Source organism: Phragmites australis, chromosome 12 (assembly GCF_958298935.1).
Source record: "Phragmites australis chromosome 12, lpPhrAust1.1, whole genome shotgun sequence".
NCBI lineage: Eukaryota > Viridiplantae > Streptophyta > Magnoliopsida > Poales > Poaceae > Phragmites > Phragmites australis.
The window spans coordinates 5,087,054-5,159,142 of NC_084932.1; the positions used below are offsets into that span (position 1 = coordinate 5,087,054).

Consider the following 72,089-nt stretch of genomic DNA (forward strand, 5'->3'; position numbering starts at 1 on the left):
GGGATTGATCATGAAACGAGATGCACGAGGTATATAGATTTGGGCCTCCAATTGGAATAATACCCTATGTCCTGTGGTGGTGTTGCTGTTGTATGTTGATGATCTCGAGTACAAGCAATATGGCTAAAACTATTACAAGGTGTAGATCGGATCTAATCTAACCTAGGTCTAAAGTTGCCAAGTATCTCCTCTGCTAGGGTGTTAATGCTTGCATCGAGATTTTTCCTCTCCCCCCCCCCCCACACCCACATTTTCGCCTTATATAGGGGTGGTGTACCGACTCTTATCCAGCTGTAGTTGATAGGGAGTAGTCTTCCTTGACGTCCAAGTAGATAAACCTGTTTTGGATACTAGTCGTTCCGAGTTGGGTAACCAATCTAGATCTTATTAGTGTGTACTTCTTTGATTTCGGGTGTATCAAGTACTACTGATTCGGTTCCGTGATATCTAGAGTTGCCTAATATGTGTTGTACGTACTATGTCTATATATGGTATACTCCTTATACGCATATACCATATAGTTAGATATTCAGCAGTAGCCCCCTAACTCTACCCAGGAGGAGGGTTTCCATAAGCGCTCACTCGAGTGCCGCCAAGTTTAAGCTTGGTCGAGTAAAGTGGATCAGGCTTATAGTCAAAAGAATTGAGTATGGATGGATCCTTCCTTGAGTATCAAGTGGAAACTCAATCGGGTCGAGTGCCCTACTACTAACTGTACTCGAAACTTGAAGAAAAAGATTAAAGATCTCAACTGATCGATACCCGACTCCGAGTAGAGTTAAAAAAAACCTTTTAAAATTTGAAACGACGGGTATAGATGCATTTAATGCGAGTAGAAGGGCGTGCAGAGATTCACACATGGTCATCATACCTCTTTTCGCGCCGCTCAAAGCATTGTAAAGATGGGAGTGGTTGAAGAGACGGTAAATTTTTGATTATTTACCCATATGAACCGGACTTGTAACGGCCATTCCTTGCCATTGTCACTAGTCTTCTTGTACAAACCCCTTGTCTTTCTCCGCCCCAGCACGCACCACTGCCAAAAGAAATTCAAATCCATGGATCTTAGTCCTTCTCTGAAGACCTCGACTCCCTCTTCACTGGAGAAGAGGTCAGACTTAGAAGCCGCTGGTGCCTCGCTCGATCAGTACGATGAAGCGCGGTTCATGATTGAGGCCTGGACACCCTCTGCGATGCAAGAGTCATGGCTAGCGAAGCAGAAGGAGTGGTGCCGCCATGCAGTCTGGTTGAATGGAGGACATCATCTGGTGAGAGATTTCCTTCCTGCAAAATCGAGCATGAGTTTGTAGTTTTCGAATCGTTCTTCCGTTGCGGATTCAACATCCCTCCTTCCAAATTTCTTCTTAATGTGCTTGATCGGTATCAAATTGAGCTCCACCACCTGAACCCCAACTCTGTCACCATGCTTAGTATTTTTGTCCATCTGTGTGAGGCTTTCCTTGGCATCGAGCCAAGTTTAAATCTTTTCCAATACTTTTATAAACTGAAGAGGAGAATAAATGTGTCGGGGTGTGGTTTCCAATTGAGGAATGGAATGAAGAATTCCTATATCTTGGTTCCCCTAACCTCCTCCTGGTCGAAGGATTGAAAAAAACTTTGGTTTTATATCTCCAATCCCGGCCCAATTGGATCTCCTTTAGTATACAGAGGCATTTTCCCCATCCAAAGTCTATCTTGGACACAGGAACACCGCGAGTCTGACCACACCACCTATTACGCCAACAGAATTGGCATGCTGAGGCAGTTTAGCTTAACCGGGTGACATGTGGCCAAAGATTTCAATAGCAAGAGATTAAGCCCCTTGAAGGCGCGAACGTGCTTGTCTTGGGAATGCGGTGGAGATGAGGATGCCTCCATGGACGTGGTCGGATGTAAGGCTTAGTTAGCACTTTGCTTTTTTTTTTGCCATGACCTTCGAGCTTTGTCGAATAACCTTTCTTCTCTTTTTCAGCCCTGCTTGGACAAGATGTCACTGCCCAGTTAAACAAGCTCTTCTCTACCAAAGCACCGGAATGTGGTATTCTACCTTACTCCCTTACGAATCTTCAACCAGATGTAAGGATTTTCTTAATGGAAAAGCAGGACCGATCATTGTCTATTTGATCTAACCTCTCTGTATGACTGTAGGCTCTAGTCTTCCGCCAAGAGCACATCCTTTCGAGCGAGGTCTTTGATCTCGATGGCACTTCTTCTGCTGACATTGTCGACAAGGGGAAAAGATCAGCCAATGAGGAGGCCGAGGGGTCTCTTCAACCGAAAAGATTGTCCTCATCTTCTCACCAGCTGCGTGACCCAAACCCTCTCAAGCGCAAGCGAAGGAGCCCACGGGTACTGAAATCAAAATTCCCATTACCTTCTTATTAATTTTACTTTCAAATTATCAAGTGGATACTTGAATGCAATCGGTTTGGATGGGTGACCTTTTGTTAGGGGACAGCAAGCATGCCCCCTCAATCACCTCCTCGAGCAACCGCCACACCCGACGACTCTGCCGAAAAGATAACTCTTCTCGAGTTATCAATTTTCTCTCGGTCATTCTATTAACAACGAACCTGCGTGGGTGGCTCTTTTAGGGGACGTCTGGCGTGTCCTCACAATCACCAACTTGAGAGACCATTGTGCCTGATGACTCAACCAAAGAGATAATTTCAATCGAATCATCGCTCTTTAATTGGTCATACTTTCACTCGATAAACTTAAGATAAATTTTTATCTTCTGGATCTTTGCATGCTACAAATGCCTTGGCTTTGTCTGGCCCACGTGTACCTCCTCCACCGGCTCCGCCTGCTGGTCCAAGAACGAAGAAGGTGACCACCAAAAGGCCACAGTCAAGCATCATTTCGCACTTCCCGATTTCGAAGAGGTTTGACCTGGATCCTAATCTCGACTAGCAATTTTTTCTTTTTCTCCTCCCTTATTCTGTTGATTGCAGACTATCGACAGATGCGAAAATCCAGACTGCAAGCATCTCGACCAGCCATCTGGGACTGACTTCCCTGGTTGACTCAACCTTGGCTCCAACTCCTCATATTAAAGATCATGCCTCGAGCATGCCCGGAGAAGACCTGCAGCTCAAGGGAAATGAAACCTCAATATCGATCCCATCCAATGACCCATGGGCAACGATAAATGTTCTTCTCCAAGTCACAGGTGCTCAGGCAGCTGTCGCCGAGGCCAACCACCAAAATAAGCTCGAAGCCAAGAGGGAGAAAATTGAACATAAGTCTATCCCTGATCACAAGTGCGTGATTCAATTATTGGGCGACTAAAGTTATTTTTCGGTTTTCCTTCTTCAGGCCTTGAGTCCTCCTGTAACAGCAAGGAAAACTTCTTTCTGACGTGGAGAAGAAAATCAACGATGACGCCAAATATCAGGAGAAACTCAGGAACCGAGTGAAGACCGCGTGAGCCGAAAGGAAGGCCATGAAGACTGAACGCGATGATGCTATCGTCAATAGGATGCTACAGTTCTTGCTCTTCAAGAGCTGAAGGAGCAGACACTCGACCGCATGACCCAATCAGCCTCTGCAAGCACCACTACATTGCTCGGTATCCTCAAGAGTTACAATCCCGCGCTCGATACCTTGTTGGTGATAGTTGCGTTCAACTGTACTAGCAAGGAGTCCGCAAAGCTTGTTCAAAGCGTTCAACCGGTGGTCCCAGCCTTTATTGAGTCGTTAAGGCTTAGCCTGCCTAATGATGATAGTGAGGGGAGTCCCTCGCATTGATGATCCATTTGACTCTGATACTTTTAAAACATATTTTATGATCTGAGAATGTCTGTAACAATACTACATTTTGCCAGTTTATTATGCTTTTGTCTGCTATTCCCTTGTCAATGAAATAGGATTAGCATAAGTAGATGCAATAACTGATATGTACTTGTTGTCATCATTCTCAAGATCGTACGATTACGTATCTGTCAACACCTGCAATCTTAACTAGATAAGCCATTAGATGTGCGGCCCTTGAATACTCAAGAAGACCGTAATAATGAGGAAAAGACTAGTACAGAACTAGAAAAGGAAAGAGCATATCGAATTTTCTTCGAACTTTTATCAACTTGCGCATTCAATCAGCATACAAACATGAACCCGATAGAGAGCACACACGAGGCAGACTAGGACTTCAGAACCCTTTTGGCCGTTAGGCATGAGATGTCTGACAATCTCTGTGCCATTATGCCTCCTGAGGTATAGTTGTTCGTCACCAACCCAACACATGCCTCCGTTGGTTTTATTCAATGTAACCGACGCAGAGCCAGATAAAATTTTGCAAAAACCATATAAAAAATATAGTATTGCGATGTAGCCCCTGACTCTATGGTCGAGGAAGAAATTACTTGATTGGAGAGTAGAAAAGGACATACATGTACCATTGATGATGTGTAGTGTTATAGCTCGACTATGTACTCGATGACGAAGTCGAACGAAGAGTAAGTATGCGATGTAACCCCCGACTCTCTGTTTGATGTGATAATCAAGACAGAGAGTAGAGCATATGAATCAATATATACTTGGTGTGGCCCCTGTCTTTTCGCTCAATGGCTGAATTCGAGTGTAAAGTGGAACATAAACACTAACATCGTACGACGTAGCTCCCGGTTCTTCAACTGATATTATAACCACACGAAGAGCGAACCAAAAGCATCAAAAAACATGATGTAGCCCCCAACTCTATGCTCGATGTAATAACCGAGTGGAGAGTAGAGCGTAAGCATCAGAAAAATGCATGATGTAGCTCCTGACTCAATGCTCGATGTGATAATCGGAACAAGTAGTAGAGCATGAGCATCAATGCACCATTCTCGACTGAATACTCGAGAGTGCAAGCCCCCAAGCATTATGGTTTTAACTGCAATGTGGTTACCGAGTGAACTCGAACCGTCGGGTAGGTGGGCATTAAAAACCCACTCCCATTTGTGCTCGTTTTCACTGCAACCTTGATTTGACGCATCGTAATGACCGTCCATCCCTCTTTACAGAGATGAGACAAGACATAACGCCAAAATAATGTCTCGACCTCCGCCGAACGTGCTACGCGCCCGAGGTGATGCCATCGTTTGGGATCTTGACGACTACATTTACACAGTACGACTCAATCCCCCACTATAAATAGAAGGGACTCGAAGTTGTTTGTCCTTCATTTTGCCTCCTTTGTTTCCTTTGCCCATTACCTCCTAGGACTTGTAGAGCTTGAAGTCATGGCCTCCACTCCATTTTCGCCTCGTGAGCCAATCCCAGAAGTCCTCTCCCCTAGGCCTCTCGCCATGGTCCCTACTGAGGTCATCATCATTTCCTCTGATGACAAGGACTCGAGTGGCAAGCCTAAGAAGGAGAGGGAAGAAGCGCGCACCATAGATTGTCGTCGTCCCCTCATTCAGCACGTCCACCGTTACATCAAGACCTATGCTTCAGGCCATACGGCGCAGCGCTCTAAACCGAGGAGGAATGAGGATGGTGGTGATCTCAACCGGATCATCGACCAAGCCGCCATCGAGGCCTTCGGCAGTGGAGCCCCTGAGTCATCACTGGCTAAGGAGGCACGATCATCTGCTCCATCGACAACCGCCAGATCGCCTTCATGCCACACAGAAGACCACTCGGAATCACCGGTGCTGGCCAGTAGCTCTAGCATGGTCTTCGCCTTGAGCACTTTTCCTGGTCCTTATGCTGGTTGGCAGTCGATTCCTGGAATGATCAGCTGCCACCCGAGGTAGGAGTATAAAAGGTTCCTTGACTCGTTCAAGAGCAAATAAGGGTCCATATGCTTCCAAACTCTTGGAGGTTGGATCTTCATTATTTGAAAGAGCTAAACGAATCCTTTCTATCAATTTTGCACTAGCCACACGGATTAGAGGGAAAAAGAAAATATTATGTAATCGAGTAGCTAACCGAATCGAATGTAATCGACTTACCTGTAACCTACCTTTTCTATGAATGAAACTTTCAAAGTTGATCTATGTTCCACGAGTGCTCGAGTATCTTGCGGTTTGGAGTAGATAGTTGTCCTGATCCAGGTCGATTGACCTCGACTACTATATAAGGTCCTTCCCACTTAGGCAATAACTTGTTGCACTAGGTCTGCTTCTGCACCTTTCGTAGGACGAGGTCCCCATCAGCGAGTTTCCTGGGCTGGATTCTCTGGCTTTGATATCTACGCAACACCGGCTCATACTTAGCTACTCGAATAGATGCTCGATCTCGGTACTCCTCAAGTAAATTTACGTCGTCCACTCATAATTGCTCGTGCCCTCCTTTCGAGTTACTTTCCACTTGAGGTGATCCGAACTGCAACTCAGTCGGGAGCATCGCTCCGCTCCATAAACCAAGAAGAATGGCTTTCACCGATGGCCCTATTGGTCGAAGTACGAACGGCCTATAGTACCGAGGGAAGTTCTTTTACCCAGCGTTTTGAGTATGCTTTTAGCCTGTAAGACTATACCATTAGCACGCTCAACTTGACCGTTACTCTACGGGTGAACTACTAAGGCCAAACAGGTTTTGATACCGAATTCTTCACAAAACGCAATAAAGGTCCTACTTCTGAACTGGCTACCGTTATCCGTACTTATCCGATGTGGAATACCGAATCAAGTAATTATGCTCCTTATGAACTTCTTGGTTGCTCCTGCGGTTGTTTTCCTTATGGGCTCGACCTCTATCCACGTGGTGAACGTGTTGATAGCCACGAATAGGAACTTGTAACTACCTTAGGCCCTTGGGAATAGTCAAAGGATATCCAAGCCCCAGACGGAGAAAGGCTAAGAAAGAGGAATTGTTTGCAGAGCTTGGGCTGGTCGAGTGGTCTACCTTCTGAAAAATTGGCAACTCTTGCACTTTTTGACCAGCTCGGAAGCATCCTGGAGGGAAGTCGGCCAATAGAATCCATGGCGAGAAGACACATGATTACCACACATGCCTCCAGGGATATCGAGCAATATTTTCTTGCCCTCTTCCTGAGTGATGCACTTCATCAAGATTCTGTTACTCCCCTTTTGGTAGAGCTTGTCGTTTACCAAAACGTAGAGCTTGGATTTACGAGCAATTTTATCTATAGACGCATCATCATAAGGGATGTCTCAACCCTCGAGATAGGCTTGGTATGGAGTCATCCAAGTCGGGTTGCGTTCGAGTAGTGCAGCATCCGTGTCTGCGGGTTCTGCCTCGCTGACCTCGCCAGACTATTGGTCAGGTTGGGCAGCATCTATTCATCGAACTGTCGAGACAGATGGTTTAAAGAGTTTCTCAACGAAGACCCCTATGGGTACCGGTGCTCGAGAAGAAGTGAGTCTAGCAAGTTCATCCACACAAGAATTATCACTCCATCTAATGTGCATTACTTCTAGCCCTTCGAACTTCTGCATGAGCTTTCATACCTCGAGTAAATAAGCCGCCATGTTGTCGTTCGAGCACTGGTACTCCTTTTGAACTTGGTTCATGACTAGCTGTGAGTTCCCTTTCACAACAAGTCATCTAATTCCAAATGATGCAGCTATACGGAGCCTGTTTACCAGTCCTTCATATTCTGCAACAACCTGAGTTCGTCGCTTGTTGGAGATTTGAGTACAATGCCAGCCCCCAAGCCCTGGAGCGTGAGTGACCCATCAAAGAAGAGTGTACAGTGATCTTCGACCATGTTTGGCCTTGTTTCTTCAACGCTTGTCCATTCGGCGATAAAATCCGCTAACACTCTAGATTTCACGCTTGTGCGTGGTGCGTAGCTTACGTCAAACGCATTCAGTTCTACCACCCATTGCATGATTAGTCCAGTAGCTTCCCGATTTCGTATTACATCCTTCAGCGGGTACGTCGTCATGACGGTGATCCTGTGCGCTTGAAAGTAGTGTCGTAATTTCCAGAAAGACATCAAGACTGCATATATCAGCTTCTGTACTTGCGGGTATCATAGCGTAGCATCATGTAGACCTCGCTCACATAGTAAATAGGTTTTTGGACCTTGGCATTTTTCTCAGGACATTCCCGTTCGACCGCTAGTACCATGCTTACAACTTGTGAGGTAGCTGCAATATACAAAAAGAACTCCTCTTTTTCTTTAGGCGGTGTAAGAATTAATTGAGACGATAAGTACATTTTTAATTCATGGAAGGCGCGCTTCGCTTCTTCTGTCCACTCGAATCGCTTTTGTTTCTTCAACAGCTTGAAGAAAGGCATCCCTCGCTCGTCCATACTAGAAATGAATCGACTAAGAGCAGCAATGCAACCTGTCAGTTTCTGAACCTCCTTCAGTGTTTGAGGTGACCGCATCTGGTAGAGAGCCTCAATTTTGTACGTGTTGGCCTCAATGCCGCGACTTGACACTAGGAAGCTGAGAAGCTTGCCGAACGGCACAACGAACGTGCATTTTTCAGGGTTGAGCATCATGCGATACTTCCTGAGGATGTCAAGTATTTCCTTGAGATCGTCAACCAATGCATTTCTGGTTTTTTATTTGACTACAACATCATCGACATATGCTTCTACATTGCACCCGATTTGGGGTTGTAGACAGTTTTGAATACACCTTTGATACGTAGCACTCGCATTTTTTAAACCGAAAGGCATCTTTACATAGCAAAATACACCGAAGGGAATAGTAAAAGCCATTTTCTCCTCATCCTCTAATCCCATGCTAATTTGGTGATACCCTGAATAGGCATCTAGAAAACATAGCAACGTGCAGTCTGCTGTAGAGTCGACGATCTGGTCAATGCGCTGGAGAGGAAAAGAATCCTTGGGACAAGCCTTGCTGAGGTCGGTGAAGTCGATGCACATTCTCCATCTACCATTGACTTTCTTGACGAGGACGGGATTTGCGAACCATGTAGGATGATGCATTTCTCGAATGAAGCCCGCCTTTAGGAGCTTATCAACTTTTTCCTGGATGTCATGCTTTCTATCTTCCGCAAATCTTCGCTGCTTCTACACCACAGGTTTGGTATCAGGTTTACAGCTAGTCGATGCTCGATCACCTCCCTAGGGACCTTAGGCATATCGGACGGTTGCCATGTGAACACATCTTGGTTTTCTTGGAGGAAAGTGATGAGCTCGAGTTCCTATTTGAGGTCAAGATTTGCCTCAACCTTAACTGTCTTGCATGTTTCAGACGGGTTGAGGGGCACTACCTTGACGCAACCACCAGTCTTTTTGTTGCTGGCGTCGTCGTTGGTCTTGCCCTTAGGGGCGTCGTCGGATTTACAAGTGCCAGAAAGACTTACGAGCCTAGAATCTTTTGCCTCGATGACAGCTTGGTGCTTTTGACACTTAGAGTTTGCGTCCTTAGGAGTGGTGACTGCTCGACTGAAGTGTTCAACCATATCCAAGCTTTGTTTGTCGTATTTGACTGTTACGCGCTGATCTCCTTTAACCATAATGACCCCATTGGGTCCTAGGATCTTGAGTGTTTGGTAGGCATAGTGAACAACCGAAATGAACTTGCCCAGCATTGGGTGACCTAGGATCACATTGTACTCCATCTCGAAGTCCGCAACATCGAATGTCAGCTTTTTTGTACAGAAGATGTCGAGCATGCCAAATATGACTGGCAGCTCGATCTGGTCGAGAGGCATGGTCGATGAGTTGGGGGTTATACCGTGGAAAGGCTCGACTCCTGTCCTAAGCTCTGATCTCTGAATCCCCATCTTGTCCAAGGTTTTGGAGAAGATGAGGTTGACTGAACTACCACTAATGACCAGAGTTCTGGAAACTTTGATGTTGAGTAGGTCAGCTGAACCACGACTAGGTATCGACCATGATGTGGTAATGCAGTCGAATGGTCAGTTTGATCAAAGGTGATCAGTTGTTCCAACCACTTGAGATACCGAGTGGGGCCAGTTAGGGCCAGGTTGACTTCTAGTTTGATCGCCTTGTACTGCCTTTTGGATTCATATGTGGAGGATCCTCCGAAGATGTGCGCCAAGCTGTGGTTAGCCACGTGGAACTAGGGCTCGTCTCCCTCAACGTTTGGCTTAGCCTGCTTATTACCACGCTCACTATTTGCCTTGATCTTTTCATCAAGTTTCTTCTTGAACACATAGCACTCGTCGAAGTCGTGCTGGTTGCTCTGATGGATGGGATACCACTTTCACCCACCTCGACCGAGGCCTTTGTTGTCCCCACTGTTGTGCGATTTGCTTTTGTTGACCGCAGCTATAGTCGTATCGGGACCCTTGCACTTGTCACTGGGTTTGTTCTTCTTTCCTCCGCTCTTCGAGGGCTCGGGTTTGTCCTTGCCAGATTGAAGCTTTTTACACCTAAGCTTCCGCTCATTTTGCGCATTTGTTATCCAACTCGAAAAGCTCTTTGACCGTACGGATCTTTCGAGTAGCCATCTTTCCACGCAGATTTGTGTCCTGAACACCTCGTTTGAAGGCAATGATTACCGACTCATCGGAGATGTCCGGGATCATGTTACGCTTGTTGTTGAACCGGCAGATGAAATCTCGAAGGGATTCATCGTCGCCTTGGTGTAGCTAGTGGAGGTTGTTCTCCATTCCCGGGCGCTCGAATGTGCTTTGAAAATTGGCTATGAACTGAGCCTTAAGTTCTGCCCATGAACGAATCAAGTTGGGTGTCAAGTTTAGCAACCAAGACCTTGCGAGTCCATCAAGGGCGGTTAACAGGTAGTTGGCCATTACTCGATTGTCACCACCGGCTGCTCGAATGACAGTGGTGTAGATCTGCAACCAGTGATTGGGATTGATCTTTCCGTCATACTTCTGGATCGGGACCACTTTGAACTACTCGGGCCACTGAATTGAACGAAGTTCATGTACGAAAGCCTCGCAGCCCCCGTCAAACTCTTTAGGAGGTGGTGGGGGACTATCACGTCTATCTCTTCGAGCATGGGAGTTATGCCGACCATCTCATCCTGCAGATCTACGATCGTAGTAGCAGTGATTGTCTTCACGGCGCTCCTCACGGCAGTTTTCAATCACCGTATGTAGATCATGCCGATTATGAGGAATACGGTTCATCAGGTCTTCCTGATTTCTACACCTATAGATAGGACAGCTACAGTTTGGCTCACAATGTCGTGTTCGGGCTCGACCACCTAAGCTTCCCGTCTAAGATTCCTCTACTCAAGAGCATTCCCGCCCGTGGCTCCTCGAGCCAGGACCGTACCGACTGGGGGGCCTGGAATTGCTGGGATTGTTTCCTCGAGCAACTTGGATCTGAGCTGCATCGAGTAGGGTCTTGACTTGATTGACCATAGGAGTTAGTGGATTCGCTGAGTCCAACTCTGGAAGGGATTTGAGAATCAGATGAGCTCCTTGTACGTTAGCGTCTGGAGTACTGAATACGTCACTACCGAGGCTTGGTTGCGGTCGAGCCGATGAGGCCTCATGGTGACTGTTCGGAGGGAGCTTGTCCCTTGGGCCGTGGGTTGTCACGGGTGGAGGCGCACCCACCGAAAGTCATCGGGAAAGGCCAGGAGGCATCTACCCTCCTGTGGTCCACTGGTGGAAGGTCGTGTCGGGTGCACGTAAGGCTCCAATTGCGGATGTTTCGGGTGGTAACTTGACGCCGGTACCGTTGGCAGCGACGGTAGTCACCAGATCTTCAGGAATTCCCGCGCTGTTGTCGACCACGGTGTTTAGATCCACCACCATTGGGTCAATGGGTGGGGGTCGTCTCCTCTATTCATAAACATGAATCGATCTGTTTGGTTGCTCTGGCTAGTGTTGGAGTCACCGTCGCCACCCTTGTCGCTGTCGGTGTCCATGCAGTGGAGAACATTAGACTCTGTGGGATTCCACTCGAGATGTCCCACCTCGCGGTACGCATCCAATGGTCTGGACTTGAGGCTAACGGTGTGGATCAGTTCACCTTGATCGTCCCAACAGAAAAACCATCCGAATATGATCTCAGAGTCAACGGAAGGGGACTCGAAGATGTTCGTCGTCGACTCGAAATGGTCGTAGAAGCCAGTGTTGGAGAATCTGACGTAAAAGTGAGCCCGAGGCATGATTAATCTTGCAAAACAGAAGAAGGTCACTACATGACGTGCCAACTATCGAAGATTAGTTTCCGACAATGTGTCCGAAAATTGACTAGGTACTTTCGAGTGCAGGGATTGATCACGAAATGAGACACACGATGTACAGGTTCAGACCTCCGATTGGAGTAATACCCTAGGTCCTGTGAGGGTATTACTGTTGTATGTTGATGATCTCGAGTACAAGAGATGTGGCTAAAACTATTACAAGGAGTAGATCAGATCTAATATAACCTAAGGCTTAAGTTGCCAAGTATCTTCTCTGCTAGGGTCTTAATAGTTGTATCGAGTTTTTTCCTCTTCTCTCCCATTGCCAACCTTTTCGTATTATAGAACTGATCAAGGAAGTACATACTATGTTGTAATTTATATTATTATTGCAACCATTAACCTAAACTCAGGCAGTGTGCTAAAGCAATGGTTACTGTCGGCTGTGTGGACCCAGGAGAGCGAGTCAGCCCAGATGGAGGCTGCCTGTGGACTGAGGCCCGCGGTGAGGCCCAGCATGGCGGCCTGCTGGTGGAGCGGATGCTAGTCCAAGCTGGGCAGGTCGGGTGTGGCGTGTGTAGGCTGTGAACGCGCAGGTGGCCGTGACTGTGTCGTGGCCGATGGGAAACGTGGTCTAGTGCGCGCGGAGGGGCTCTGATATGGCTGGAATTGGAGACCGATTGGGATTGGAGTCGGCCTCGGCAGTGCAGATCAGGATCACAAAACAAAGGTGTGCGAAGTTGTGGCACAGGTGGTTCTGCGAGGGATCAGCTGTGGTCCGGAGGAGACTCGACGATCAGTGATTTCACGCACGGAAATATGATGACAACAGACAGGTCTAGTGACAGGCCTGGATAGACAATTCACGACGAGGGCAACTAGATCTGTATTCAGCGAGGCAAGATAGAAGTTTCGATCAGGCGTCCGATGGATTGGCATATATGTGACAAGGTGTGTCGTGCGGACGTGCACGAGGTGTGCGGGTGTTGAAGCGCGACATGAAGTCACAGACGCTGATGAATTTTGCAATAGGCAAAAGAGGAGAGGCAGTCAGTCGGCTAGCCAGACCTCATGCTAGTATTGCAGTGCTCGGTGATGAGCAGAGGCTATAGACGCTGTTTGATCGTGGTGCACATGACGACCGATAAGAATTCTACGGTAGTGGCCAGACAGTTTGCAGGTACATGACGAATAATCCAAAAAAGCCTAGCGGATAATTCACTTGAAAGGTGAACATACAGTGGTGCAGGGTGAACAAGCTGGCAGCGACAGGCCAGTCATACCGTAGTTAGCAGAGATGAAGAGACTAGCAATAACGATGTAAGAACGTAAAGGCTAGTTGTGAGTGTTCTCTGTAGTGTGGCAACACCTGGTGCGAGCTCAGGATGCAAGTTTGCATTGGAGAGGACTTGCGCGCTTCTAAATTGGCAAGGTGCGCAGATCGATTGAAGTTTTGTATGCGGGTTTTCTTAAACATGGATCGGAGGGTGTGAAGATGCATCAAGAGCTGAATAGGAAGGAAGTAGAGATTATGTAGATCTCTACTTGTAATTGTAGTAATCTGGTTGGTCTGAGACTACAGGAGGTTACGGTGTAAGACGTCGGAGAATCATAACCTAACAGTTAGGTGAAGGAGCAATGCTATTGTTGCAATTTCTATGTGTGGCTAGGAAAACAACAGTGAAATTCTTAGTATTAAGAATGCAATCAATCAGGAGCGTGGATGTTGGATTCAGTTGGCTTTTCATGTGACACTCAACAAAGAGCAAATTTCTTCATAAAGTTTGGTGATTCTAGTTCTATCTACTTAATGATGACACTAGCTACAGTGCTGCAGCAATAAGTGCCATCAAAATTAAGATCTATAATGGAGTTACGTGCTTCGGAGAGTCAGGCATGTGTCAAGGCCAAAGAGGAATATGATTTCACTCGAAGAGATTGTGTTGATAAAAGAGAAATGTGCTCAATTGCAGGTGGAGTCATGCAGACTGAAGTTGCAGGAATAGCAATGTCTCTAGAAGGTGATGAGTCTCAGTTAAACTCATCGGGCAGCTCTCGTTGAGCCGCAAATGTGACAACTCAAGTCCGGTGTTCAAGGAGGTTCGCGCATGATGGCTTCAATATGATAAATTATTCGTCAAAGTGGAGTTTGTTGGATTTATGTCGAATAATTATTCAAAGTTGATTACGTATATGACTTGAAGTTGTATTAGCGGTATATGATGGAGCTAAAGTAGGACTCTAAGTAAAATCCTAATAGGACTCCTGTAACCAGACCTCCTTATAAATCTGAGAGGAGGGCTGCTGTTGTAACCATGACGATATTTCACAGGGGCCGGCAGTAATTCTACCAAAACTCCGAGAAGCAGCCAATGTTGCTAGATGGGGAGGAGTGTCCATAATCATACCTCAAAGATGCAAGCTTTGGCTAAAACCTCATTAACAAACATAGTGTCTTTGGTATTATCTATGATCGTGTATATTATCTTAATAGATCAAACCGTTGCTTTCACTAGTAGCTAATTTTCTAACATCTAATCAAGATTATGTTGACATTTAAAAAATGAGGGACTATCGCACTAGCTTTTACTTTTATCCGTGTGCGCTCTTCTGTTAACCCCACTATTTCCTTATCAGATGAAGTGGCACAAAATTATACTGTCTGCTCCAGCATGCTATTTCTCCACCAGTTTGGGGGCAAATGTGCAGTCCATTTTTTCCCTACCAAACATCTGCAAAAACGAATCAAGTTCCAAAAGCACAGATGAATAGAATGTGAGCTAATGTTTCTGCCTTCGAAATTGCAGAAAGCATTCCGGACTTTCTAACTAAACCCTCAGTTCTGAGCTAAACCCTCATAATTTCTCTCCCTGCATAAGAATTGGCAGGCCCTCTGGTGTCTAATTTACCATCGATTCTTCAAATGGTGATGGAATGGACAATTCATCTGAAGTTTTCTAGCTAGCGAATCTATTTTCGAGCCTCACGAGTTTGACGCACAATATGATCGATGAAGAGCCAGCACAAATCCAGAAAATGAGAGAGAGCACAGAAAGGATCAACATGAAGTCTTTCATGGACCTTCGTCTTGATGCGTCTGCCATCAGACCATACAAGTTAATACAGAACCAGATAAAATCGAGGATACATGTGAATCTTGATGCGAGCCACCCATTCATACAAGGGTTGGATCGAAACCACAAACTTCAGATGATTGATTAGAACAGGGAAAGTTAGAAAGGCTTCCTTTTGAAATCTGCATTTCAGTCTTCATTCTGTACATGAATGGCTGCTGCCTAAGCTTAAAGAGTTGAGGTAGTAAATGGGCTGACAGTCAGATAGGTCAGGACCGTGCATACGACTGACATTACTTATCCCTGCAGGGAAACCGCATAAATTAAAATGAGAAGGCATGTACAATTTCGGGATCACTGATCCAGGCAAGTATATATTTGTAAATAGGAGATCCTGTAAATAGGAGATTGAGCAGCATGACAACGTCACAGAGGCATGTCACGCAAGTTTCTGCATCAAACCTACCTCAAAAACGACTCAGTGTTTCGAGCTTGATACCAGATCTTTCAGATCATCCATGATTGCCTGATAGCAAAACTTGTATTGTTCCTGCAAAGCAGAAGATAGCATTACGAAAACCAGATGGTAGCACTTGTAGCAAATCTAATTTGTGCTGCTCTTGGGAATTGTTCAATCAAAAGGATAAAATTATTTTAGTAAAACACCTTATAAGATGTCCCATGTCCCGACACCCAAGGAAACCCCCGCAGAGCGACAGCTAGCTCCATATTGCCAAGCAAAACAATATCTATCTTCTACATGAGCAACCTACCTCTAAATCAGTGGAGTACCGATTCTTCTAAAAGTATAGCTAAATTTCAAAAATAAAGTGCAGTTATCATCACCCATTTATTCACTAACTCTAGCTCCACAAATAACTTTTACGTTAAAAATAGTTCAGCAAATAAGTAATAATCACCCTTCCATGAGAAAGTGCTTTTGTAAAGTCTTCTGGTGAGCAAGTACTAACTGCACTATACGGAAACTATTGTGCATTTGAGGGGATTTTGTAAATGAAATGGAGACAAAAATAAAGAAAAAGACAAACATACCTCTGTCTGGACCATTCCAGGTCGCCGAGATCTAAATATTCTGACAGTTTCAACAAGATCCAAAGCACCCGGTTCACCAAGTAAAATCCTCTCTATTGTATTATGGATAGTGATATATGCACCCGTTCTTCCAATGCCTGCACTGCAGAAAGAGAAAGCAATAGTATTGAGTTAGTGTATAGCTGTACAGGAACGGTTGCACCAGAAAGCAAGGCATTAATTTGAAACAAACCTGCAATGTGCAACTATTGGATGTTCTCTCGGAATGTATTTTAATCTTTTTATTATTTGTCGTACAGCAGTGCTGTTGTTTGGCACCCCATGGTCAGGCCATTCAGAGTGCTCAATGTGGAGAAGAGAGTGCACTTCATCTGACTGCAACATGAAGAATCACAGTCGGGAGAAAATTCAGTAATAGTTATGTCGAATATCTAAATATGGAGTATATATGTATAAGGAGTATACCATATACAAACAGGGTATGCCGTATGCATACTTAACAACTCCGGATATTACGGAACCGAATCTGCAGTAGCTGATACTCCCGGAATCTAGAAGGTGTATACTAGGAAGACCTCGATTGTTTACCTAACTCGAGAAGACAAGTATCCTTGACAGATCTATTTATTTGGACAACAAGGACTCCCTATAGATTACGGATGAATAGAAGGCGGTACACCACCTCTATATAATGCGGGGACCCAGAGCCCTCGGGGATTGGCTTCTTTTTCCAGCTACTCGAGGCAAGCATCAGGACCTTTACATAGAAGGAACTCGGTGACTTTAGTCCTATATTAGACTAGATCCGATCTACACCTTGTAATAGATTAGCCACATTGTCTGTACTCAAGTGAATACATATACATAATCATCCACACAGGACGTAGACCCGAATCTGTATACATCACGTGTGCCTCATCTCATGTTTGATCTCTGATCCATGAAGGTAACCCCATTATTTTCTGTACACATTGTCAGGAACAAATCCTCGACAGTTGGCGCGGCAGGTAGGGCTCTTTTGCTTTTCAAGATCGACTATGTCTCGAGTGCACATCGGCATTGGATTCTCCGACGTCGGCTTCTACGACCACTTTGGGTCAACAGCGATCACCCTCGAATCGCCCCTAGCCAGATCAGAGATCACATTCGAAACTATGATCTTTCGCTAGGACCATCAAGGTGAACTGATCCGCACCGGTATTATCGAGTCCAGACCATTGGACGCATACCGCGAGGTGGAACATCTCGAGTGGGATCCCAAGGAGTCCAATGTTCTCCAGTGCATGGACACCGACAACGACGAGGGTGGCGACGACGACTCCACCGCCAGCTAGAGCAGCGAACAGATCGATTCGTGTTCATAGCCAAAGGAGCTGATATCCCACCTGCTAACCCAATGGCGGTAGATCCAAACACCGTGGTAAATAATGGTACGGAAATTCCCGAGGATCCAACAGCGGTAGCCGCCTCTCATGGTACCAGCGTTGCCGACGATATGCCGCTGGAGACATCTGCAGCTGGAACCTTACGTGTCCTTGACACAACTCTCCATCGATGAACCACAGGAGGTCAGGTACCTCTTGGTCTTCAACGACAACTTCCGATGGTCACACCTCCACCGCTAGCGGCTCAAAACAATGAGGGACGAGCTCCCTCAAAATAGCAACTGCGGAGCAGCATCGTCTCGACCGCAGTCAAGTCTGGACAACGATGTTTTCAGCACTTCGGATGCTAATGTCTAGGGAGCCCATCTGATACTGAGATCTCTTCCGGAGTTGGATCCAGCGAATCCTTTAACTCCTATGGTTAATCAGGTCAGGACCCTACTCCATGCAGCACAGATCCAAGCTGCTCGAGCGAACAATCCTAGCAACTCTAGCGTCTCAAGGAGCCACAGACGCGAGTATCCCCAAGTCGAGGGATCCCAGGCGGGAAGCTCAGGTGATCGAGCCCGAGCACCACTTTGCAGGCCAAACTGTAACTGCCCTATCCATATGCGTAGGAACCAGGAAGACCTGAGGAATCGCATTTCTCACAATTAGCATGATCTACGTACAATGATAGACAACCGCTTTGAGGAACGTCGCGAGGACGACCGCCGTCATTGCGACCACAGATCTCTAGAACGAGATGGTCAACGTGACTCCCTTGCCCGAAGGAACAGGCGTGATAGTCCTCCCCCACCTCCTCCTGAAGAATTCGATGAAGGTTGCGAAGCTTTTGTATACGAGATTCGGTCAATATGGTGGCTCGAGAAGTTCAAGTCAGGCCCAATCCAGAAGTATGATGAGAAGATCCACCCCATGGTTACAGATCTATACCACAATTATTCGAACTACGGCCGGCGACAACTAGGTAATAGCCAATTATCTGCTGACCGCGCTCGATGGACCTGCCAGGTCCTAGTTGTTGAACGTGCCTCCTAACTCGATCTGATCGTCGGCCGAGTTGAAAGCTCAGTTTATAGCCAACTTCCAAGACACATTCGAACGTCCAAGAACAAAGAACGATCTCCATCAGCTGAACCAGGGTGAGGACGAGTCACTCCGAGATTTCATCCACCGGTTCAGTGACAGGCGTAATAGGATCACAAACATATCTGACGAGTCAGTCATCATCGCCTTCAAATGAGACGTTCGGGACACGGATCTGCTCAGGAAGATGACTACTTGGAAGATCCACGCGGTCAAAGAGCTCTTCGAGTTGGCCAATAAGTGTGCAAAGCAAGCAGAAGCCCAGGTACGCACCAAAAATCCTCAATCTGGCAAGGACAAGTCTGAGTCCTCGAAGAACAGGGGAAGAAGAACAAGCCTGGTGACAAGTGCAAGGATCCAGATACGACCATAGCCGCAGTCGACAGGAGCAAGTCGCGCAACACTACGGACAACAAAGGCCTGAGTCGAAGTGGTAGGAAGTGGTGTCCCGTTCATCAGACCAGCCAACACGACTTCGACAAATGCCATGTCATCAAAAAGAGGTCGACGAAAAGCTCAAGACCGCTGTTGCTAAGCATAACAACAAACAGGCCCAGCCAACGTTAACGGTGACGAGTCCGAATTCCACAAGACCGACCAAAGTCTAGCACACATCTTCAGAGGATCCGCCGTGTATGAATCTAAAAGGCAGTATAAGGCGGTCAAACGAGAGGTCAATTGGCTTTGACTCGGCCTACTCGATACCTCAAGTGGTCGAGACGCAGTCGTGATCCAACCGACTATTCTTGACATCAAAGTCTCCCAAACTTTGGTCGACGGGAGTAGTTCGCTTGACCTCATCTTCGCCAAGACCTTAAACAAGATGGGAGTTTAAAGGTCCGAGCTTAAGACGGGAGTCGAGCCCGAGCCTTTCCATGACATAACCCCCAACTCATCGACCACACCTCTAGGCCAGATCGAGTTGCTGGTCACATTTGTCACGTCCGACAACTTCCATACAGAGAAGCTTACCTTCGATGTCGTGGACTTCGAGACGGCATACAACATGATCTTGGGCTGCCCATTGCTGGGCAAGTTTATGGCAGTAGTGCACTATACATACCAGACACTCAAGATCCCGGGTCCCAAAGGAGTCATAACTGTCAGAGGGGGATCAACGCGCAACGGTCAAATGCGACAAGCAAAGACTGGATATGGTCGAACACTTCAGTCAATCGGTAACCACTTCTAAAGGCACGGATTCCAAGCACCAAGCCACCGTTGAGATCAAGGACTTCAAGCTTGTAAGTCTTGCTGGTACCTCTAAGTCTAACAATGCCACCAAGGGCGAGATCAACGACAGCACTAGTGACAAAAAGACTTACGTACCCTTTGACCTGTCTGAACCAGCCAAGACGGTTAAGGTTGGGGATAACCTCGACCCCAAATAGAAATTTGAGCTCATCACTTTCCTCCAGGCAAACCAAGGCGTGTTCGAGTGGCAACCGTCTGATATGCCTGGAGTATCGTATGATGATCAATCCGGAGAAGTGCAGGCAAACCAAGAATAACCTCAGGAAGTATCGTATGATGCTCAATCTAGAGAAGTGCACGTTCGGCGTTCCGTCCGGCAAGCTTCTCGACTTCCTAGTGTCGAGTCGAGACATTGAGATCAATCAACGAAAATCAAGGCTCTTGACCAGATACAGTCACCTCAAATACTGAAGAAGGTTCAAAAATTAACATGATGCATTGCAGCTCTTAGTCGATTTATTTCCAAGATAGGCGAGCGAGGGATGCCTTTCTTCAACTTGCTGAAAAAGCATGACCGGTTCGAGTGGACGGAAGAAGCGGAGCGCGTCTTCCAGGACTTAAAAATGTATTTATCGTCTGTGTTAATTCTTACACCGCCTAACAAAAAGAGAAGCTCTTTTTTACATTGCAACCACCCCACAAGATGTAAACACAGTCCTGGTGGTCAAACGGGAATGTCCTGATAAAAAGACCAAGGTCGAGAGATCTGTTTACTATGTGAACGAAGTCCTACACGATGCCAAGCTACGATACCCCCAAGTGCAGAAGTTGCTATATGCAGTTTTGATATCTTCCTGGAAACTACGACACTATTTCCAAGCGCACAGGACCACTGTTGTGACGACGTACCCGCTAATGGATATCATACGCAATAGGGAGGCCACTGGATGAATTGCACAATGGGCAATCGAGCTCAATGAATCGACATCGGATATGTGCCACGCACAAGTATGAAGTCGGGAGTTCTAGCGGAATTTATCGCCGAATGGACAAGCATTGAAAAAACAAGGCTAAGTGTGGTCGAAGACCACTGGACGCTATTCTTTGATGGATCGCTCACTTTAGGGCTCAGGAGCTGGCATTGTACTCAAATCTTCAACGGACGACAAACTTAGGTACGTTGTTCAATTAAATTTTAAAACTTCCAACAATGTTGCAGAATACGAAGGCAACGAAGAACTGGTAAACGAACTCCGCCTAGCTGCATCGCTTGGAATCAGACGACTTCTCGTGAAAGGGGACTCACAGCTAGTCGTAAACCAAGTTCAAAAAGAGTACCAATGCTCGGACGACAACATGATGGCTTACTTGAACGAGGTGCGAAAGCTTGAGGAAAAATTCAAATAGCTAGAAGTAACGCATATTATGAGGAGTAACAACTCTGGTGCGGATGAACTTGCTAGACTCGCTTCTTCCCAAGCTCCGGTACGCGTAGGAGTCTTTGTTGAGAAACTCCTCAAATCATCTGTCACGACAGTTCGACGAACAGATGCTGCCCAACTCGACCAGCAGTTTGGTCCAGTCAGCGAGGCAAAACACGCATACACGGATGCTACACTACTCGAACGCGAACTGACTTGGATGACTCCGTACTAAGCCTATCTCGAAGGTCGAGACATCCCTGATGATGATACATCTGCAAAGAAAATTGCTCGTAAGTCCAAACTCATTGGTAAATGATAAGCTCTACCGAAAGGGGAGTAACAGAATCTTGATGAAGTGCATCACGTAGGAAAAATATTGCTCTACCAAAAGAGGAGTAAATAGCATGCTCTACCGAAAGAGGGCAATAAAATATTGCTCGATATCTATGAAAGTATATGTGGTAATCATGCGCCTTACCGCACCTTGATCGAAAAAGCTTTTCGCCAAGGATTCTATCGGCTGACCACCCTCCAGGATGCTTTCGAACTGGTCAAATAGTGCAAGAGCTACCAATTTTTCGGAAGGCAGATCACTCGACCAACCCAAGCTCTGCAAACAATCTCTTTCTTGGTCTTTCTCCGTCTGGAGCTTGGATATCCTAGGACCGTTCCCAAGGGCCTAATGTGGCTATAAATTCCTATTCGTGACTATCGATACATTCACTAAGTGAATCGAGGTCGAACCCGTGAGAAAGATAATCGCAGAAGTAGCTAAGAAGTTCACGAGGAGCATAATTACTCGATTCAGTATTCCGCATCGGATAATTACGGATAATAGTAGCCAATTCAAAAGCGAGACCTTTTACTACGTTCTATGAAGAATTTGGCATCAAAACCTGTTTCGGCTCAATGGCTCACTCACAAAGTAACGGTCAAGTTAAATGTGGTAATGGTGTAGTTTTGCAAGGCATCAAAACTCAGATCTTCGACAGGCTAAAGGCTTACTTGAAACTCTAGGTGAAAGAACCTCTCTCAGTACTATGAGTTGTTCGTACTTCGACTAACAGAGCCACCGGTGAAACTTCGTTCTTCTTAGTTTATAGAGCAGAGACAGTGCTCCCGACTGAGTTGCAGTTCGAATCACCGCGAGTAGAAAATTACTCAGAGGAGGGGCAAGAGCAATTATGAGCAGACGACATCAATTTACTCGAGGAATATCGTGATCGAGCGTCTATTCAAGCAGCTAAGTATTAGCAAACATTGTGTGGATACCATAGTAAAAAAATCCAGCCCAGGAAACTCGCTGTTGAGGATCTTGTCCTATGAAAAGTGCAGAAACAGACCCAACGCCATAAATTATCACCTAAGTGGGAAAAACCCTACATAGTAGTCAAAGTTACTCGATTAGGATCAGTACAACTACCTACTCCAAACAGCGAGATACTCGAGCACTCGTGGAACATCGACCAACTCCAACAGTTTCATTCATAGAAAAGGTAAAATACGGGTAAGTCAATTATATTTAATTCGACTAATTACTCGATTACATATTTTTCCTTTTTCTTCTAACCTACGTGGCTAGTGCAAAGTTGACGGAAAGGATCCGCCTAGCTCTTGCAAACAGTGTAGGTTCTACTTCCCCTTGAACGAGTCGAGAAACCTTCTATACTCATCCTTTGGACGGCAACTGATCACGCCAGAGGCCGGATGCCGACCAGCGTAAGGGCCAAAGTGGCCGAGGCGAAGACTCTGCTAGAGCTGCTGACCAACGCTGACGATGCCGAGTGGTCCTTCGCAGGACACGAAGGTGGTCTGGCGGTTGTCGACGGAGAAGGCAACTGCACTCCATCTACCACGAAGGTTCGGGGGCTTCATCACCGAAGACCTCGTTAGCGACTTGGTCGATGATCTCATTAAGATCACCACCATCTTCATCTCCCTCCTGCACAACTCGCATCGATTGTTCCGCGGTGTCGGAGTCAAGAAGACGCTGGAGGTGGCGGGTGAAGGGTTGGTGACCTCCGATGGATATTCTGCTCCTTCTCCTCTTAGGCCTCTCGATCAATTCCTCTTCATCGGAGGAAACAATGATGACTCCTGAAGGAAACATGGCGAGGGGCCTTGGGGTGAGAGATCCTATCTCTTCACTTTCTGGACCAGGCTTAGGAAACGATGGTAGAGTGAAGGCTATGACTTCAAGCTCTACGAGTTTTACTAGACGTGTAGGGAGAAAGGAGGAAGGCGGGGTGAAAACAAACGATCTCGAGTCCCCTATATTTATGGCGGCAGGAACTGGTAGCACTGTACACACGGAGCCGTCAAGATCCGGTATCGCTGGGCGTGATGGTGAGGCCACCTCGGTCGCGTGGCACATCTAGCGAAACTCGAGGCGTCACTGCGACATTATGACCTGTCTAATCTCTGTAAATAAAGATGTATAGTCATGATGACGCATCAAATCAAGGGTTACGGTGAAAATGAGCACGAGAGGAAGTGGGTTTTTAATGCTCACCTACCCACCTGTTCAACTTCACTCGATGTTACCGTAGAATAGAGAGAGCCATGAGCTCGAGGGCTAGTGCTCTCAAGCGTATGGTCGAGAGTAATGTATCGATACTCACACGCTTTTTTCTGTCCTGGTTATCATATCGACCAGAGAGCCAGGGGCTACATCGCGCGTTCTTTGATGCTTATGTTCTACTCTCCACTCGATTCATTCATCGAGTACAGAACCAGTGGCTACATCATATAATTTCGATTCGGTGTTTTTGCTTCACTCTGTCTCTGTTTATCGCACCATTCAAAGAGCCGGAAGTCACGTTGTGTAAATACTTATGCTCCATTTTATACTCGAATTCAGTCATTGAGCGAAGAGACAGGGGCCATGTCAAGTATATTTTGATGTTATCGGGGGAAAATAAACCAGCCTGAGGATAATGGTTGAAGATCACCATCCAGATCTCTCCGGAGCCTAGATCTCCAAACCCTCTGTTAAAAGCTCGATCTCCGATGTCATCAGATCCTTTCACAGTATCCCTTCGTACCTACGAAGCCTTCCCTTGGCTCCGCCGGCTCGACCTCCCAAAGCCTCGGTCCTCCGAAGCTTCGGCCTCCCGAAGCCTCAGCCCTACAGGGTCCTGCTTCCCAAAGCCTTCACCTCCCAGTTCTATGCCTCCCGAGACCCCCGCCTCTGGCTGATCAGGCTGCCTTCCCGAAGGCAACAAGGTGAGTCAGCAGGCCTTAGGAAAGTTCTGCCGAAAGGGGAGCACCGATCGTACTTTGCCTGCAAAGAAGTGACTGGCATTAAAAGCCTAGGCTAATGGACGCCACTCTGACACCCCGGCATGATGAAGGCTATCCTGACACCCCTGACAGTGCGACGTCAGGCCACAATCGGCGACCGGCTCGCCCCGTTCAGGGGGTAGGCACCACGATAACTACCACAGTGGATATGTATCTCCCCGATATGATAGAAGGTAGTTATCCGGGATAAGTCCCAGTAATTTGGTCAGATCCCGGATATTTGTACATTATAATAACTTGTACGCCAAGTTACGTATAGCCCTATAAATAGGAGGCCATGGTCCTCTAGGCAAAGGACGGACACAGCGGGGGAAACGAGCAAAAACAGCAAAAAAGATACAAAGGTGAAAGCACACCAAGTCACGCTGTGATACTCCTTATAGCGTGATACATTTTTCTACCATCAATATACATCATGGTGTTCCTTCCTCTAAACTTCGTCTCCAAGCTTGAGTCTCCTCTTTAGAATAAACTCTCGCCGTATTTGCTAGAGCAAGACGAACTCTTGCTCCCACAGACGCTACGGCTTTACTCTCTATCTTGATTATAACATCAAATAGAGAGTTAGAGGCTACATCACATACTTTTAATGCTACAGCTTTACTCTTCACTCGATTCAGGCGAAAGCTATAACAACATATATCTTCAATGGTATAGGTATGTCCTTTTTCTACTCTTAGATTGAGTAATCTTCTCCTCGACCAAAGAGTTGGAGGCTACATAATAATACCATATTTTTTGTAAATTCTGTATATGTTTTTTGCAAAAGTTTATCTGGCTTTGTACCGACTGCTTTGGATAAGAGCCAGTAGAGGCATATGTTGGGTTGATGACGGCAACTACACCTAATAAAGCATAACAGTACAAGAGATTATCAGACATCTCACGCCTAACGACTAAAAAAGGTTCTGAAGTTCTAGTCGATCCCACGTATGTCCTCTGTCGAGTTCATGTCCGAACGCTGGTTAAACACGTAAGTCAGTGAAAGTTTGTAAAAGGGCATCATGTTTTCTGTTTCTAGTTCTACACTAGTCTTTTCTTTATTATTACGATCTTCTTGAGTGTTCCCTCGAGGTCTGCGCATCTAACAATTTGTCTAGTCGTGTTTTCAGATATCAATAAGATATTCGATCAACAAGTCTTTGAGGATGGTCTGCACACCTACCAATCAAGATTGCATCCACTTATGCTAAGTCTATTTCATCGATAAGAAAATAGTGATAATAGCATATTGCACAGACAAAATATCAGTAACATTTCATTACATCCATCAGGCAAAAGCATACCAAAAAGCCTACTGCTCGACTAAGGATAAAGCTTCGGTGATATCCAATTACAAGAACACCACTTGAAATTCCCATCGAGGGATCTTATGGTCCTGGAAACCTTGTCATGATAGAAAATTTCAAGCACGTCATAATCGTCCCGGTCGTAAGCTGAGTTCACTCGGCAGAAGCTAAAAATTCGACCAGGGTTGGTAACTCTGGGTACTAATGGTACGGCTTCGGAGGTCATGCCAAGCAGAATTGATCTTTCTTTCGCCTAAGGAACGGTCTCCCGTTCTAGTGGTTCCTAAATGACATCACCGAATGCGTGGAGGAAGACAGGCGTCAATGTAATGTGCTCGGCTGGATCATCAATCTGTTCACCAACCTTCAGAAAAAACGCGTGAGACCCGACCAGGAGCAATCGAGAACCTCTCAGACTAGGTTGCCAGATCTCGAATTCGGGTGTCGACTGCTCCAATGTTGCCACAGCTTCCGAAGGATCTCCCGAGGCTACTCCATCCAGAAAATCCGAGAAACGCCACCAAAACTGGCCATTAGAGATCTGAAGCCACCGGGGTGATCCATTGGTAAGATAAGCGTGCACTCCCTTCATCATCTGAAGATGAAAACATGACATCCTCGGAACAATGATGATGAACAATTTCCCATCCTTTTGCACTGCGAACCCTTCCAAGTTTACCCAGAACGCACCATAGGGAAGCGATAGGAGATTACAGAATCATCCGGTCACCGGGTTAATTACCCTACCTTTGATCTGACGCCCTCACTCGATGACGATCAAGAGGCCGTTCGAAGCCCCAATCATCTCCCAGCTGTCGCCGACTAAACCTCGGAACCGAAGATCGAAAACTACGCCACTTCCCAGGCGATGGACCTCCACCAAACCATCCTCGTGCACAATCGGTCCTTTTAGGATCCAAGGAGCAAATTCTGCCGTTCTACACACTTCACACACTTCACGCCATGAGGTGCAAACACAACAAAAGAAGGCAAAATCTTCTGGATGTTGTAGCTTGTTGGAGATAGTGACGAGCACCCCCAAATGCAAAGTCGCGCAACCAAGGGATTCCGCCATAAGATCCAAGGAGAAAGGTGAAATTTTTTAGTAGAACGCAAACAATGGTGGATGGGTTCAAAGGGCAAAACTGCAGAGGAGGCAACGGGGATAAGACAATGGAGCTCTCCCCTCAGATAATTAAATAGGTCTTGCCCCAAGGTGAGACTCGGAAATCGTTCCCACTTTGGAATGAAAATTGTGGTGCTTCGATCGACGCGAAAAGCGGGATGATGGTGTCGTGCGAATCTCTGCACGCCCGTCTGATCGCATTTAATGCGCCTATACCCATTGTTTCGAATTTCGGAGATCTTTTTTAACTCTACTCAGAGACGGATGTCGAGAAGTCGACAGTACTGGCCCTTATCGAGTCTCGAGTGCGGATAACAACAGAGCACTCGACCCAAAAGTGTTCCACTCGATACTCGGAACAGAGCATCCACTTGTTCGATTCTTTCGACTGTAAGTTCAATCTACCTTACTCAACCAAGCTTGGACTTGGCAGTACTAGAGTAGGCGCTTACAGAAATCCTCCCTGCTGAGTAGAGTTAGGGAGCTACTGTCGAATATCTACTCGAAAATCGTTTCCGCTTTGGATGAAAATTGTGGCACTTCGATCGACGTGAAAGCAGGATGATAGCATCGTGCGAATCTCTGCACACCCGTCTGATCGCATTTAATGCGCCTGTATCCATTGTTTCGAATTTCGGAAGATTTTTTTAACTCTACTCAGAGACGGATGTCGAGAAGTCGACATTACTGGCCCTTATCGAGTCTCGAGTGCGGATAACAACAGGACACTCGACCCAAAAGTGATTCCACTCAATACTCAGAACAGAGTCTCTTCTTCTTCGATTATTTCGACTGTGAGTTCGATCTACCTTACTTGACCAAGCTTGGACTTAGCGGTACTCAAGTAGGCACTTGCAAAAATCCTCCCTGCTGAGTAGAGTTAGGGAGCTATTGTCGAATATCTAACCATAGGGTATATACGCATAACGAGTATACCATATACGAACAGGGTATGTCATGTGCATACTTAACAACTCCGGATATTACGGAACCGAATCTACGGTACCTAATATTCCCAAAATCTAGAAGGTGTATACTAAGAAGGTCTCGATTGCTTACCCAACTCGAGAAGACTAGTATCCATGACAGATCTATTTACTTGGACGACAAGAAGGACTCCCTGTCGATTAGGAGACGGTACACCACCCCTGTATAATACGGGGACCCAGACCCCCTAGGGAGAGGCTTTTTTTTCTGGCTATTCGAGGCAAGCATCAGGACCTTGACGCAAAAGGAACTCGGAGACTTTAGCCCTAGGTTAGACTAGATCCGATATACTTCTTATAATATATTAGCCACATTACCTATACTCGAGTGAATACATATACGTAATCATCCACACAGGACGTAAGGTATTACTCCAACCAGAGGTTTGAAGTTGTATACATCGTGTGTGCCTCGTTTCATGTTCGATCTCTGATCCACGAAGGTAACCCCGTTATTTTCCGGACATATTGTTAGGAACAAATCCTCGACAAGTTACCTTCAACAAAAGATTGCAACAATTCTAATAGTATTGTGTTAAGGAGAAAGAGAAGAAAATAAACATACAGGGAAAGGTAAACAAAGTAAGAGAACAATGAGAGAAACATAAAAGTATACTTGGAAGAAAATGAGGTGAATGTTGCCAGCTACAGAGTCTGCAGCATATCAAGCAGCCTGAGAAATATTCACAATGACAAGCTAATGTTTATACCATTCTTGACTTGACATCTCACTCAGCAATGACACATCATATGCTGGAAAGAAAATGCTATCTCAGCAAGACTTGGCATCTGATTGCACGCACTAATCACATGGATAACAGGACACTTTGTGATGCCACAATCTAGCCAATAGTCTATGATAGGTCAATGCCCTAAAAAATTGAACCGAAACCTTCACTACCACATAATTTAAACACAAGCATCCTAACTGAACCAGAAAATATATCCAGAAATAATATAAATGATGAAATCTACCATTAATGAGATCTAATTCAATCAGACTATAATCAAGGGTCTTTTCTGCAAATTGGAAATGTCGAGTTCTTAGGCATGGCTAGAAGCTCCTACGAAAGCTGAAATCAAGTCTTTGTCCATGCCTATTTGTGCAAGAACAACTCATCCTCTTGATATTTATATGCTGTGATGCAAAATATGGAATAGTATAGTCCGTGGTGAACCTAGTGGTACAGCCTATCTTACACTTTACCTAGAACAGAAAGTGTGTATACAACAGCCTTTATATATATTTACCTCATCCCGTTGCACCTTCACACCACGCAACATTAACTGACCATCTTTTCTGGTCTTCGTGATCTTAACGGTGAATTTTCCAAAAACTTCCTGTCCCTTGCTCAATGGAAGATACTCATCACACTGTCATTATATTAAATGTAAATAATATTTAATAGGCTATTAGCAATGTAAAGGATAGCTGAAATTTCGAATTGTATCTACAAAATAGTGTTGAATATCAGCACCTTAACACTGTCAAATTTCGTGAGCATAACAATCACAGGACAGTGGTTCTGATAAACCATCTGCCAAAAATCTTCAAATGTATTGCATAGTGGACCTTGAGTGGAAATGAACTTTGTTTGATCTCTGCCATCAATCTTCAAATTTTATATGTCAGAAGCCCAATGAGGATTTGTTTGGACAGAAAAGAAAGAATAGGAAAAGGTAAACATCAGGAAATATGCTAGCTCCACCTTTATAAGGCTTGCATTGATGTAATCATTGCCTGTTGAAGACTGTAGTCGTACCCTGGTTTCATTAACTGAGGAAAAGAAGTCAAGTTAAATCAAATTAAGAATTCAATATGGTGGTCTTCCTGGCTGCACACGGAAGTCTATACAAGTTATCGATGCTCACATGGCAAGACATCAGGGTAGCGGTTTCTTGCCCTATTAGCAGGACTCTGAGCATCAGTAAACTTCTGCGGCGACTGAAGCACTGTTCTTATATCCTGGAAAAAAATATAATCAATAGTTGCTTGGCTTGGTTGAGAGTATTTCTTATGACAACCAACTTATAAAGCTTTCCAACAAAATAATTATTTCTTTCATAGTTTGGAAGAAATGAAAGAAAAGGGAGACTCAAGGGCTCGAGTTCTTGGTATATTGGACTGAACAAAAATACATAACAAGAGATTTTTTTTGGGGGCGGGGGGGGGGGGGGGGGGACAAGAGCAATTGTTTATTTCCCTATATCACAATTTTTTGCTCTTGTTACAGCAATTTGATAACAGCAGCTAATCAAGTTATTTATACAGTATTCAGTATGGCGGCAATGCTATTTCAGAAAATATCTCCTTATAATTCTGGTATACAAACACATATAGGTTACACTCAATTTCAGGTAAATGAATGAGGAGCATGTAATTGTACAACAGGTTTCCGTTTCAAGAGAGAAGTTATTCCTAGGTAATTGTATGATTGGTTTGGGGAAGAGGAGAGGAAGGTATAATTATTCAAAATTTTAATTTCGCCTTCCAAGCGCTAATTTAATTGAAGCAGTTTTCTGGAGGTAGCAGCATAGACTTCTCTAATACGATTTTGGCAGTCCAAATCTTACGTGTAAAATCGAGTTGCTAAGTGTTACCCCCATGTTACAATGCAGTGCAGGAAAGATACGAGACTGAAACAGTGATCATCTTTCCCCGTCAAAAAGGCACCGAAATGGCGTGGCGTAATCATATCCAGCACATTTCTGATTCCCTTCTGTCTGAGTGCCTGCAGACCAATCGCCTTCCCTGACACTTCGCTTGGAAGCAACGCTACACTATCATACAGCACTATACAAAATTCACCCTCCTCGTTCTTTTGACAGCTCGAGCAATAAGCGGTCGTAGATCCTGATTGTAAATTCGGAACGCGCTCAACTAAGGTCAATCTATTGATTCGTTTTTATGTTTTTTTAGAAACAACTGCAAGGACAGTAGCTAAGAAAAATCCTAATTTCGAACGGGGAATCTGTATACCGGGAGGCTCCAGAACTCCTTGGAGATCGCGGCGGGCTTCCCGAGCTTCTTGTCGAACTCCTTGAGCGCCTTCTTGCAATGTTTCACCTGGTCGCTCGTGAGCGCCCTGGCCGGCGGATCGGCATCAGGGTCGAGAGGGTCAAACCCCTCCACCCACGCCCCCTCAGCCGGCGGCGCGGCGGAGGACGCCGAGCACCGGCGCCCTCCTCCGCCCCCGCCACCGGCGGGGCGCAGCTGCGAGTTCCCCGTGGCGTCGGTCCCGCGGCGGCGCTTGGATGCGTGGATGGACAGCGGGGAGGGGGAAGTGGAAGGGGACGGGGAGGCAGGGGGAGTCGTCGGGGTCGCTGTGACGGAGCGAGTTTAAATAAGGGGAGGTCCTGGGCCTGGCCGGGGAAGTAGTTGGATTGGATTTTTTTGGGACGGAGCGGTGACTTGACTTCGGGGGGAAGGGGATCGGGTAGTGATGGAGAAAGGATGCACATCCGACGCTGGTTGTTGAATGGGGAGATGTTTCGGGGGGAGGAGGTAATGGCGGACGCGGTGGTCGGGCCCCCCGACGGCGAGGCGAGGTATCGAAGCGGAAACCGCTCGTGGAATTCGAACCGGCGGTGCAGTGGTGGGGCCAGGCAGAAGGGCTAGGCCTCTCTGGTGTGCCGTCATGGCATGTACTTAAATTGATCGATGTTGGGTGTGTTTGGTTATATGGATTTTTTAGTAGTGAATATAGCGAATATTTTAAATGAGAATAAATAGATTGAATGGATATAGCAGTTTTGAAAAGAATAGTGTTTATTTGTCTGTATAGATGGATGTAATGATTATGCCTTTTGGATGAAATGACATGTAAAGTTGTTTGATTACCTATATAAGCGAATGTAGTGATCCTGTATCTAAGACTAACGAGTAATCTACTATAGTATTATAGCAAATATAATATATTCATCGGATCGGTCTCTGTAGAAAAGCTTCATTCGAGCTTATCCACTAAACCAAGCTCTAACTATATAATTGCATCTACGGATGCAGAGAGAAACATTATATACAGACAACCAAACAATCTTCTCCGCGAGAATATACGTACGGATAGAGCCAGGATGCTCCTGATGCGGGCAACCAAACATATCCGTATTGTATGTGTGGAAATGCAACCTTGTTATACACTGAGGTCCTGTTTGGTAGGATCTAGGCCATGGATAAATTGAGAGTATTTAGTTAAGTCGTTTGATTTTTATTTTAGATAAAATAAATGTTTAAATTATTTTATTTTATTTTGGAAATGCAACCTTATTATACACTGAGCCCCTGTTTAGCATAGATCTCAGATTTAGAATTGTACCAAATAGCCCCTAAAACAGAAAATAACCAAATATTTTATTCTTATTACGCACATAAGACATGTATGTATGAAAAGGTTCAATTTATTTTTAGTACATAACATAGGTTCAATTTATTTTTAGTACATAACATTGGCTAAACTCATTTGAAATATTATAAGAAGCCTCTGACTTTAGGTGTAACTATATAGCTACACGGTAAAACCGTGTATACTACGTCTTTCATAGTTTTATGCTGAACAAACACGTGCTCGACTGCTAAACTATATAAGACTATTTCAACCTAAGATGACATAGATAAAACCGCGTAAACTCATCTTAGAATTAGCCTTCCATTTTTTTAAAGATAAAATTAGCCTTCCATTTGGCAGAACTCCAACGTATACGACATTTTTTTCAGGGAAAAAAACTCCAACTTGTACAAGCCAAGCCGACGATCACGTTTTCTTTGTTTCGAATCAACCATTTGGAGTTATACTAATTGACCTATGGCCGTCTCTTGCAATTTCCAAAAGAGAAAAAGAAAACAAAGTCTGAAGCCATAATTCAAGACGTCCTGGCAGACATTTTGAACGCTCAAGCCGACCCATAATCTTTCTTCATTTCCCTCCTCTTCCACTCTTCAAGTTCACGCGATCAGATTCGCCCCTCTCAAATTCACATGATTTGAAACAGGAAGGTTCGAAATAGCAGCAGAGAATGCCCACATTTGCTTCAAACTCAAGATAGATTGCATGATGCACAGATTTGGAACAAGCTTCGTATACGTGTGAATATAGAGCAAGGTACAGTGGAGGGTACATGGAACCTTGGTGTGATCACCAACAAGATCGAAGCGATGACACTTCACGACAAGGTCACCAACAAGATCGAAGCGATGACACTTCGGATCATCAAATGGAGGGGCAACAGATGGAGGTCCATTCAGTACAGGGTACAAGGAAGTATATGTTTCTAATAAAAATATTGTGCAAGTCATATCTCAAACGTCTTTTTGAATTAAAGTTACCACAACAGGAATTCAGTGTCCCGAATTCGATACCAGCTCGGTCAGTTCATCTGCAATTGTAGAATAGCAAAACATGTATTGTTCCTGCAAATCAGAACAAGATGCCCTTAGATAGCTAGTAATGGTAGTGCCTTTGACTGAATTATTAGTATGTGGATTTTAAGGTGCTCCCATATTGTTTTGGACCATCCATCTTCAGTATTTCAATCATTGCATAACATTTCTCTAGCTAAAACAGCTTTACTAACAAGAATTTAGGATGTCCCAGCCAACACCTCGTGTCAGCAATTGCTTGCTGCTTGCTTGCTGCTTGCTTAATGCTGCCGTTACGAAGCAAAAGAAACACAAACTATCTACTGCATATGTCAATGAGCTTGCAAAACTATACCCACTCTCCTTCTAGGCGCCTCGTAGTTGTGCTTTGCGCCCCCTAATTGTTTCTCTTTTTTCTTGTTTTCCTTTCAATGGGTCTTTTGTACCTCTTTTACTCCTAGTCTAATAAAATCGGCAATCCTCGTTGCCGTCTTTTTTTTAAAAAAAACTATACCTATCATTTCAAAGCGCACTGATAGGGTCTTGTAACCGAGCTAGGAGCAGAAATAAAGAAGAAGCCAACTGTACCTCTCGTTCAACCATTCCAACACGCTGGTTTCTGAATTTTCTGACAGTTTCATCAAGATCCAAAGCAGCAAATTTACCACCCAGAATCCTCTCGATCGTATTCAAGATGGTGATACAAGTACCAGTTCTTCCGATGCCCGCGCTGCAGAAATATAACACAATAATAGTATCGTGTTTGAGCATGGGAAACGGTGCACAAGGATGAAAGGCGTTAATTTGATTCAAACCTGCCATGTACAACTATTGGATGCTCTCTTGGAATGTGACGTAATCTGTTTATAATCTGTCGAACAGTAGTACTGTTGTTTGGCACACCATGGTCGGGCCAGTCAGAGTACTGAATGTGGAGAACAGAGCGGCGTCTAATTGACTGCAAGAGAAGAATTATCAGTCTGAAGATACTTCAGTCATGTAATATATAATTCTTCAGCACAGTACTGCAACTAGTACTGTTATAATATTATGTTAGGGAGAAAGAGAATACAATTAGACAATATACATATAGGGAAAATAACAAAAGGAGGGAGACACTCGAAGATAAAATTTAGTAATGAATTGGAGGTATGGCTGCAAGATACAGAAAATGGATGATTTATAGCAGCCTGAAAGATGTTTATGGTTCTTACAAAATAAATTAGTTACAGCCAGAACAAGAAAGAAAGGCATACACAGCAGCCTTTATATATATTTACCTGAGCATTGACGTCTTTGAACCATAAACCACGCAACACTAACTGACCATCTTGTACAGTATTCCTGATCCAAACTTTAAAATTTCCATAAACTCCTTGTCCCTTGTCCAGTGGAATATACTCGTCACACTGCCATTATTTGAAATGTAAATGTACAAGTGTGTGTATACAGACTCCTCCATAGAAATGAAGTTTATACGGCAGTTACGTAGAAATGGGACATTGTCTAAGCATTTCATGACCATTTCAAACAAACAAAGAAAAAGAAGCTCATGGATAGAGATTTTAAACTATGACTGGAATTGCGCCGGTGATAATAAAATAAACCAACACTTGTAGGACAAATACATGCTGTGTAAGAAGGCTGTGGTAGAACCAAAGTAATGGAGGATAAGAGGAACCGGAAACTAGAGAGTGTTCAACGATAGCACCTTGCCAACAGCAAATGGGGTAACCATAACAATCACAGGGCAGCGATTTTCATAGACCATCTGCCAGAAATCTTCGACTGTATTGTATTGTGGACCTTGAGTGCATATGAATTTTGTTTGATCTTTACCATCAGTCTGCTAATTTTACATATGCAATAAACCCAATTAGGATTAGAAAGAAGGGAAAAATACATGCATAAAAGTAGAAGTACTAAATACTAAGGAATATGCCATTTTTACCTTTATGAGGCTTGCATTGATGTAGTTGTTGCTTGAAGTCTGATTGCGTATCGATGCCCGTATTCGTACTCTGTTTTCATCGACTACAGAAAAAGATGCCCCAAGTTAAATCAAATGCATAAATCGACGTGGATATCTTGCTGGCTAAAGACGACAGTTTATACAAGTTTGTGATGCTCACATGGCAAAAAATCTACGTGGCGGTTTCTCTCGAAATAATTAGCACGATCACGAGCAGCAGTAAACAATCTTGTGTTCAGGAGCACATCCTTTCTTGCCTGAGAAAATATCATAAAGTATGAAAGGCTTCCTGGTTCAGAGAGAGAGAGAGAGAGAGAGAGAGAGAGGGGGGGGGAGAGATCCCTTATTTGGTGTGGACAAGATAAACTTAATGGTATCCTTAATTTCAGTTCAGATTTACAAATATGTTGTATTCAAACAAGGATTCTGTAACATTACATATCTTTAATGTTATGATCAAGTGTATGAAGAGCACTGTATTCTAAAATTTCAAATGAAATTAGCTCAAATTTAAATCTTGTAGTTGTGCTCATCTCAAACTTAGTAAATTGTGCTCAAATTCAAATCTGAAATAATTGAAATCCTCCTAATTTGAATTTGGTTTTTATTTGGAGCTTCTATGTTTTTCTGTATTTTATTTGCATCTTTGTTGTGTGCTGGTTTGGCTTTGATTTAAAATCAAAGTTGAAACCTTGAATCAAATAAAGAGGAAACTAATTCCTATTTACTAAACCCCATGGGGCCGAAACCCCAAACCAAGGCAAAGGCCCAAATGATAGCCCAATAACGGTCCAGCCCGTGAACAAATTGGTGATCGGTTAATCCTTCTCCTCCTTGTATCGTTGATGCGTGGGACTACACCGTTCTATTCCTTCCTCTTCTTCCTCCCGACAGAAAGCGGGAGCATAGCACCACCGCCGTCACTCGCCTCGATCCCGCCAGGTCTCCTCTCTCCGTACTGTTCACGTCATCCCGTCGCACGCCAATGGAAGATTCCAAAAGAGTCCAAAAGACTCTTGGGAGGAAACGGAAACGCCAAGTCTCCTCCAGCGATGGATGGTGACCCATCCACCTCCTTTCCATCCTCGCCGCCGTCGTCTCTCAAGGGAGGGGCAAAACCTCACCTCCCTTTTCCTTATTCTTCAAACCTGGCCAACGCCGCCATCACGATCGAGCCAATGGGTCGACTCCAAGTGCGCATCATCATCTTTGTTCATCACTGATGTCGTTGCCGATGCCCGCATCTTGTTTCAGGGCCGAGAGAAGAAGCCAGGCGGGGATCCGACGCTTAGCCGTCAAGCATAAAATTTGAAGCTTGGATTAGGATGAGTTAATCCCACCAAGTCCACTTAATAATAGAGAAATTTTACGGTGATCCAAAATTAATATGAGCCATCTATTTTTAGAGTCCAACGATCAAAATTAGTCAGGATACTACTCATTTCTCATCGGTAGTATATGTGAGTAGTATGATAGTATTAGGATTATTTTGAGGGGAAAATATGTGGTATGAAAGTAATTAACTGCAGTTATATGTCTCTAAATAGAGTAATATTTCATTGCCGTTTTAACATTTTAATTTGCATTCGGTATGAGAGTTCATTTGCTACCCATCGGCTAGGATTAGCGATCCGACGTTTACGGTGTCAATCTTTCTATTAGCAAAAGCATGGTGGGTAATTTTAACAAAATTGCCATAATTACCAAAATATCCAATTACGTGGATCGTCGGCTTAAATTTATACTACCTCCTACATCTACGTAGTATGGACCACCGTAAAAGAGCTCTAATAATATTAAAGTAGATAGGAGACTGTTGTCTCACACTCTGTTTTAAAAGGTTTTCTTGCATAACTAAAACTTGTGATTTTCTGCAAAGAACCTAAACGGCCACATCCTTGAAACCCCTTATGTATCTATCATCTCCTTTGATGTAGCGTAGTACAATTTTTTGAGTACTTTTGTACTCATATCATACTTGTTGTTCAGACTCAGAGCTAAGCTATGACTTCAACGATGAAGAAGACGACTAGAAGATGTCGAACCGATGAAGGGTCGTGTCCTTACTCGAGTTTGACCATGCGTCGCTTACAATCTTCTACGTGCCATCATGATGTAATAAATTCGAATATTTATGTACTCACTTAACATTAAGTTATTGAAATGATATCATTTGTGACATTGGTGTACATGTTAGCCTCCTGGATTAACAATGAGGTACAAAGGGCTAGGATTTCATTGTATGGAATTTCGGGTTTTTACAGATTCTCCACCAAAGCCCCTATATATATGTAGGTCTGTGCCTTAGTGTACACGCACCAATATAATTGAGATTTAAGTTGAGAGGCTTCGGATGACACCTTATGTCTATTCCTGTGTTCTTGTTCGTATTCTAGTTGCTACATGGTCATCGCAATAACCGAATTACAACAAGAAAGACTTTCCTAATAGATTCAAAAAATTATTGATCATGTTTTAAAGACTTAGATGGAACTGTTTCTCCATTCTTGTGGGGAATTGAGATCTCTGCAAAAATGAAAGCAGACCCTAAAACTATAGGATCAAGACAATGAATCAACAGCTGCTTTACTTAATTGCTTGGAAAGAAGTACAATACAGATTAATTGCAAAAAAGAGGAATTTAGCACACCAGATTATCTTAATCCGCAACAATACCGGTTTTTTCTAAGATGATACTAGTTACAACACGAACAAACAGACAGCTTTGATATTTATACGTTAACCGAATTTTTCAAGTCCAAGCCGTCACCTTCCATGACCATTCGATATGTGTGGGTTGTTGGATTGGATGTGGACGAAAAAAAATTGAAAAACATGACTTATGCTTACGAAATAAAAAGCCATACTAACAAATAGACAATCCAAGTAAAGAATAGCTAGATGACGGAATTTAAGCTTGTACCGGGAGGGATTTGAACTCGTTGGAAATCACGTTCGGCTGCGTGAGCTTCCTCTCAAACACCTTCAGCGCAGTCGTGCAGCGCCACACCTGTTCGTTCGTGAGAGGGAGCCGTTGTAGGTTGGCAGATGGGTCTAGAGGGTCGGGCATGGTTCTTCTTTTAGAAGTCGTCTGGGAGGAGGAGGAGGAGGAGGAGGCGCCGGGGGTCGCCATGGTGAAACCGGTGCGGCGGGTTTGGAACTTGGAGTGGCAAAGTGGTTTGCTTGGGAAGGGGAGGGCGAGCGCGCTGCGAGCTTGAGCCTGCTGCTGCAATGGTGGAAGCCGCAGAGAAGAAGTGACAGTCGGTGGAAGAAGTTGGCTTTAGTTTGGGTGGGACCGGAAGCCCAGAGGAAGAACTGTTTCCAAGACGACTTGCGGTCAACAGGTCAAATTAGTCTTCTTAAATTGTTTAATTTTAATTTAACTTCTAGGAAGAAACGGTGTGTGTGCACACGGTGGTTCCATTTATTTATTTCCTTAATTTTGTCGATGGAACGAAGGGAGTATATTCCCTATAAATTTATGTTAAACTCTATTGCTGTAGGTAAAAAAAATGTCTATTACTGAAAGCTATGTCTAAAACTGGAACAAGAAAGATAAAATATACGATTTTGAAAAGTCATGCATGTTGTGGTAACTCAAATCATATGAAGTCATTTTAAAACTGTTATACCGAACATAAATAACAAGCACGACCACATATATATCACGGTGAAACAGTTCATGCATGTTGTGGTAACTCAAATCATATAAATATTTTTTCTCTTTTTTCTATTTATATATCTTTTCTTTTTGCGATGCAAACCGTGTCTATTATGGCAGTGTGTTTGCTCATACTGGTTTTAAAATGATCATATCCTTTTCATCTCAATTTTTTTTGACCGTATCCTTTTGCTCAACTGCTACACTAACACTGATCGCTAGGTCGAGTCATGCCCCATCAAACGACAAAGTCAGGCCGTGTACTATTTTATGGTCACACGGTTTTAAAATGATCATATCCTTTTCATCTAAATTTTTTTGACCGTATCTTTTTGCTCAACTGCTACACTAACACCGATCGCTAAGTCGAGTCATGCTCTATCAAACGACGAAGTTAGGCCGTGTACTATCATATATATGTTATGGTCACACGACATTTTCAAAGACAAAGGAAAACTGTAGTATGTGGATCCGCGTGTTGCCCATTTTGTTAGGTAGCAAAGTAAAATAGTTGGAGGTGGTGGTAATTGATATCTTTGTAAAATATGGGTGACGTTGTAGCTATAGAATATATGTATGACGTAATTTACCATGCTTTGCTTTCGATTTGTTGCGGGCTACTAGTTAAAATTTTGTAATAATGATGTAGACTGTATGCATCCCAGATGTAAAAAGTCGGAACGATTTTCATTTTCTAAAAAAGCAAAGTAAAACATGAATTATGATAACATGTCGCTTCTTCTTGCAAATTGCATACCAAAACAATGACTAAGGCCATTCGACGTGGGAATGAAAAAAAAATGAATAGAAAGCTCCAAGAATACTCTGTCCTGCAACTTTATTTGACATGGACAACTTCAGTTGGCTTTACCATTGGAGATGGTCTTTATCTCCTCTCGTTTGGACAGTCATGTAACTCTATTAGATCTATCTACCTATTACAAGTATCATCTCGTACTTACTATGTCCTTGTTTATGCTTGTCGTGTTAATGTAGGCATTCTGATCCAATATAAAGGGAAAAAAAAAGCATGAACATTGTTCTCAAAGAATAAAAAACATACCAACCTAGTTTGGCTGGGCCTCTGCCTACTCGAGATCGAGATAGCCTTGATAAGGCTAGTTTCGAACGTTCGGGCCAGCCCATATCTTCCTTCTTTTCTGTCCTCTTCAAGTTCGCACGATGCAAAAAGGTTCCAAAATAGCAACAACGGAACACAAATGTGCTTCAAATGCAGGTTGGTTGCTTGCTGCACGAATTGGATCGAGTTCACGACTCTCACTCTCAAATTCACATGATCTGAAACAATTCCAAAATTGCACCTGAGGGCAACCATGTTTGCTTCATATTCAGGATAGACGCATGATGCAGACTTGCACAGATTGGATCAAGCTTCAGATCAGAGAAATTTAACAAAAAATCACAACAGCAAAGTCCACAACCACAAAGACTATTCAGGTGAATATAGAACAAGGTACAATACAGGGTGCAGAACCTTGATGTATCAAACCATTCACAACAGTGTTGCCAATAAGATCCAACAATGAACTTCGGATCAGGGAATTGGGGGGGGGGGGGGGGATAGCTGACGTTCAGATACGGCAGTACATAGCATATTGCCGACATTACTCTCCCCCTACAATAAAAAACACGAAATGAGAAGAAATGTGAGGCTCCTAGATTATTGACGCAAGCAAGTATATGCTTTCCGGGGAATAAAGCCCTTTAATTCTAGAAAAAACAAGTATATGGTTTTAGCGGAGGTATTTTATGCAGGCGATATTCCAAACGAGTCCGTGCACGAAAGTTACCTCAAAAGGAATTCAGTGTCCCGAATTCGATATCAGTTCTTTCAGTTCATCCACAATCGCAGCATAGCAAAACATGTATTGCACCTCCAAAGCAGAACAAGATCCCCTTAGATAGCTGACGGTAGTGCCTTTGGCTAATCGCCTAATCCATTACTATGCGTAATGCATTACCTTTGGGCATTTTTCAATCGTTGCATAACATGCTACGATTAAAACAACTGTACTAATCAAATTCAGGTATCACAGCCTACACCTTGTGTGAGCAATTACTTGCTGCTTGATAGTTATTGCCGTTACCAAGCCCCCAAAAAATGCACTTGCTACATGAGGAAGAGGAACCTGTACATCGATGGCGCAACGTGGCTTGCAAAAACTATATATATCTTCATTTCTCTCCCCATTTTCTATTTGCAAAACTACACTCATCATATTAAAGTGCATTATAATCCTACGTGCGAATTGTATGATCCTGAGCTCCTCACAGCTGTACCATCTCACCTTCCAACAAGAACTAACTGATAGTTTAACTTGCAATATTTGGGAAAATTTCGCTCCTCCCAAATGTAAGTCCTTCATAACATGGGGATCGAGCTCTAACCAATGTCCTTTATGCTCGGCGTGCGAAGATACCAAGCATCTGTTTCTACAATGACCTAGGGCGATTAGCATTTGGCAGACACTCGGTTTTACTTTCCCTTTGGATGTTGTACACATATAACAATCATGGGACGGATTGCAAGAACTCCAGCACTCTAACGCAAAGATTCGTAGCTCTGTTCTTATTGCTGTTCTTTAGAATATTTGGAAGTGAAGGAATGCCATAGTCTTTGGGCATGACGATGAAACTTCCTCGGTTGTCACTCCGTGCTGTCATGAAGACCTTGTGCTTTGGTCACACGGATGCAACAGTCCAGTAGATCGCTCCCTCATGCTCGTGTGGGGTGCTAGGTTTTCGATTTAGCATTCATGATAGTAGTACAAACGCTTATATATGGAACTAAGATTTAGTTAGATTAAGTGTTTAAAAGATAAAAATTTATGCACAGTTTTTTATTTTATTTTACCCTCAAGTTATCTCTTATTCAAGTTAAGTGTCGCACAACTGGGTACGATAAACACCTCGAGACTTCAAAACAACCGTATTAGATCACATCTTATTAAAAAAAACTTTATTGCTCAAGATTATTCAAATTGCATAAATTATCAAGTTTTTCCCAAGATCATGTCAAGTAATGTCTTTACGACACAAAGAACACATATTCTCCCAAGGTTCTATCATAAGCTAAACATTTAACAAAGACTACAAATATAGTACAATATTCCCTAATTCACAGTCGTGAACCAAGAGGTCTAGAGTAAGATATTCATCAAACTAACCTTAACACAAGTATTGACTAAGCCAAAATAGTTACAAATATGATGATTAAGAATGTAGCATTTCATAGTCTACATAATTCATAAAATAGCTAAATTTCATCTTTAACAAAGCTAGCTTGCTTGAAATGTTTCATGTCAAATCATCGAGAAGATCTAAAATTAAAAACTTGATTCGCACAACTACTCAACTTAGTTTAAATTCAATTCTAGCAATCGAAAATACTAAAGACATATAAATTAAAACTCAACTAATATGGTTATCTTATAAGATGAGATGCAATACAAATACAACAAAAGTAAGATAGAGTATGTATAAAAGCAACTTCCTCTCATACAATGCTATAGGGATGACACAGTCTAAGCTCTCCCATCAGATAGGCAAATCTAGTTGCATCTAGAGGTTTGATAAAGATATCGGTAAGCTGATGTTAGGTCTCTACGTATCTCAAGTCAATATTTTCCTTTTCATTATAGTCTCTCAAAAAGTTGAATCTCATATATATGTGTTTTGTTCTATAGTGCTGAACTGGATTATTGGCTAAGCTTATGGCACTGGTGTTGTCACACAAAAGGGGCATACTCTTGAAGTCAAACCTAAAATCTCTCAAAGTAGCAACCGTCCACAAAATCTGAGAATAACAACTAACGATAGAAACATATTTAGCTTCAGCAGTTAACTTCATAACATTAGACTGTTTGTGAGAAAACTAACAAACAAGAGAGGTACCCAAATAATGACAAGTACCAGAGGTACTCTTCCTATAAATTCTACAACCAGCAAAATCTGTATCCGAAAAAACCTCGAAGAAAAAGCGAAGAAGATACAGGAAACCAAAGACTATACTCAAGGGTGTGTTTGAGATACCTCGTTATGCGCTTCACCGCTTGGCGGTAAGATATCCTTGGTGATGCTTGGAAGTGAGCACAAAGGTAAATTACGAAGTGGATAACGGGTCTGTCGCCATCCGATACAAGAGGGAACCAATCATGCTCCTGTACTCCCACTAGTCTACCTTCTCGCCATTTTCATGTGGATCAAGCACGGTAGAGATAGCCATCGGTATCACCAAGGGCTTCACATCGCTCATATCAAACTTCTTTATCAAATCTTTGGTGTATTTCATCTAGAAGACGAATGTACCTTGCCTGCATTGCTTGATTTGCAACCATGTGAAGAAGTAATGCTCTCCCATCATCGATATCTCAAATTCTCTGCTCATAATTTCTATAAACTTGGCTACAAGAGTATGAGAAGAGCCAAAAAAATGATATCATCCACGTATATCTGAACAAGTAGAAAATCATTACCATGTTTGAAAGTGAACAAGTTTTATCCACCGACTCCATCACATACCTATGTTATAGCAAGAATGACTTAAGCCTATCATACCAAGCCTAGATGTTTGCTTAGGCACATACAAAGCCTTTTGAAGCTTGCATACTCAATGAGAGTATTTAGGTTGCTCGAAATCTAGGGGTTGCTTGACATAGATCTTCCTCTATGAACCTATTTAGGAAAGCACTTTTGACATCTATTTGGTACAACTTGAAACCCTGGGATGCCATAAAGGCAAGGGGATCCTAATGGCTTCTAGTGTAGCTACTGGGGCAAAGGTTTCTCTAAAGTCTATTCCCTTTATTTGAGTGAAACCCTAGGCCACAAATCTAGCTTTATTTCTCACTACAGACCCATCCTCCATATTCTTGTTTTTTAAAACCCATCTGGTGCCTATAGTATGAACATTTGGGGGGTGGCTCTACAATGACCCAAACTTAGTTTCTCTCAAAATTTTCTAACTCTTTATGCATGTCATTGACACAATTTGAACCAAAAAGAGTGTGTCCAACATCGCGAGGCTCAAAAAATGCAACAAATGCAGAATTAGTGAAATGAGCATGTTGAGCAGATTTGGACCTCGTTATCCTCTCACCAAAGTCGCTGATCATCAGCTGCAGGGATGTCTCCGCTGAATGTGTTGTGGAGTCTCACTCTGTGAGATGATCTCACCCTCAACTACTACAGGTGCATGCTTGAAAGCAGTTGAAGTAGAAGTAGAGGCTGCAGAATCCTCTACTGATTTCGAATAAGCAGGAGCCAGCTCGGAAACAGGTGTTGTTGTAGGAAGTAGTGGATCATCTTCATATCATCAAGAGCTAGAAGGTCACCAATATACAAAAAGATACTTTCGCTCATCTTTTGTCACCACCACATTAAAAAACTGGGCTAGTACATGAGATTGATTCATCAAAGGTTACATCACAGGATTCCATGATGTTGTTAGTGTCAAGATTATAACCCTGTAAGAATGATCATAAAGCGATTAACCTAAGAAGATCTCATCAGAAGAACGCGACTTGAACTTGTCAAGATTACCATGCTTTAGGATGAAGCAACGACATCTAAAAACTCTCAAGTGAAACCTTCGGCTTCCTCCCAAAGCGCAACTCATAAGAAGTCACATTCAAGATCGAGGGCAAGAAAATACGATTGGAGATATAGCAAGTTGTGCTAATAGTCTCTACCCAAAACCTTTAGGATTCCTATGATCATTGAGCATCATCCTAGCCATCTTTACCAAAGTTCTATTTTTCCTTTCAACTACGCCATTCTGCTGAGGAACATATGTGGCAGAAAATTGATGCTCAATGTCATGTTTAAGACAAAAAGCATCAAAGAGATAGTTTTTGAACTCAGTGCCATCATCATTGCGAATTTGAATGCACTAGGGAGTTCCTTGAAAAATCTTAAAGCTAAGCTCCGAAGGTGTGAGAACACTTCATCCTTACTCACAAGAAAGAATGCCCAAGAGTAGCAGGAGTAGTCATCAACAATGACAAGTACATACCACTTCCCACCCGTCGAATGAACTAGGGAAGGACTAACAGTATTTATATATAGAAGTTCTCTCGATCATTCAATCATCACCAGATTAATTGGTGGGTGAGAGTTGGCAACTATCTTGCCATGTCGACAAGGAGCACAAACAAGGTTCTTCTCAAACTTTAGTTTGAGCAATCATCGGATCAAGCTTAAGGCACTCAAACGAGAAAGCAAATCAAAACTCATGTGCCCTAGCCTCCTATGCCACATCAAAGCTCAAAAGAGGGTTGAATAATCAAACATTGAGAAGACCCAAAAGACTCAGAAAAAATTTGCTCCAAATACTCTCCCTACTCAAGAAATCCGACAAATCAAAATGTCTGAGGAATCAAGAACTTGGGAAGCATTACGCTTGAAGCGCACTCCCAAGTCCTCATTCAACAACTGAGATACAGAAAGCAAATTGTATTTCAAATTCTCCACCAAAGTCATATCCTTGACAATGAAACTCTCACTCCCTCTTACCATACATTTGACCTCCACTCTTCCTTTTATATTATCCCCGAATGTGATGTACTCGTGACGCTTCGTCAGGGTGAGGTTGGAGAACTATGATGCATCTCCGGTCATATGGCGCGAACAACCAGAGTTGATGAGCCACTTGTTCTTTAGGACTCCGTCTGCCACCTACATATGAGATGAATAGTAGGTGGATGGCTCAGTACTTGGGTTAGACAAAAATCTCTTGGGAATCCAATATTAGGCCATCCGCCCTAAAGCAGAAAAAGCAGTTCCATGCAAATCAACACTAGCTCACTAAGGGTGAGTACCACGATGAGGAGAGCGTGATCCACTAAAGTGCTACAACTCAAAACCTATGACACGTGAACCAAAGCCATATAAGTCATGGTAAGATCCGCACCAAGCACCACCTCTAGTTGGAACTTGAAGAGCGTTGGAACCTCGTGGGTAAGAGCGATGAAAAGGCTCATGTACACCAAAAGAGGGGTGGTACATATCCTAACTACTCCACTCCTACTCACGTCTCTCATCCCTCCTATAGTGAAAGCAAAACCCAACTAGGTGACTCTCTCTCTGGTAGTATGTGCAATAATAGCGTCTCTCAGGTACTTACTGCTGGTCACTTTAGACTCTCTTTCACATGCACTTTCATCTTAGGCTGTGGAGCTCTCTTGGGTTGTGGTGTAATTTTCTTGTTGGTGGGTTGTGGTGTGAGTTTCTTCTTGGTGGGTTGTGGTGTGAGTTTCTTCTTGGTGAGTTGTGGTGTGTCAATGATCTTAGATTTCTCAGCCTCAAGGGTTGTAGGTGTGGTGAAAACAGTCTTACTATCCCCATTCTAAACCACCCTCTCAAAACTCAACTCCAAAGCTAAACTCGTCTTATCAATACACATTTTGGTCTTGGTTAAAATCATATTGATTTTGCCCTTGTCTTCTGAGCATTTCTCCATAAGAGAAAGGAGATACTTATTTTCGGCCATAAGCTTTTGAACTCGCCCTCTAATCAACTGAGTTTGTCCTTAAAGATAATATAGGTGGAACAATTTGGCTACACATCCTTAGAACACTCAACACTCTCCAATCTAGATTCTAGCTCCTTGATGTGCTTGTCTTTCATCTCACCATCCTTTGTAAGTAAAGGACAATTCTTGCAAGCGCCTAAGAGAGTAGATCTAGACTCCTTCTCAAGGAGCTTCTTCTCAACAGTTTCAAACTGACTGATGACTTGAGCATGCAGAGTCTGAAGCTTAGCAAGCTCACTCATGACCACAAGGCAACTATCACCTTCCTCATAATTTGCCCTAGACCTAAGCAACTGAAGCTTGGAAGAAGAACATCTTAGCCTAGACTTGAGCTCCTTCAATTCACGAACCGCTATCTTAAGTAACATATCCTAACTAACAAGAGCATCATTTAAGGTATCAAACTGAATAGAATGCTAGCTGTAGGAAGGATACACCTCAGAAGGATCAAGCTTAGGGTCGTTGTCGTTGTCGTCCTCCATGAAGCAAAGGCTAGTGAAGTCCTTTTTCTTCCTCTTATTTTTCACGGACAGCCTCTCCTCCTCCGAGCTCTCCTCCTCGCTTGAGGAAGTGTTGACGTTACTAAGCGTCACAACGAAAGCTCGAGATACTGCCTTAGCCACCTTCTTAGTCAACTTGTTGCAGCTCTTGAAGGAGGGCTTCTTGGTCTTTTTGTGCTTGTCGTGGTCGTGGTTGCGGTCTTCCTTCTTCTTGAGCCATGGGCAGTCTACCTTGAAATGAGTGGTGTCATCACACTCATAAGAAACATGAGAACCACCTCTCTTTCGGTCTCGTCGATTGTTGTAGAAGTGAGTAAATTTCTTCACGATCAAAGCTAAATCATCATCATCATCATCATCAAGTGCATCCATCTGCTCTTCAATGATAGAAACCAAGGAAGATCAAACAAATCCACCAGGTGAAGTGTTAAAACAAGGAAAATTAACTCTAGCCTGACTACACCACTAGGTCCTGAAACTAACGACATGTTCTGAGACAGAGGATTTTCTATGTCTATTCTAGTCGTCTTGGCTATTTCGGTGGATTTGAGCTTGCTAAAGAGTTCATTACAAATCAATGTGTCATAATTGAATGTCTCTTCAATGTTCGAGATCCTCACTTCCCATATGCTATAGTCAAGAGCATAGAGAAGCTTGATCACCCTCTCATAATTAGAGTAGGGCAAAACTCCAGTGGATCTAAAGTTACTAAAATTTCATCAAACATAACAAACATAGCATCCAAAGATTCTTTAGGTCCTTGCACAAACATCCGATATTCTTGATTCTATGTGCTCTGATGTCAAGCTTTGATTTGGTTAGTGCCCTCATGAAAGATACTAAGAGTGGTCCAAATCACTCTGGCGGTACGGAGGTGCTGAACTCTGTCAAACTCATTACAACTTCAGCTGATGAACAATATATTTATAGACATGTTGGCTTCATATTGTTCATTTTGGGCCTAAGAAGTACGAGCAATAGGAATCTTATAGTTGGAGTCCACAACCTCCATATTGCACTTCCATGACTTAGAAGATAAGCCTCCATATGCACATTCCAATAAGAAAAGTCATAACCTTCAAAGAGATGAATCTTCTCATATCTCTTCATTGCCGCCTACAGATCACAGAACCGGTTAAAGTCAACAAGTGATCAAACCGGCTCTGATACCAATTGTAGAACCGAGAATGACGACTAGAGGGGGGGTGAATAGGCGCCTCATAAATTTCTTTGATGCCCTTCTCCTATTTATCACCCAACACACATCAAAACACAAAAGTGGAAGCAAAAAATGGAAAGAAACAAGTTGCTATGGAAATCTCCGAGAAAAACATGGCTCTCAAGGATGTAAATGAACTCAAGATTCCATTAAAATCATGAGTCATTGTCACAAAAGATAGCAACTTGAAGAAAGAACCTTAAGACTCAAAGAAAAATATCATAAGAAGAAGAAATTCTCCAAGTTGATAATCTAGAGGCACGAGAATTCAAGACCAACTTTGAATGTGAATTTTATGCCTCTAGCAACATGAAAAACAACTTCTCAAGGTGAGAAAATTTCAGCTCATCAACCAAAACAAAAATCATCACAACAAAGTAAGAGATCCAATATAAAGAAATTAGAATGAGATGAACACAAGCATAGGAGAAAATATAAACTTCATTGTTTGCAAAGGTCAACCATATTTTGAACGGATTACAAAGAGTTTTTCTTACAAAAGCCCCCACCTAATACATATTCAAAGCTATCATCTCCATCTCCTCTAAAAACCTAGCACTCAAACTCAAATGGCTTGATCTAGCTAGCCTCATAACCCTACCCCTCTATTTATAGGCTTAGATAGGTAGCTTAGTCCTTAACTTTACCTGTTCCAAAAATACCCCTCTCTTCTAATGACTTCTTAACCATTACCGTGGTATTTTAGTCCATTTTTTGTGTCGATGAAAGCTTCATGATGATGCCATGTGCACTCCATTCGTCCATGGTTTTGAGGCCAAACCGCAAAACCGTCTTGCACGTTTCTCAAAGCGTGACTTGTTGCCACTTGATTAAGCCTTAAACAAGCATCCCTATGTTGACATATGTAGTCCGTCTTGCGATCTTGACCGCTGAAAAGTCTCTCATGCTTCCAATCCCTCAGGCCGCCTTGTCACTTGCACTGGCATCCTCTTCGCTTGACTTTGTCAACACACTGTCTTTATCCACCTTCACGTGCTTTGCTTTGACTTTCACATGCACAACTGATCACCCTTGACTCTGTTCAGCCTCCTTGATCATACGGCACCAAGCACCACGCTTGTCCCCGATCATCCTGTCGTCGATCGTCAAGTTGCATCCATTACTTGTACAACATAAGATAAACAAACATGTATCTCTGACACCCTTATGGATTAGTTAAAATCAAAATTCTCTGTTGAATAACTCATCCCAAACAAATCGTGAACACCGAATGATCCGGTGTGCAATCCTTCTGAGCGCCGGAGCATTCGGCGTGTTCAACTCCTCAGATCGGTCATTTTGTATCATCTCTAGAAATATTACTCCGGTGTATTCTCTAGTGTTCACACTACTCATCCACCAAACTATCCGGTGAGTTCAACCTCATCAAAAACCATTTTGCAACCTATCCGCAACAAATGGTCTGGCGAAGCATCCAATGTACACTTCTGCCCAACGTTGGACCATCCGGCACATTGAGCACCTGGGCTCCTCCTCCTAGAATGCTCCGGCGTGCACAATACCCCCATCGCTGGAACATCCGACGTGTAGAATTTATCTCAGACATATTCTGCAACCTCTCAAAAAAAATGTTCCGACGTGTACTTCGTCTGAACATTAGACCATCCGGTGAGTACTTCAACTTTTACTTCTGAGTTGAAATACTCCAGCAATGAAACTCTTCTAAACCCGGACCATCGAACGAGTTTAATTTTCCGAGCGCCGGTCATCTGGCGAGTATAATTTTCCAGGCTCAGAAACAAAGCACTCCAACTCCATTTCTTTTGGTTAGTTATGATCATTATTGCAATACATAAACATGCTTATGTAATTTCAAAATCATCAAACCAAATCAATAAATCTTGTCAATCACTCGTCACAAATAAATTAAGACACATTTCAACTTAGTTTCCCAAAAGAATGAATCGTTCATGAGTATCCAGTTCTTGAAGTTAGCCACCTGCATCTAAAGATGGATGGAGCTGCAAATATTGGGTTTGTGCCAGTGTGGTTCTCCAAATTCACTCAGTGAAGGAGCTCACTCCAGTGTAGCTGGATGTCAAAAAGGACCATTGAACTTCGAGAAAAATGGTCAATGGATTTCTGGGGTCACTGAGCTTGTGGGCTCGTCAAGGGAGAATGTGCAAGATCAGGTTCGAGCAAAAACAGAAGAACCAGTACGTCCTTCAAATGTGAAAATAAGTACTCCTACCAAACAAATTCCTACTGCGAATCTGCTGTATGATAGTTTCTCAGATGATGGTCAGCTTAGGTCAGGGGGGATGCATCAGGGTCAGTCCAGCAAACACCTAAATACAGAAGACTATGCAAATACGGTGACAAGATCAAAAGAGCCTCCTCCATTTCTTTGGATGCCTGTCACCGATGAATTTGGATAGTGTGATATTACTACTAAAGCTATACCAAACCAAATAGAGCATGCTTTGGGTGAGCTGAATTTCTTTTCATTGCAAACTTAAACTCGCTGTTTAATATTATATTGCTTGTTAGATTTTTGTTTGCCAGTCATTTCAACCCTGAATCTTACGTATTTTTATATCTTGGTAGACTATTTTGAACATCTTGATCTAGGGAAAAAAGGGAAGGACAAGAGGCGTCTAGATACATATACTGATGATGAAGAGTACTAAAACCTTTAGATCGAAAGCTACATATCAGCAAGCAAACTATTGACGATTCCGTTCACTATAGTCGTAGCTTATGTGTCTTGTTTTACTCTTAGAAGAAATTGTTATTTTATCAACTTTACTCTTGCTATGGTGTCTGAGGATGCTGATGTTTCAGAGGATGAGGATGATAGTCAGAGTGAAGATAAATATGAAGATAGCTTCATTGATGATCAGGCAACTCCAACTGGTGAATTTACCCAAACTGAACAAGGTGGTGAAAATAATGTTGACATGATGGGTTTCTACATGTATTACGAGATCATCAGACAACTCCTTTTCGGTGGTGTTTACAATGATATTTCCTATCTAAATTGTATGTTTAAGCCTATTCGATTCCTGCCATTCTATTTGGCATCATCAAGCACAAGCACAGAAATTGTAAATCGGTGGTACAATTCAAAACTACAGCGTTGTCTTACAACTGAACACAAATTGACTTGTGCAGTTAGATTAATGTGATTAAGCTACTTAATCTGTAACACATACATTCTGACTTCATTTGCATCCAAAGTTCTGAAATGGTGAGTCTAGTTCATACAATAGCTATCACAACTCAATCTCCATTTGATGTTTGTGCAGGCAATCACTGCTCACTCAGTCCCCTGTAGTTCTTCCCTCAAGATACCTCTATGCCTCTGACAATTCTTCTTCTAGAACTGGAAATGCAATCTGTTCTTCAGAGGTCAGGCACAATTCTATTGAGATTCCAAAAGAGCTTCTTCAAACACATCATACCATCAACCCAAGTCCATCGTACCAACAATGTTTACTGGGAAGAGCCGGTTTCATACCGGAACAAAGTGAAACAACTATCGCCAATTGTGAATCATCCACTAAACTAGACTGCAGAAAGAGAAAGCTAAACTTCCAGTAAACTGCAGTGTTGTTCCCTGTTATAAACCTCGAACCAGAACCAGCACCACAACCTTCCTCACACCTTGCCACCGGAGTCAATGATGACGTATATTTAGATGATGCTTTCTTTTACAGACTTGATCTTGATGCAAGTGAAGCAGAAGCAACTGAGATGTGGAATCAAAAGACTGCACAGTTGACACAGAAACCGGTGGAAACTAAGAAAGCATTAGAGATTTGCTTTGCTCCTCCATCATTTGATCTGGTATTCTGAGAGCTCATGTTGGTGAACATCCATTCAGAATATCATCTAGCTGCAATACCAGATCGTCTGGGAGCATGTCAGTAACTGCGTGGGGCAATGAGATTATCACTTATGAGCTTTCCTGCGTAAGTTTCAAATTTGCAGTACATGACAGCAGGGCACAGGATATTCGGGTGAACTCTGGCATGCTGCTGGTAAGATCACTGTTGTGATATTTATAGGCACGCTGGAGGATCAGCAAGAGGTGAACTTTGAAATATACATATTGGTGCTAGATGTGTATTATGTCGTACAGAATTATACACCTTGTATAATCGTTCTTTCTGTCCTGTAAATATTGTTTGATATATGGGGGTCTGGCTGTATACAAACACTTCAAAGTTCAAACTCTTGATGTGTTAAACCGTCAGTCGCAAAGATGAGGGCGATACCATTTGGTTATGAAGGATTAGCCACACTGCCCATGCTGAACCAACTGATTTTTGCATGGATTGATCTTGGTTGCAAGATGGCAACGTATTGCTTGGTTGATAGAACGAGTGGATGCCTCATTGGTGCCTGGTTGCTTTCACCAAACCGGCACTATTTGTTTCAGTCCTGTCAATTTTTGTCGACCTTAACGTTAATGATGTCATACTTGTTCGTGATAATGTGAACACACAGATTCTGACGACAATGTATTAACTCTAGACGCGTTTTGATATCGCATTCTCGAGAAAAACTCGCTATCTACTCATCAACAGATAGATATAGCAGGGCAAATTTTTCTTTATATTACTAGAGTTATCTAAAAATTTTACACGTGTATACAAGTATCACCTCGCCTACATATGTGATTCTTAAAAAAAACGTGTACACATGTTTTATAGATTTTTTTCATGCTTCCATCGAACTTCCACTAGATATTTAGCCTACGTTCCACGAGTGAACTTATCTGCAGTGACTGAACTTATCGTCTCTGAAGGGTAAAAGAATGAAAATAAATTTAGTAGCAGGTAGTATATGTCGATAAGCTATCCACGTTATATACATAATCGTTAATGTTATTACAACGTGCTCATAAAAACGCATTGACCACAAATCTACAATAAAGCCTTGAAAGTTAATATGCCGTCCAAAGGAGAAAAGTGGTCTTGGTGTTATAAACTTGAGAATATAAAATAAAGCCTTACTCATTACTTATGAAGCACTTGCATACATTCTATAATAAACAAAATCTTTTCTGAATCAATTTGCTTTGGCGTGTATACTATTCCAGAAATTAGGCTCCACATGCTATCTCACCGAAGTGGTCATTTTGGTGGAAAACAGTGCTGAAATTCTTTGAATTTATCGAGGATTTGCTTCTTGCAATGTGAGTAGATGAGACAATATTGTTCCGAAAAGATATGTGAAATTTTGGCCTGCTGCAATGGACGTTTTCACATCTTTTCTCTTTTGCAAGGGATCAAAATGCTTCGGTTGCATGCTTTCTATCTGGAACACAGAGAATACCCTCAGGCCTTATTCCTCTTGCCTTTATCACCGGTTGCTTCAGCTCAATGGCAACAACTACTAGTTATGTTAATAGGTTTCACCGTGCAACAAGATAGTTTAGATTCTTGGAGCTATACGTGAGGTGTGACCGATTACTCATCAAAGAAGACATGATTTGATGGTTGCAATCACTGATGTACCACCAACCATCAAATGGTTACAGAAATCTTGTTGCCAAAGCAAACAAGAAAAATCTTTTTTTTATTGCATCTCAATGATCGAATTAATACAAGAAATCTGCATAGCAGGAAATCTTTTCATCTTCCGTCATATTTCTGTGCTTTTGCACAGATGGAGTGGTGGAAAGTATGATGCACTTGTTCTTCCCTTGTCCTTTTAGTCAGATGTGTTGGTGTCTTCTTCGGTTCAACTAGGATCTATTTTTTAACCTTCATGGCATGCTCATAGATCAAAGGAGTAGACACGTGATACAATGCTTCAAGAAAGTACTTATAATATAGCATGCTGAACGATTTGGCTACATCGCAATGTAATCATCTTCAACAATAGGAATTTATCTCTACCCTAATATATTAGAGAATTCAAAGCTGGATTTAGATTGAATATCCAAAGAGGTAAACCTACTTTGAAGGACTTCATGAATAATTGGCTAAATAGTCTGTAAATAGGATTTTCTATATATTTCCTTTCCCCCTTGCTTGTACATACACTCTTTGCAGTATGGGAACCCCTACTGTTTCAGTAAAAAAAAATCTATAATAATAGAGTGATCGCTCACATTAACATGCTGGCCCCTTAATTTACAAGGAGGGATCACGGTGACGTGCAGTAGAGATTATATTTTTTGTATAAGCATTTCAGTGATGTATGTGAACAGAGAGATTCTGAACGCTACATGATACAAACACACATGGAAAAAAGTTTTTTTTTTATAGCGTGTCATGAAGAAAGTCCTTCCCTGCTTACACCAATAATACGCAAAGCGTTGCAACGGCTGCAAGGAACAGACACCGCCGGCGTTATTTTTATTTCGCTTGCCCTTTCTCATTGAACAGATCAGTACGCGTGTGTGTTTTCATTTGGTGCCACCGAGAAAAGTTTTTCCAACGCTCTAGCTCGTGCTTAACTGGTTTGATTTTCTTAAAAGCCTTAAGCGTTAAGCTACGGTAAATTAATCATCTTAGGTCCAACTCATCCTCTTCGGCAATAATTTGAGTAAGTACTTTTCCTTTTAATGGATAGGGGCCTAAATCTGGTGAGTGAAGCTCATTTACAGCTACCATATTTTCACCAAAAGTTGTAGAAAACAAACCCCGGCCCATGTGTGCATGCGTTTCGACCGGAGTGCATACAAAGATTTCATTGTTCTAATTGCACCCTTGTAAAATATTAAGGCTTCTTAATTGACACAAAAACACTCATGGCGAACCCAGATTTAGATGATAGTACTAGTAATCAAGAACATGAGTTTTCATAATAATAGGCCTAGCACCATAGGTTGCCAAATGTATATATGAGGGCCACAAGTTATGCCCTAATCTATATATTGTACAAAACCTTAACCGTGGTCAGTACATTAATAGGCTAGCACAAGCCAACATTAGCAAGTTAGTTAGTTAGGCCGTCTCCCGCAAACACGTTATCGAGTGCTACAGGAGCCAATAGCCAATACGGATCTCAGCCTCAGCAAACAAGGCCCAGCAGAAATGTTATCAAGTGCTACAGTGATACATACGTTAGCTACTGTAGCAAGGGAACGGCAATTTGTGACATGCCCATAGCTACGGCAACACTGTAGTAAGAAGATGGCTGCATGATTGAAGGGATTAGAAGAGTAATGGAATGTAAAAAATATATAATTATTATTGAAGATGAAAAAATAGAGGATATTATAATAATATTATGAGATATTATGATAATATTATAGGGATAAATTTTTAAAATACCTATTAAGAATGACTTTAGTCTATGTGCCAAATAAAGTGAGGTAGGGTGATAGGTAGGTAGGCAGGCCTTCTAGAGCCCAACAAACAAGTAGGACTACCCTGAGGTTGAAAGAGAGCTCAAAAGGACAAAACAAAAATAGAAGCATGTCATGTTCAATTTGGTAGATTTGTGCTGTGCAACTATTAGGTGATCCATCATGTTGTCCTCAAGTCACATGACAAGCTACTCCGGTTCAGTCCATTCACTTGTAAAAGTTGTAATCTACACTGCTGTTGCGTATAAACGGTCATTGATGAAAGGATACGGAGTTGTACACCTACTACTAGTTTTTTTAAAATACTAGTGCAACTTATAAATACACACATACGCATATTTATAACACCACACACTGCTTACATAGCGACTAAATATGCTAAACTTAAAGATTAATGAAATCACTTCATTGTTAACGGCATGTCACCTACCACTTAAAAAATTCCACTTTAATAAAATATATATAAAAAACAAATCTGAGATTTAATCACTAATAAATAAATAGAAGTTACAACTATCTTCACTGAACATCTAAGGTAAGGCTTAGTTCTCAATTAGAAACAGATTGTTCAGACACGTCGCTTTCTTGATTGTCCATGTGTACGCAGAATATATGCATTTTTGTGCACGAAGTATTGCATATGTATGTATTTGGTACGTACATGTGTCATGTACGTAGAGGGTTGGGTTGTTTCATTTTGGGACAAAAGCCTAACGCTCTTGTCAAACGTTCCATCGTTTCAACAGCAACAACAGTGTAATGGATGTACAAAACCTGAACAAAAGATCGTCCTTCCTCAGCAAACCAAAAGTTCCAATTTTTTGGTAGCGTGTATAGGTCTCTAACCAAATTTCACTGTTCAGATTTAGCACTACCAACATGCGAGTACGATTATAGCCGGTTTCTGGTGACAGGCCAAATCGTATAGGGCCATATGATGAAGCAAAAAACTCGTATATATACGATAGTTTTTCGGAGTGGGTAGCAAAGTGGAGCATCAAACTTTTAGTGTTATATGGAGTTAATCCATAATTGAAGAAAAACTGATCAGACCTCAAAATTCTGAACAAGGTAAAACCTTTGGTAGCATAGGACATTAATACTTTGCCCGGTTAAAGTTTGAAATCTTTTATATTTACTAATAATATTTCTACCAAACAAATATTTTACCATGTCAAAATGAAACTAAATCCATGCCACGTATTTGCTGACATCGGGAGTATCAGCTACGTCCATATATAAAAAGCCAAAAACAACCCAAATGAACACACAGAAAATGACAGTAATTATCTAAAAACTGGCAATGACAGTTACTCTAACCGTTGATTATAGGAAAATTTGTCCACAGGACAAAAAAATGTGGTTTGACCTGTGGGACACAGTTATAATTGATTTTGACCATGGGACACTGCAAATTTATGTATTCACAACTCTGAATAAAATAGTATTTCCAGCTTGAGGGGAGGAGAGAGAGTGCTGCAAAATGACTCATTTGCCCTTTCGATCGGTCGGTCGAATCAGACCAACTAGGGATCTTTAACCCTAGCGTAACTCGAGACTGTGGATGGGTGGCCGAGTTTCGAAATGGACAATGGTGGGCAGGTAGGTCAGGGAGTCAGGGATATCTATGACATCATTTGGTTCTCCAAAAGCTTAACACACCATAGTTAGTGAAGAAGAAAGTAACTGCCTAAGGTGAAGGTGAAGGTGGAGGCAGGGGCAGATGTGGATTGTGGAGGTTGCAACGCAACCAAAATCACCAGACCTCGAATGGATAGGTTTGGGTGGCGGCGAATGGATATCCAATTCAAGTCGTGCCACGTTTGAAGGCATTTGAGTTGATCTGGTTCGACCAGGTTCGACTAGGGCTGGACAAAAAGCTCGAAGCTCGCGAGCTAGCTCAGCTTGACTCGTTCCAAAATCTAATGAGTTGAGCTAGAGTTTTATCTCGTTTAGATAACGAGCTAGCTCACAAGCCAAACAAGCCAGGTGTGAGGAACGGTGACGTCCTAAGAGGGGGTGAATTAGGATACTTGAAAACCTAAACTAAATTGGCTCCAAAAACTTCACAAGATAAACCTATCTCAATTTTTATCGAAATATATTTTAGGTTTATCTAGTATGTCTACTTTACCGCTCAAGAAGATTGCAACTCACTCTAGCAAGTTAAATTACAAGTATATAAATACGGAAAACGTAAATAAGGTAGAGAGACAAATTCGGCATAAGGAATTTTTATCCCATGGTATCAGTGGCATCAATATCACCCTAGTCCACGTTGGAACTCCACAAATGATATACCCCCGGTCATCAAGTCTCTTTCAGTCACAGTTCTTGAACTACCAAGTCACTAAGACAAGGTCTCAAGCACGATGAGCCACCAAGGCAAGGACTCACCACTAGTCTCTCTTCCGGTCACTTACCACCGTGATCACTTTGGAGCTTGAGCCACCAAGGCAAGGGTCTTCGCATTCCCGTACACATATCTTGCCGCAGCTCTACACCAAATCGAAGGGTCAACAAGCTTGAGCCTCCAAGGCCCAAGATGTCAGCGAGTCACAAGACACTAAGGCGTTGACGTACCACTCGATACAAGCTATGATCACTCCTTGTTCCCTTCTTCAAGTTGCAGCACCTAGCTACAACTCACTCTAGGCCTATAAGAACTAAACACTCTCTAATCTTATACTTAATCGTCTTGGATAATCACTTTAAGCACTTTGGTTGCTTGGATGTCTTCTCAAGTATATATGAGCTTCTTCTAAACTCCAGCAGTATACCACACCATCAAATGACTGAGTGAAGGGGTATTTATAGCCTCAAACCCACCAACTAGCCGTTTTCCTAACGGCTCATAAAAGTTGTTAACACCGGATGATCCGGTGAGAACAGTAGTACTAACACCGGATTATCTGGTGAGTACAGCCTAAGAAACTAGCTGTTAAAATTTCATTCACTGCCTCTGTGAACATCGAACACTCCGATGTGCCTTCAAATCCTTCACCGAACCTTCTGGTGAGTTATCGTGAGCAAGTAGAGCCTTTGCAGCCTATTTGTGTAAATACACCGGTGCATTCATTCGGTGTTCATTCCATTCACTCTGGGCCATCCGATGAGTTAAACCTTCTCTTCTTTTTCCTGAAAATGCTTCGGTGCAACTATCTATGTGATCACCAGACTATCTGGTGAGTTGATCTTCATTCTTCAGCACTTGCAGTCGCCTCTGCAAGAAATACTTTGGTACTATACTTCGTTGTGCACAAACCAAGTACCGGACCATCCGATGGGTTGACCTTCAGTCTTCTGCACTTACAGTCATCTCTGTAGAAAATACTCTTGTGTTACCTAGTGCAGATCACCAGACTATCCGGTGAGGTTATTAGCATTCTCCCCCTTTGTCAGAAATACTCTGGTGAGTTTAACCTCTGAACACCGGACCATCTGGTGAGGCTATCAGCCTCTGAACACGATGCTCTGGTGAGTTCAAACTCCTCTGCACTGGACCTTCCCGTATGGTAAATCTTCCTGCAACTTTTCAAATTCAATCAAACTTTGTCCTAACTGTGGTGGCTTCTTAATGTATTGTATTCATAAGACCTACTAACATATATTCTTGATAAACATGTTAGTCCCAATAACTATATTGTCATTAATCACCAAAATCACAATCATGGCCTAATAAGATCATTTTCGTTACAATCTCCCTATTTTTGTTGATTGATGACAACACAACCAAAGCAGGTGGTAAATAATAAATGATATCAATCGTAAAGAACACAAAGTCTTACCACATTTATTAGATGCATATTTTTACCATTTAGTCCCCCTTTGTTATAGCTTCCTCTTTCTCCATTGCCACTATATCCCTTGATCGACCCCATTTAGCCCCCCTTTTATTGTGGCTCCCTCTTTCTCTATTGCCACTATCTCCTATTTAGTCTCTCTTTGTTGTGACTCCATATTTCTCTATTGTCACTATATCCCTTGATCTACCCATGCAAAAACTTCTCCCTCTTTATCAACCTAGGTATGCCTCATGTTTCTTCTTATATCTTCTTCTTCTCTCCTTTTGTCAACTTCGGTATTCCTAGATATTTTGTATCTTGCTTCTTGATTTGGTCATCAAACTTCTCCCCCTTTGTCAATAATATCAAAAAGGGCTACAAACATATATTGAACTCGAAGAAAAGCGTTAGAGAACATGAAAGAGAGCTTCATAAATCAAGATCCAATGAAATGATACAAATTGAAAAGATATATCAATTATAAAGATATGATGTATTGATATCAATTGAAAATGACAAATAAGAATCATAATTCATAAAACTCATATGATGTAATCTAAACTCTCTCTTTATGTGTGTATACATATAATAAGACCCACTTGTGAATACACTTGTAGGAATGTAGCAATATATTTACATCTAGATAATAAGTAAAGATAGGAAGTGGGTATGGTGCTTGCTTGCTTGTTTGAGCAAGATTGTTGATGTTGGATGAGGAAGATGCTTTCACCCCTATGTTTATGGTCATCTCATAGGCGGTGATCTTACCGAGCACTTGACTTAAAGTCATCTTTTTGATATCGTTATTGTCGTAGATGATGGAGACTATCAACTTGTACTTTGAAAAAAGAGCTTATAATATTCTTTTCACCACTTAATTATCACAATTAACGTCAAACCTAGCCTATTGATCTCATTGACAAGAATATTCAAACGTGAGTACATATCATTAACATTTTCATGTGGTAGTTGTTTGATATCATTAAGCTTAGTAACTAGCACATAATATTTCTTATTGCGCACATCTTTTGTGCCTTCATGAATTTCAATGAGACTAGTCCAAATATCATATGTATTGGTAAGAGAATAAACATGATTAAATACATCAACATTTAAAGACAATAAAATGATACTCTTCGCCAATACATCTAATTGTCTTTCCTTGTTGCTGATGCGAGGTCTCATCCCTTCCTCGGACGTCACAACTCTACAGATCACCATTCTATTTGGTGAGGTCATCAGCCTTCTCCTCTTTTGTAAGAAATACTTCAGTAACTTTAACCTCTAAACACCGGATCATTCGGTGAGGCTATCAGCCTCTAAACATAATGCTCTAGTGAGTTCAAACTCCTCAGCACCGGACCTTTCGGTAGGGCAAATCTTCCTGTGACTTTTTAAATTTAATCAAACTTTGTCCCGCATGCGGTGGCTTCTTGATGTATTACATGCATGAGACCTACTAACATATATTCTTAACAAACATGTTAATCCTAATGACTATATTATCATTAATCATCAAAATCACAATCATAGCTTAATAGGTTCATTTTCGCTACACCAGGACCATCATCTGCATCATATCACTCTCTTTCATTGTGATCATTAGTTTGCTTATTGATCATCTTCATCTTCGATGGAGAGGCTCCTTGCCAGCCTACTTGGCTTTCTATTGGTCAGCTTCTCGTTACGATGCATCTCTTTTTTTTTCTTCTCGCATCGATCATTTCTTCAGGCTTTGCATGTATAGATGGATGTGTGGAGAACGTTGTTTTATATATTTTTTGAGAAATGATTTGTTTTAGTAACAGAACATATATAGATAGATTTGTCTATTGATGTGCTGCATATGAGTTTGATTTTTTTAAAAAAATTAGCTTACAACAATTATACATCTGATTAAACCATGCAAAAAAGTATTATATTTGTAGATGTCATTGCTATTATTATATGATTTTATCAATGTATTTTTCAATAGATATTTATATTTTTTTCATCCTAGTAATAAATTGATTTTTTTTTTAAAAATAACGAGCTACTCACTAACCAAACAAGCTAAACCAAATTAATTTTTTTTTCTTATTATATTAAATAAATCGAACGAGCCGAGCCCGAATGAATCGAGCTCGCTCGTGAGCAACCCGTAGGTTCGACCAACCGATCGAAAGAGATTGAAAGGACAAATGAGTCCTTTCCTAGTACTCTCTGCTCTCCTCAAATTGAAAATGATATTTTATTGGAAGCAGTATCCTACTTATTACACAATTCGCAGTGTCCCAAAGCAGCATCGATGCTTGTAGACAAATTTGCCTTGGTTTATAACATTAAACTACGAAACATTTGGAACGCCTGGCAACGTCTGCACCAAACACGCGGAAACGTCCCCCGACCGGTTCGATCCGATTTGATTTTGCAGCAGCAGGAGAAGTCAAAGCCGCCGTACTACTTTCTCACTCGCCCTGCTCACTGCGTCGATGGCTGTACGGATGCACGACACGATCGTACACCCTTCAAACTTCGAAGCTTCCGTTTGACGACAACGACGACGACGACGACGGCAACAACAAAAGAGCAGTCACATGGAGCATAAGAGAGGAGACGACGTGCCGTGCCGCTTCCAATGGGATCGAATGCTTAGCGTGGTCATCCGAAGGAAGCCTGCGGTGTCCCTCTCATGGCTAAACGCCTTTGGCTCGTGTGCATGCACGGGCGATAAACGTCGCCATTGCATGAGGAAGAGATGTGTTAGAACTTGGAAGAAGCACGGAGTCTTGCTGGACTTACATTGCATCGCTTGCTGCCTAGTATATCACTCCGTATGCTCCACGTTACTTGCTGTTTTGGACATTAATCTAGTATCTAATACTCCATGTATTTAAAATTTGACTTTTTTAAAAACAAAATACAGTCTATATTTTTTAACGGAAGAAGTGCATGTATTTGCTTTTGCCTTTTCGAAGTATGTCATAGAAACAACCCCCCGAAATATAACCGAAGCAAAGTTCATCTTGACGACAAATTTACCAGTAATATTTTCACATGACAAATCTACATATGACCGATTAATGTTTCATAAAGTTTGTTGCACACGTCACGGATGAAAAAGAACACACGGACACGCAGCATGAATTAGTAGTACTACTTCAATCTCCACAATGATCTAAATCCTCAAAACAATAGGAAACCTCCACGTTCTACCACTTTTCCTCCTTTTTCCGCAGCAAGTCCATTGTCTAGCTCGTCACCATCGGCAGATACTTTCTCGCCGTGGTCCTGTGACGAGTTTGAAAGAAAAAGAAAGGGCTAGAGCTCTGTCAGCTACAAGTAGGAAACTACTAGCAGACGTACAACTTTCCAGCAGACCGGGGCACACCGCCGCTCGAAAAGCAGAGTGCCAACTGCTCAAAACTGTTGCCCAGTCAGCCCGGCGTAATGTCGCATTGACTAACCTGACCGGCTGGTTCCAACTCTCTGAACCTGCTCTTGTTCGGATATGTTAAGGTGCGCAACATACTAACTCACCTCGCTAGCTATATATACCACAAGCTGATCCTCCTTAAGACTACGTCCAAGGATTTCTGTCATAGGCGAAAATCTTATTGCAAAAGAATTTTCGTTTCTTTTAGTATTTTAACAATTTTTTTTATGATTCTTGTCACGAAGAGATTTTCGGAGTCATTCCCTTCTAGATGGAATTATCTTTCATTTCTCTTCGCGATTCCGCTCAAAAGAAAGTTATTGAAGGTGAGAGAAAATAAAAATAATGAGAACAAGTAAGGGAATCAGAAAATGAACAAAATGAAAAAAATATAGTTAGAGATGTTCTAACTCTATCTCAATAAGTCAGTTATATATATATATATATATATATATATATATACATATTAATTCAATGCATATATTTTATACATCACGTGAGCCCACGCTGGCCCTCACGCGTGAGCACACGGTGCGGCAACACGTGGGTGAGAGCGCGTGGGTCCATGTGTGAGCGTGCGGTGCAGGAGACCGTGGGATTCGGAGAAGGCTACGGGAAGAAAACTCTACATATTTTTTAAGTAGTGTATATATATAATTAAAGCTACTATCAATGTTTTAATTAACTCATTCAAAAAGACTGTTTTATAGGTAAGAAACCCTTTACCTTTTAAATTATACTCATCTGTCATCAATTTTCGATGTATAACTAAATCCAGTAGCATCCATCATCCATGGTGGAGTTGGCCAGGTCATGCAGCCGCTTTCAAGTTTAAAGCGAGCAGGAATTGGAGCTACCTGGCCTGGTCCTTGTCCTGCAACTGTACTCCTGTCCTGAAATATAATAAGGTCTCGCTTCATGTGTTTCGCCATCACTTAGCTTGTTTTCAGATGCAGCAGCCTGTTTAAATGCGACTTTGGCTGCTTCTTCTTCTTCTCCGGCGTTCGATTCAAAGTTGAATGAAGTGGTTTCACACGAGACCCTTCGGTTTTTCAAACGGAATGGCAAATAGCCTTCCCTTTTCACCAATGTCTTCTTCTCACCAAGAGCCTCTTTTTCCTTGGAAAATAAAAGCTGAACAGATCCATCTGTGCTGCTGCTGTTTCTCTTTCGTATTGCTGCTAACCGTATCTGCTTGACTGGATTCAAGGAGAGAGGAGTAGGTGCAAAGTGTGTGAGAGAGAGCAGCGAAGTAGTAGCAGTACAGATGCCGGTGAGAGAATTTATGGAAGCATACGCTACCTACCTCTTGTTGGTGGATTTGGCCATAGCGTTGTTGTAGTAGCTCAAGCAGCAGCAGCTGCAGGCCTGCAGCTGCAGCTCGTTCATTAACACCACCTTTACTTACACTACCAGATCAGCTGGGTGCTGTCCTCCTGCTTCCCTTCCCTTCCTCCTAGGAAGAAATGCCCATGGCTCGGGGTGGACCAGGTCCATGTCCACATCAGGATTAAAATTTCACGAATTTCGAAGAAAAATAAAATATCTTATTTTAAAATTTTTTTTCACTGTCATATGAGATCTACAGAGCAGAAGTCAAAAATAACTAAAATTTCGACGAAATTTCACGAATTTCAGTCTTTTCATCTAAAAAGAAAAAAGTTGTAAAATAAAATTGAAATCGACAGCGATAGAAAGAAAAGATCATACTAAAAGAAAATGCACACTCTTTTAATCAGATCAGACCGAGGGCCAGCAAGACATGTAATATTGACCAACCGTGGCGAATCAGGGGTCATGGAGATAGGGGGACACATCTTCGGTCCACACAAATAGATAAGCCAAGGACCACGGTGGTGGTAGCAGCAGCAGTACCAACCGCCACTGACACCACGTTAGTACCAGCATTTTAACTAGTGGTCCACGAGGACCCGGTCCATGCATTCGGTGGATGACGCTATTACTGAGGAGCTCCTGCCTCCCACTGCACACACTCATCAATGTGTGTATGGTGGTGCAGGGGCTGGTGCAGGAGCAGCAGAGGACGAACACAACACAGAGCGAGCCAGACACAGGTGGGAAGTCCATGGACTCATGGGCGTATAGTTAATCTATTTCATCTAATATTTATCCATTTATTGATTTTTCTTATCTATCTTCTAAACTTTTTACTTCTTTAATAAGAATTTTAACATAAATATATGGTGATAATAAGTTATACTAGTATGTGCGTAAGCACCGGTGAAATGGCATATGCATTGAAGGTTGCCTGGCCTTGACAAAGATAGATACCGGATCTCTGTGCAATGGGGACCGGCCACTTATCTGCATCCAATAAGGAGGGAGAACTAACCTAACAACCGGGAGTTACTCCTCGCCGATCAATTCCTAGCTACCCTCTCTTCCATGTTCGTTCTTCCACCACAGGAGAGGGCAGTCACCTTTGTCTCCCGCGCCTCTTCTTCCCATGGATATTCGTCCTCCATCTGGAGCATGCCTGTGCACAAGTGTACAACTCAGAAGGGGAGGGAAAAAAAACATGACAAAAGTTACCCAACAACGCTATTTTCTTAGAGAAATACAAGAACAGATTTTATATGTTTTATATTGTAAAAGGGAATTACAGGGAAAAAATTAGAAATGCTCCTGCAGTTATACAACATTATTAATCGATTAACAAAAAGAAATGCTGCTTGAATAAAGGTAAATGTATTGGTCGCTTAGGGTGTCGGGCTAACTCCAACAGCTATCGTAAAATTTCATACTCTTTAACACTATTGCAGTATCCACTATCACTATCACTATTACAGAACTATTTTTTTTAAATATCTCCAACAGATACTCTATACATTAACCCTATCTTCTCTCCTATATTTTTTTTTCGGTTACCGGCCACACATCTCCCTCATCAACCACTCTATCCACCAATCGCCCCCTTCCTTCCTTCCCACCGACGTCGGCACGCGCCTGCTGGCGCTCGGTCTTGCGGTGCGGAGGATGGCGTCCGGGGCTTGCTCGCTGCCGCTGTGCCGCGTGACCACCCGGGCTTCCAGCTGCTCGAGTCTGAGGAGGTCAAGCTCCTCGACGCCCGCGCGCGCCCGCTCGAGCCCGACGCGTCGCTCCGCCGGGGTCGGCTCTACTTCCTCGTCGCGCTCCCACGCCGCCCCGTCGAGTCGCTCATGCTCGCGCGCAGGTCCACCTCCGACCTCTCCTCTCTCCCCGCCCACTCCTCCGCCTCCGCGCCCACAGCCATGTCGATGAACAGTGATGCGGCTCCAACGATTCTTCTGCAAAGAAGCCACCCCTCTCTCCTCCTTTGCCGCCGCCGCATTACTGTACCACTGGATACCGGCTCCATTGGAGTTCACTGCAACTGCTATAGCAGTGTCAAAAAATACTGTAGCACTAAAAAAAAGTGAATTTGCCGAATCGGCTGGAGTTGGCCTCATGGGTGCAGTAGTACTCGCTATATCTTTTCCGCAGAGCAGGTAAGCACTTTCGGTTGACCAACTGTGTGTGAATGTAACTGGTAACGCAGTATGAAAACTGCATTATTCAGGTTCTCCTAAGCTATCACCAAAGTCTAAGCTAGGATCAGTTTCCTTAAAAACTCCGTCAATCTAAGAAAAACAAGATAACATACCAACACTAAAACATCGGATTCTATCACCAAAGTTGAGGGAACGGTTGCAAGAATGGAAGTACCAGGAATAGTTCATTAGCATTGTGATCATTATCACTAACCTTCCTAGTTAACGTGTCTTAAGGAAACATCCTCGGAGAACAAAGCGTTTAAAAGGCTTCTCTAGTTGGGGTTGGGACCAAGAACAGTTGGGGTTGCTGAGGTGCACACTTCTGTGTAGTCCGGATCTCCAGACCACAATCCTGGAGCAGAGCTGGTGGAAGGTGCAACCTCCCCCACTAGTGACAAAATCATGTGTGTTGTGTCTCACTCATGTGTCCCTTTTTTTTCTTTTGCCCAAACTTTTTTTAAATAAAGAAATCGCCATGTTCTTATTGCAGTCCTTGTAATATTGACCATGATGGATAATGAAATTTAGCTCCCCGGCCCTCTAGGATCAACAAGCGACGCCCATCATGAAATTTTTGCATCATCTTGCCGCAGTTTGAAGCATACCAGAATTTTGCCAAACTCCACTCAAGCTTGATCCTTGAACCAAACATGAGTATATATATGCCATTGACCTGGTAATATACTATACGGTGTAGTGTAACGCCGGTAGGGATGCAATTTTTTATATTTTGAATCATTGGATTGTTCTAAAACTAAAAAATAAACTAAAAATTCACTCCTACCTAATTAAGTTAAAGAAAAAATAAACTAAATAATGATCCAAAATTATTCATTGTGTATCCACTTGTATCCTTTCACGCATGGGAGAGTGCAAGCTTGTACCCTACCTGCAACATACAATACTCCAACCCGGAATAAAGTTGTAGCAGTGGATTAAACAAGAGCGCATCTTGCTCCATGTCAAGAGGGAAGAGGGTAGCTCACCAAATTGATCAGATTCTCCCCTTCTTTTCTTGCTTGCTTCTTTCTTTTCCTTTCTCTGCTTTCTTTCGTGCACAATCGCACTCACAAAGACATGCTGCTGGGTTTTCTAGAACCTTAGAAAGGAGGAGAGCTAGCGTGGGGTGCTACAAAAAAAATGTCGGTAGGTGAGTTACAAGAAATATATATATATATATATATAGCAAGTTTTTTTTTTCTTGTACCCTCAAGGTACATACTTCTCCTTTTAATGGTGTTTAGAAAAGAGTATATACATCTTAAAAAATATTATATATTTTACTTATAAAGAAATATATATATTAGAAAGTAATATATACTTCAGTTAAAATAAAATTAACTGTGAATTGAGTCAGAAGTACAGACAATTTTTTGTATACAGGGATATTGAAAAATGAAAACAAGCAATGTCCTGTAGAGTCAGACTATGGAATATACACTTTCCATGCACATCAAGCATCACCATGTGCCGCTGATGTGTACTCCAAAAAAATCCAGTAGACTGGAAGTGGATGGGGATACATTGAAGATTGTTTCCAACTCAGCTGTCCTCCTTTCGTCAAGCAACAGCTCTGTCTCAAAGTTTCAGTCATGGGCAGTACAAATGCATCTCAGCTAAAAAATTTCAATAGCAAATTAGCAACACAAGGCAAATCACACAAGAGTTTTAGCATGTGGTACCTAATTACCATACCCTGTCTGCAAGGCAGCAAGATGGCATACGAACAAATGAACACGATATGAAAGAGAGAGAGAGATTGATTCATATAATTTACTTGAGTAACTATATGCATTTTAGTTACGTAAGAGTAAATTCATGTGTGGTTGTATCGGCTTATATAATGATAAAACTTATAAAACTCCTTTTCCAAAAAATATATAATTAACTTGAACTGTCCTCATAATAACTATGATTACATAGAATTAACACCTCAACAACCATCTAGACATTGCCATATCTACTAGCTAGGTGTCATCATGCTAGAGTACGTCTAACTTATTATGTTTTCCCTTAGTTTCTTTGCTCATTTCTAATGGCATAATTGGCAATGACTCAATTTTGTTCCTCAAGCTTAATCAAATCTTGTTGGCATGACATTATTGTTCAGTGAGAATCTATTTAGAAAATGCACTAAGGGGAAGGATTACCATAGGAAGAACATTGGATTCACCAGTCATCTAGACTGGATACCGTTTAGTCATTTTTCATAGGACTTGAACGATGAAATTTTATAGGAATATTGTTAGTTCCCTAAATCTGTAAATGGGCAAAAAGTTATACGTTCAAACGTTTGCAAATAATTTTTAACTTTCGCAACTTAGTTTTGGTTGAATTCATTCCATTCATTCATTTCATTTTGTATTCATGTAGCTGTTTTGATTTATGTTGCGAAACATATTGATGCAACAAATCAGGACATGACCAAAACGATTTCTACAATAAATACATTCAAATATTTGCGTGGGAAAAAATTGAAATGCTACAAGAGCTTTCAGTAAAAATCATTAGGGGGAAAATGTATACCATGCAAAGTCAATTACATTGGAATAAAAATAATTGGGAACACAAATGTTCTCAACTAATCCTTATTGAAAACATGAACCTAACCAAAAACAAAACTGCCACAATGGTTCACTCAAATTTCACGAGGAAGCACTTACTCTCAGCTGGGTACGCTTATTGGGTACACCTAACGAGCACCCTCCCGAAACAAACTGAAAAATAAAATACAAGCGAGAAGCACCAAGTGGAGAGGAAAAAATGGAAAGGGGATAGGACAAAGGGCACTCAAGCGAAGCGTACCTAGTTACCTACCTACCAAATCCAGCGCTCCCGGCTTTCCAACCATTCGCCCACCTCTCTCTCTCTCTCTCTCTCTCTCTCTCTCTCTCTCTCTCTCTCTCTCTCTCATCGCACCAACTCGGTCAAATGGCTCACATCGATCCGGTCAATGGGGCCCTCTCCCTCCTCCACCTTCCTCTACTCTCCTCCTCGTATAAAACCAACCACCTCCTCGCTCCCCTCTCTCTTCTTCACAAAAAAAACTCGCACAAAACACCAACGCCAACAACAACAATAACAACACACACTCCTCTCTTCTTCCTCCTCTCAGACTCTACTCCACAACAAGAAGAGGAGGAGGAGAAGAAATCTGTGCCTATATATCTAGGCGTCGAGGCGCATACACACTTGTAACTTGTAAGCATCTATCTACCAGCATGGGAAGGTCCCCGTGCTGCGAGCAAGCTCACACCAACAAGGGCGCCTGGACCAAGGAGGAGGACCAGCGGCTCATCGCCTACATCAAAGCCCATGGCGAGGGCTGCTGGAGATCGCTTCCCAAAGCCGCAGGTACGTCCGAATCACTTGAGCACCCGCCTTGCATGTATATATGCGTCTGGATATGAAGAGGATGTGTGAGTTTACAAGGTGGATGGATTCATGGATATGCGTACGGTTGATGGAAATGATGGTTGCAGGGTTGCTGAGGTGCGGGAAGAGCTGCCGGCTGCGGTGGATCAACTACCTGAGGCCGGACCTGAAGCGCGGCAACTTCACTGAGGAGGAAGACGAGCTCATCATCAAGTTCCACGAGCTGTTCGGAAACAAGTAAGACATCGTGCGTAAAGATCAAACAATGGAATCACCAAGGAATCAAGGTTAACTGCCAAGAAAGCATGCATTTTTCTGATCATATTATTCTCATCAGGTGGTCGCTGATCGCCGGGAGGCTGCCGGGGAGGACTGACAACGAAATCAAGAACTACTGGAATACTCACATCAAGCGGAAGCTCCTCGCCCGCGGCATCGACCCGCAGACCCACCGGCCGCTCAATGCCGCACCCGCCACCGCTCCGGCACAGCAGCAGCAGCAGTACCAGCTGCAGGCGCAACGGCACTTGGCCGCTGCTCCAGGCCATCACCACCAGCAGCAGGATCACTTTGCCGGAGTTCTGTCTAACTCGCCGGAGGCGTGCAGCCACAGCAGCGACGACGAGCACCGGTCCTCCACGCCGCCGCCGCCGCGGCACCTCGACATCGACCTCAACCTGTCCATCAGCCTAGCGCCCTACCAGCCGCCGTCCGAGGAGCCCAACAAGCCACCGAAGCAAGAAGCGGCGGCGACCGCAGCAGGCAACAATGTGACGGTATGCTTATGCTTGAACAGCCTCGGGTACCGGCCGGGCGTCGAGTGCGTCTGCGGCGGCGGCGGCGCCTCCTCCAGGCAGGAGCAATGGGCTCGCAGCTTTTTGCAAGCAGCGCCCTGCTATAGAGGCTAATAGTGTAAGATTAGTGACATAAGGTGAGGGAGGGGCAATTATAGTTTAACTAAAATCCACACATGCTTAGCTCTTTGTAACATGGTTATGAGGAAATGTGGTCTTCTTTCGTCGTTTGCATGCAGCCTCGGACAAAGTGATCATGCCTCTTCATCAGATCATCTAGCTTGGGGACAGACGTGGCCTTGGGCCAGCTGCTACCAACTTCTTGTTTCTTGTCTTTTGACACTAAACTTGTAACTTCCCTACTTTTGATGTGCAGTACCATAGCTCATGATCTTTCAGCTAGATGAGACCAGTCTAAACATGCCTTTTGGGAGCTTACAAAATGCTTTCTCTGATCTTGCCACTGCAAGTCTGCAACTTGGTTTTGTGCCTTTGTTGATGCCCTTGACAAAGATGAGAAGTTGATTAGTGATGTCGAAAGTGAATGGGTTTCGTGCTGGTGGTTATGGGGAGTTAGGTTCTTGAATGTTTGCAGGCACATGACCACTTGGTCAGAAAGGAGGGGGCGGTTTTTTAATTCAGAAAGGAGTTGGAAGCAGGGGCGGATTCACCGTGGGGGGCGGAGAGTGCGCAAGCCCCTCTCACCGGTTATTTTTAGGCAGGGGAGAAAGAGAGGAGGAAAGAGAGCTTCTGTAGCTTTGAATCTGCTACTGTTGGAAGCATGTGAGATGCCTTTATTCGTTTGGTTATGTAGGTAGGTAGAAGCGATGGAAAAGGTGTTAATGAAGGGGATAAAAGTGCCACGGAGGAAGGGCATGGGTTGGGGAGCTTTTGGTTTCTTAATGACCTCATGGTCAGAGTATGGCGTGTGCTGTCTGCAGGTGATGGATGGTTGGTGGCGGTTGGTGGACTAGCTAGTTTAATACTCCAGTTTTATCATGCATCACGCTGTAAATTAAGAAAAATAGCCGAGTATTTTTGGTACCTTATGTGTTCACCGTATTTAGTATATAAGGTATCGAATACAGTCAGATCTTATGACGTTGTCACCTCTGTCGTGTGCTGTCTTTTATCACCTCTACTTTATATAGTGCGAAGGCTCTGCAATCAATCCGGTTGCATACGATAGCTATGTACCTACCACCTATAGCTAGCTACACTCACATTAGATATATGATGGAAAGTAAATCTCAACTTTACTTGTATGCATCCATATAATACGTGATCCATAGCGGCAGTAGCATGCATGTTCTCTCTCCAGCTCTCTCTTAGTCTGCAACTACTAGCATTTATTCATTTTTATTAATCTTTTTTTCTTTACATATCAGTACTAAGTTGCTTTTAGCGCTCATTACACTCATCGCATCAAACAAAAGTAGATGTGAGTTGAGTTTGTGTTGCTGACAATGCACGTTCAAGGAAGAGTTATTGCGATGTTAGGGTGGGTCTTAGGGAATCCTGTTGCGTTCGTTGATAGAGAGAGAAAGAGTCATATTGTCATTTTAGGACAGAGATATTGTCATTTTATGTTTAAAGCTCTATCGTGTGGTCATTTCGTGTCTAAAGCCTGAATCAGGATATAGGTATGAACATATCTCACGAAGTGTAGTAGTCTTCCTAAAAATCATGTGTGTGTTAGATGGAGAAGG

General features: G+C 42.8%; 3 protein-coding genes across 3 annotated transcripts; 1 reads left to right on the plus strand and 2 right to left on the minus strand.

Annotated features, from left to right (window-relative positions):
• Window positions 1-15,058: 15,058 nt before the first annotated feature.
• LOC133886285 (protein-tyrosine-phosphatase PTP1-like) lies at window positions 15,059-31,267 on the minus strand (the record flags this gene model as incomplete). Its single annotated transcript, XM_062326038.1, has 9 exons — window positions 15,059-15,384; window positions 15,548-15,631; window positions 16,135-16,276; window positions 16,367-16,509; window positions 29,182-29,304; window positions 29,409-29,543; window positions 29,640-29,707; window positions 29,803-29,896; window positions 30,911-31,267. Coding segments are annotated over 8 exons (1,134 nt in total), but the record flags the coding sequence as incomplete, so codon positions are not given.
• Window positions 31,268-32,990: 1,723 nt separating this feature from the next.
• Window positions 32,991-38,328, minus strand: LOC133886156 (protein-tyrosine-phosphatase PTP1-like). Its single transcript, XM_062325893.1, has 8 exons — window positions 38,182-38,328; window positions 35,419-35,515; window positions 35,238-35,320; window positions 34,998-35,135; window positions 34,567-34,695; window positions 34,102-34,244; window positions 33,875-34,016; window positions 32,991-33,337 (listed from the first exon to the last, which is right to left on the minus strand). The coding sequence occupies exons 1-8, from the start codon at window positions 38,326-38,328 to the stop codon at window positions 33,266-33,268; spliced, it is 951 nt and encodes a 316-aa protein (XP_062181877.1). The 3' UTR covers window positions 32,991-33,265.
• Window positions 38,329-69,234: 30,906 nt separating this feature from the next.
• Window positions 69,235-70,782, plus strand: LOC133887453 (myb-related protein 308-like). Its single transcript, XM_062327411.1, has 3 exons — window positions 69,235-69,565; window positions 69,694-69,823; window positions 69,924-70,782. Exons 1-3 carry the CDS (start codon window positions 69,433-69,435, stop codon window positions 70,492-70,494), a joined length of 834 nt encoding a protein of 277 aa, XP_062183395.1. The 5' UTR covers window positions 69,235-69,432; the 3' UTR covers window positions 70,495-70,782.
• The last annotated feature ends 1,307 nt before the right edge of the window (window positions 70,783-72,089 follow it).

Excerpts from the sequence above, each read along its gene's own strand:
- LOC133887453 (XM_062327411.1), top strand. The coding sequence starts at position 69,433 with ATGGGAAGGTCCCCGTGCTGCGAGCAAGCTCACACCAACAAGGGCGCC. Across the intron at positions 69,566-69,693 it reads ATCGCTTCCCAAAGCCGCAG|GGTTGCTGAGGTGCGGGAAG; the intron begins GTACGTCCGAAT and ends TGATGGTTGCAG. Across the intron at positions 69,824-69,923 it reads CACGAGCTGTTCGGAAACAA|GTGGTCGCTGATCGCCGGGA; the intron begins GTAAGACATCGT and ends TATTCTCATCAG.
- LOC133886156 (XM_062325893.1), bottom strand. The coding sequence starts at position 38,328 with ATGCCCGACCCTCTAGACCCATCTGCCAACCTACAACGGCTCCCTCTC. Across the intron at positions 34,245-34,566 it reads TCAAAGACGTCAATGCTCAG|TCAATTAGACGCCGCTCTGT; the intron begins GTAAATATATAT and ends CTTCTCTTGCAG. Across the intron at positions 33,338-33,874 it reads TTGGAATGGTTGAACGAGAG|GAACAATACATGTTTTGCTA; the intron begins GTACAGTTGGCT and ends TCTGATTTGCAG.